This window comes from Oreochromis aureus, linkage group 3 (genome assembly GCF_013358895.1).
Source record: "Oreochromis aureus strain Israel breed Guangdong linkage group 3, ZZ_aureus, whole genome shotgun sequence".
In the NCBI taxonomy this organism is placed as follows: domain Eukaryota; kingdom Metazoa; phylum Chordata; class Actinopteri; order Cichliformes; family Cichlidae; genus Oreochromis; species Oreochromis aureus.
The window spans coordinates 38,995,021-39,063,010 of NC_052944.1; the positions used below are offsets into that span (position 1 = coordinate 38,995,021).

Here is a 67,990-nt window from a genome sequence, read left to right on the forward strand (position 1 = left end):
ATTGGATGAATTCTAAATTAGTTGTCCACTGAATTGATGATTGTTACCATTAAAGTGGCTCAGTAGTGGAAATTAAATTTAATTGTAAAATCTGTTAAGTAGATTTTCAGTAGTGACATGTGTTGGGATTTAGAGATTCTTTTATTGCTGCCATATACTCTGCCTTATGATAAATGCATTAATAACATGTTCTACAGTATTATTTTATCAGTAATATTGTTTACAGGGTTCATATTGCATTGAATATGTTTGTCATCACATTCATTCTATTCACAGGTTGAGTTCATTCTATACACAATGCATAACTGTGCTTGTTTAGAGTTGATGTTCTATCCAAGAGGGTTTTAAGCTTCACTGGTGAGTGTCCAGGTGATACATGTTGAGGGAAGATGAGAACATAGCAGGTTAATTGCATGCATGCTTACAATACACATAAATCTAGTAGCAGGCCTGAGCGAAGGCCCAAGTGTCTTCTGCTTCTTATTTGAGACCTGCGCCAATTCAGTCTACTTAGTGATTGAGGACGAGGGTCCATTATTAGCCCTTAGAGGCCCTGAAGCTTGAAGTTATTACCTTAAAAGGAAGGTGTTATCAAAAGAGAAGTTATATGTCTGTTCATAGTTATTAGAGATGTACAAGATGTACCCTTGTCTGTAAACAATGACTGGACATAATGTATTTTTGACCTGTATTGACGTGTATGTGGGGTGTGATCCTCTATGCTATAAAACCAGAACTCAGTGTATTTTTGTCAGAGCAAATAAGCCATATGCTGATGGTTGTTCTCCGTTGTCAATAAACTCATCGTTTGATTGCACTTTTCTGGGCCTCCGTCGTTTGTTGTCTGGTCTACAGTTGATCGATCTCGCTTCATACACTGAGTTCTGGTTTTATAGCATAGAGGATCACACCCCCACATACACGTCAATACAGGTCAAAAATACATTATCTCCAGTCATTGTTTACAGACAAGGGTACATCTTGTACATCTCTAATAACTATGAACAGACATATAACTTCTCTTTTTGATAACACCTTCCTTTTAAGGTAATAACTTCAAGCTTCAGGGCCTCTAAGGGCTAATAATTGATCCTCGTCCTCAATCACTCGTCCTCAAGTAGACTGAATTGGCGCAGGTCTCAAATAAGAAGCAGAAGACACTTGGGCCTTCGCTCAGGCCTGCTACTAGATTTATGTGTATTGTAAGCATGCATGCAATTAACCTGCTATGTTCTCATCTTCCCTCAACATGTATCACCTGGACACTCTCACCAGTGAAGCTTAAAACCCTCTTGGATAGAACATCAACTCTAAACAAGCACAGTTATGCATTGTGTATAGAATGAACTAAACCTGTGAACAGAATGAATGTGATGACAAACATATTCAATGCAATATGAACCCTGTAAACAATATTACTGATAAAATAATACTGTAGAACATGTTATTAATGCATTTATCATAAGGCAGAGTATATGGCAGCAATAAAAGAATCTCTAAATCCCAACACATGTCCATGATAATTTTGGGTAATTAGAAATATAGAAAAGTAAAGTTTGGGGATATTTGATGAAAGCTCATTGTTGTTAATATTGGGGTGGATTTTTAAGTCGTTGTGACGTATGTTTGAAGTTGGTGTGTTATGTGTGTGAGTTACGTCAGCCAAGAAAAGAGATATTAGATTAGGATAATTGGTTAAGGGATCTATCCCTGTATTGATAAGTGGTAGAGTTGGACTCGGGCACCAGACAGTCGTTAATAATCAGTGGTCAAGCACCACTTTTCTTGCACCGTTTGACCGACAGGGTTGGACCCGGGTGGTCTCGTTTGAACGTGATTGACAGGTAAATCTTAAGTAAAGCTTCAGGCGCAGACGGGATTCGGAAGCGCCCAGGAGTGGGGTTTCCGGTCAACTCACGGGGAGCACTTTTAAATTATTAAAGGGCCTAGAAATTTGACTGCTATCGGTGAGGGCGTTCCCGAAGCGGGTTGATTGACCAGCAAGGTTGGACCTGGGCCTCAGAGGCTTTTAAATTAATGAAGGGAAAAGTTAGGTGTACCGGTACTGAGGTTTGGAAAATGTGATATGGAAATGGTAAATAATATCGGTTTTGAAGAGGTAATATGGTAATGGAAATAAGTTATCTTGGCAGTTACTGGCAGTCTTTTGTTATAAATAAATGTGTGAATGTATAAATGAAGTGTAAAATTGTTATTTGGATGAATGATTAAAGGTGCACATTGTGTTGAGAGAAAGAGGGCATGGTTGTGTGCAGAGATGGGCATTAACGCGTTACTTGTAACCACTTGTTTGAATAGAAAATACACATACACAAACTGTTACATGTGAAATTATTTTTGGAAAGAATCAGAAGTGAGATAGTTTGAATCCATAGCTCAGTGAAAAGATGCATGAATTAAACCTGATTATAAAATACATATGCAATGAAGAGGCATGCTTACACTGAACATTAACATGAAGACATAACGAACGCAAGGAAGAACACGCTTACACTATCAATGTGAATACATGACATAAATTGGAATTTCTGGCCGGAGAGAGAGAAGTGGGTCGTTTAAGCACTCATGATAATAATGAAAATGTCTCAGTTTTGTTGTCTGTAGGAGCAAGCAGACCTGGATCAATTTTCCACATGCAGCGGGTTGGAAGAAAGTTATAGGTTAACATGACTGGGCGATGTGTCCCTGAACGTCAAAAGCAAGCTCTGACTCGTGGCTGAGGATAAGGAATGCTGTTATTTAAGGTGGGAAATCAAAATTTGGGTTAGCAAACCAGGGAAAGAAAACTGACTGCTAAGTGGGAAATTGTGAAGGAGTCTGAAACACTGGAAAACATTTACAGAAAATCACACACACAAACAGAAAATGCATTAACCTTACAATTATAAGAGAGCTCATGAGGATTAGACAGTTTGTTGAGCATGTGAGTGTGTCTATGAGTGTTGAAGTAGTGTGAATTTAGCACATTTAAACCCTGAAGTAGTTTTAAAAGAGTGAATTGGAAGTACTCTTGTGTCGATTGAACAAAACAGGTGATTACTGTAGGAAGAAAATAAAATAATTTAATAATGTGGTAAGATTTAAATATGCCTTTCTCTTGTCGCGGCAACTTATTGAGATATGACTCAGTATGCAAATTAGCTGAAATGAGTGGAGAGAAAGAAGCTTCCTGTGTGTATGTGTGTGAGAGGCTTTCAAGAGAGGAAACATAGCAGACTGTTCAGAAGTGCAGAGTTGGACAAGAAATGTATAATTTAGTGATGATACATTGTTATAACGGGTTTATATCTTATGCTAAATCTAAGTATGTTAAAGTGCTTAAAGGGGAACATTACTGTGTGCAAACTGTGTGGCTTTTAACAAGATTTTCTGTGTATTTAGCAGGTGAAATTATGTCAGTTGACCTCGGACTCTCAGGACGCTGTGGAATCTGAGGCCAACAACTAGATATGATGTGGGGAAAATGAACAGAAGGAGCGATTTTAAGTCTGATTTCAGACTATGTAAGTATTAATTAAACCAAGAGCAGGGCAAAACTTTAGTGGCCCTGAAGTTCTAATCCCCACAGCATATCAATAGATTAATAAGCAAAATTTTCTGTGTTTAAGATCTTTGGGGTTGTTTGAGTGATGGGTTGATTGTGTCAGTTAGGTTTGGGTTGTGTTTTTTTGTGTGTGTGTGTGTGTTTTGTTTTTTATTTTAATAGGGGGAGTTTTAGTAAACATGGACATGTCTAGAATTGGGCCCTTTAAAATTGTAACAGTGCACTTAGAGAAAACCTGTCAGGTGATTATGTTTTGTGTTTTGATGAGCTAATAATCAGCTCTCTTTTTTCTCGGCGTGTGAATCCACACTAAAATGACAGACAAGTGTTTTTCTTTTGAGTGAATGTGTGTGAGTGAGTGGGTGACTGGACTGTGACTGGACTGACAACTGGACCAAAGTTGGCATGAATAAAGGGGGACAAACAATTGACTAAGTTGGGGAGAGAAAGGGGATGCTTTGCTTTGCTTTGTTTTGTTTTGCTTTTGGCACGAGGAGGAGAGAGACCATAGGGGAAGAGTGTAGTTTCACATGAGTGTGGAGCTGCAGACTTAATTTTAATTTTTTGGCTGCTGATTTTGGGTTGCTGGTGTTCGCTTTAAGTAAATTGTGTGTTATTGACGGGGTTTAGATTATGGTAGTAAATTATATAGTGGGGAAATGGCCAAAAGGGGAGAAACTTTTTGATACAATTCATGTTACCATTAACAAAATAGGCCGCAGTACAAGTCAATTAAATTTTATATAGGAAAATAATTACAATCAAAGTAATATTTATAGGGGATTGCTAGACTTTTCATATAAAATGCAAAAACTAATTGCTTGTATGCTTAAGCTTAATTGATTAAAAATGTTTTTCTGTTTGATGTTTTAGTAGAATAAGTGGTCGTAATGATTTTATTGAGATCTATTGCGAAAGGTGACACAAAGGTCAAAACAAAAAGCTTGTAGACATAACATGAAGGTTCACTTGTAGGTGAGAGTTAAGACACATTTTGCTTGGAAACGTTTGCACTTGCAACAGTTTTTTTAATGCACGCTTACGGACATAAATATTACGTAGATTGATTTGTGGGGTAGAGGTGAAAAACATTTTGCTTTGTTTTTGCTTAGCAAGCAGTGATGGTGTGATAGATAAGCAGGCTGTCATGTTACGGCTGTGTGCAGACAGGAATAGGACCCAAGGTGCAGACTCCGGAGACAAAACGGTGAACTCAAAACAGCTTTATTGCTGAACAAAGAAAATCTACAAAACCTAAACTGAAAAGAATCTAACGAAACACCCACAGGGAGCCACAGGGAGATACACACAGCATGAGGGACGACGCGACACTGACTCAAAGAAACACAGGGTTTAAGTACACAGAGGGAGCAATCAGGGAATGGGCAACAGGAGGGAAACACAGCTGGGGCAAATCAGGACTAACGAGACAAGGAGAGCAAAACCAGATACACTAACATGAGACATGGACTTTCAAAGTAAAACAGGAAACATAACACAGACTCTCAGGCAGGCATTATAACAAAGGGAACAAAGACGTGGGACCAGGGCAGACACAGACAGTGACTGGACATGGGGATACAGCAAACAGGGGAGACAGCAACTCAGAATCACAGACAGAAAACCAGAACACTAAAACTCTAACAGAACCCACCCAGAGAACCCAAACTAAGAATAATCCAAAAACCCAAAAAGCAAAACTAGAATATAATGAAATAACAAACTCAAAGAACCAAAACACAAACCACTGGGTCGATGACCCAGGGATCCTAACATAGGCCCTGAGTACAGGACGTGCTTGAGATGATCAGATAAGAGAAGAAGAGTTTCTTATAAGGGTGTCAAAGGATGTTAAAAGTGTAGCTTACCCAAATGAATAAAATTGAAGATTATATATGTATAAATGATAGACCCTAGAACATGACAGGTTGTTGTGGAGATCAAAGAAATATTTTACTGCTACTACTCATAACCATAATCATTACCATTGCATTAACCAGGATTTCATCAAAGCATTTATTGAAGCTGTTGGCATTACGTTAAAACTTGTATTACAGGTGTTATCATAATCACATATTAACCTTTTGTTTATATCTTTTTATTAAGCTTTGAGTAGTGGCATTTAAGTAAAACATTTATTCAATATATTACACATATAGTTTCAGTTGTGTACGTGCTGGCCTTCTGTCTGGGGGATAGGTTACAAGTTTTAGCTGAAGAGGTGAGAGGTGAAACTGAGTGCATCTGAGGTCGACACATACACACGCATATGCACACACACACAGTAGATAGACTCATTTCTAGGTAAGAGTTCAAACATATTTTGCTTGTAACTGGATTTTGTGCTTGCATAAGTGACAGTTTGTTCTAGGACGTGCGTCTGCTGTTCCAGACATAAGCGAAAGGGGGAAGTTCAACAGGAAGCACCTGGCGTGGAGACGGAGAAAATGATGTTTTTAAATGTGTCAAAAGTTGTCAACAGAAGATTTGTGGTCTTGAAATTTATGCATGTATTGTACCTGTGACAGTTTGTCCACAGAGAACCAGAGTTCTAGAAAATGTGTTGTTTAGGAGACTAAAAGCTCGTTAGACACAGGTTAAATGTGGGCATAAAAGATATGAGCTACCTGTTAACACTAGGTTTACTATCCTGCGCAAATTTGCGTAACTTCCCTAAACCCAATACCCCCTAGAATTACTGGCTTTTTTATTTTCTGGTGCAAGTCCCGAGGTGTTAAGCACCCCTGCTGAGATTTTCACAGGTCGTCAGCTTGTTTCTCCTACAGCTTTTGTTGTGCAAACCACCCATTGTCCTTGATGCCTGGCACATTTGCATTTGCTCACTCAGAGTTGCTCAGATCCAAGGCAGGCCAAACCTCTGTGTTACAACTTTCAGAAATGCCTGGTAGAAATGCTTCAACTTACTCATGAGATTTTGACCACATTTCTTGCGGAAGTCACAGCTATACTGAATGCACGACCGTTATTGCCAGCTGCAAGAAATGCTTGGTAGGGAACAGCTGTTCCCTACCAAGGTTCGTTGTCCATTCACACAGTATATTGCAACCAAGCCAGACAAATTTGGGATCAAGTTCTGGATGGCCACGGATTTGGACACCAAATATGTCTGCAGTGCGTCTCCTTACTTGGGAAAGGACCCCAGTCGTCAGAAGGGAGAGAGGCTGGCAGAGAACATGGTCATGAAACTGATGGAGCCGTTTTTGGATGATGGGAGATATGTCACAACGGACAATTTCTTTACTTCACTGTCACTGTCACACAGACTGCTGCAGCGCAAAACAACGTTACTGGGCACGGTGAATAAAGTCCGGCGTGAACTTCCTCAACTTGCAAAAGATACTGCAAAGTGAGAGGTATTCTCCACTTCAGTGCTTAGAAGTGGCAGTGTCTCCTTGACAATTTATGCACCTAAAAAAACCAAGACTGTGTGTGTTCTAAGTTCCATGCACCAAGACGTGACGATCGGTGACGGCAGAAAGAGGAAACCCAACACGATAACAGACTATAACCACATGGAGGTATGTGAATGTGTGTACAATTTTACACCAGTGCTACAATGTTTTCTGATGTGTGCTATACAGGCCTATAGAAAAAACATATACTCATGACTCTCTCTCTGCTTTTACAGTGTGGTGTAGACGTGTTGGACCAAATGCCACGGATGTATTCCGTAAGATCAGCAACACGCAGGTGGCCAGTAGCAGTTTTCTACAATATGCTGGACCTGGCGGCAGTGAATGCCTACATTTTGTACAAGGCATGTACAGGGTGGACAGGCAAAAGAAGATTGTTTCTGAGTCTTCTAGCTCAGCAACTTCGTTGCCGATTCATGCAGCACAAGGAAATATTAGCACATAGGCAGGCTGCTGCAGCTGCTGTGCCAGGGACTGTAAAGACAACGCAGTGCCAGGTGCAAGAGAGCTGCAACAGGAATCGCAGCAGGTTTACCTGTGCAACATGTAAGAAATTCACCTGTGCCAAATGCAGGGATGATGGACACTGGGTCTGCAAACGCTGTAAAGTTTGAAACACTTTGAAATAAAACAGACTTGTGTACCCATATATTGTGAATGTGTCTCTTTTGTATGTAGGTTGTAACACAGAGGTTTGGCCTGCCTTGGATCTGAGTAAACAAATGCCAATGTTGCACACACACACACACACACACACACACACACACACACACACACACACAGCAAATCTGCATTTATTTGTCCCACAAGTGGAAAATCTGCATTGTCATTGCAAAAAGTGGACAGAGCACGGTATAGAAAGTGCACTATACAAACAAACTGGAAACATATATATGGACACGAGTATTCAAAAATATTGGTGTATGTATACACACACACACACATATCTATCTATCTATCTATCTATCTATCTATCTATCTATCTATCTATATGATATAGATGTGTCTGTGTGTATAACTAGACTTTATGCATATTATATAAGGTGTGGCTATATAAATATATGTACAACTCTGTGTATATATGTTTATGGACAGGCATCCAATGTAGTGACAAGGATTGACAAGAACTAATATTGCATATGAGAAATATTGCACATAGAAACTACCATGGTGTATAGTACGCTGCAGGTAAGGAAGGAAAGTAGCCTTGCAGGGAAGGAAAGACCTGAATCTCTCATGGTTAGGGGTTGGGGGAGGGTGTGTTTGCACAACAAAAGCAGGAGAACAATGGAGCTGAAGACCTGTGAAAATCTCAGCGGGGTGCCAAGAGGTGTTAAGGTCGGGGGGAATTCACGCAAATCTGCGCAGGCTAGTAAATCTAGTAGTAGGGACTTGCACCAGGGAAAAAAGGCTCAGTAATTCTAGTGTTAAGGGGGGCGAAGAAATTAGGCCTAGATAAAAAGGGTATCGTATATAGAGGATGTTTAGAAAAGGTTGACAAGATATTATAGGGAAAGCTAATTATATCTTTTTTGGGGTTTGCAGGGAGTACTGAGGGAAGTCAGGAATAGTTTTAAATGGGGATTGAAAGAAAATTAAACTGGGTGAAAAGGGGGTGGAGGAAGTAGATTTAGGACAGCTCACAGCTTATTTGTTTGATTTGTTTTTTGTGGATAGAAGTAATTATGACAAAATAATAAGGAAACATTGAAAACATACAACCCGTTGAGGGGACAGATAGGGTTGGGCAACTGAAAGGATTGGTTTTGTTCAGAATAACGTGTTTTGTTTTATTTTAGCTTATAAGATGGAAATAAAACTTAATGGGATAAAATTAGGAATTATGTTGTGTTTCTAGGGGAAACACAAAAAGGGGGAACTGTTGAGTTTGAATATATAATCTTAAATGCTAATACGCTGATTATATTGGTTTATATAATAGAGGCCCAACTCTTAGTACAGTTTGTGCCGACAGGACCGACAGGAAACCACATGCTTTTGCAGAAGCATGCTTTTGCAGGCCAAAGTGAAACCAACTAGGCTGTTTGATCGAAACTTAAAGTGTATGTGACGTAGAGCAAGTATATAAATACCTAGTCTTCCGTTTGTGCTTCAGACCTGAGGTTGTGTTTGTTGTGCTTGGGTCTCCATATTCCGGAATATGTAAAATAAAGATCATTTTTTAAAGTTAAAAGACCACTTTGAGCCGTGTGTCTTTCTTGGCCCTAAAAATCCAAAGAACCGGATTTAATAGTGACCTTAGAGCAGGGGTGGGCAATTCCAGGCCCCGAGGGCCGGTGTCCCTGCAGGTTTTAGATCTCACCTTGGGTCAACACACCTGAATCACATGATTAGTTCGTTACCAGGCCTCTGGAGAACATCAGGACATGTTGAGGAGATAATTTAGCCATTTAAATCAGCTGTGTTGGTTCAAGGACACATGTAAAACCTGCAGGGACACCGGCCCTCGGTGCCCACCCCTGCCTTAGAGGCAAATGAACAAACCTGATTTGCAACTTTCATATACAAAGATTTTCATTGTATAAACTTCTAATAAAACAAGACAAAGCATCCGCACTAAGAAATTATAGCGATGAGAGTTTGGCACTCATAATATCTTGAAATAAACTCCATGCGCATTTAAGCCCGTTTGGTTTTCAGTGGGCATATTTCAGATGCAGGTGATTCGATCCCAGGCTGCTCCAGTCTGCATGCCAAATGTCCTTGGGCAAGATACTAACCCCATGTTGCTCTCCGATGCATCCATCGGAGTCTGAATGTGTATGAATGTTAGATAGAGCACTTAAGAGCTTAGAAGAAGTGCTTGTATGAATGGGTGAATGAATTAGTTGTATAAAGCACTTTGAGTGCTCAGACAGAGTAGAAAAGTGCTATACAAGAACCAGTCCATTTAAAAACCTTTTCAGAGTCATAATTAGTGACTTTTACATCCAGAAGTGTTTCCCATGAAATTAAAGCAAAGGTATTAAGAAGTGTTGTCCCCCTCATCCCCAGACTCTGCATACTCCACGGAAGACGTGCAAGTGGGATTAAGGAGGTGCTCAAAGTATTCCTTTCAACACCCAACCAGAGGTCACTGAGGCAATTAAACAACTCCTTATTGGCAGGGCCCTTGGGGTGGATGAGGTTCGCCCTGAGTTCCTGAAGGTGCTGGATGTTTAGGGCTGTCTTGGTTGACATGCCTCTACAATGCTGTGTGGAGATCAGGGGCGTGGTGGAACAGGAGGGTGTGTTCCAACTATAGGGGGATCACACTCCTCAGCCTCTCTGGGAAAGCCTATGCCAGAGTGGTGGAAAGGAGAGTCCGTTCGTTAGTCGAACCTCAGGAACAATGCAGTTTAGGTCCTGGTCGTGGAGCACTGGACCAGCTTTTTACACTCGCAAGGATACTTGTGCATGGGAGTTTTCCTAAGCAGTCTACATGTGTTTTGTGGACCTAGAGTAGGCATTCGACCTTGTCCCTCTGAGTGTCCTGTGAGAGGTGCTTCAGGAGTACAGTGGTCCCTTGCCATAACGCGGTTCACCTTTCACGGCCTCGCGGTTTCGCAGATTTTTTTTTGTGTGCAATTTTGCATGCTTTTTTTTTTCTTACAGCGCATTGTGTTCTGCATCCTGGTTGGCTGTAGACCATTGTCAATCAAGCTCCTCCGTGCTGTGTCTCCTGTACAGTAGCCTACAGAATGCGTTCAGCTTGTCAAATTTACATAAATCTTTGATCGCTAGCAGTGTGACTCTGAAGTGCTGTACTGTGAGTCTGTAAGTTTTCTCCCCAACAAACACAACAATGTCGACGAAACGTTTTGCACCGTCAAAGGCACCTGTGGTAGCACCCAAAAGGCGGAGGAAGATGCTAACCATCGCACAAAAAGTTGGACTTCTTGATATGCTAAAGGAAGGTAGAAGTTACCATATTTTTTGGACCATAAGGCGCATTAAGCGAAACATAACAGTTAGATAAGTCAGACTTTACTCAACTCATTCTTCTTGCTTCCTCTACTTCCGTACCATTGATTCATTAATGTTGAATTTTCATGTGCTACTCTATTCCCATGTTCTAGACCTGAAAACTTTGATCTTTGGTTTCATTCTACAATACTGAACTTATTTTTCTATGAAGGTTTGAACTTTGAGAGTTTTTAAAGAAGAGAGAAAAGTGTGAAAATGTTCATACCTGTCTGAGAAAAGTGTATATAGTGTGTACTGTGGGGTTTTTCAGACTTAAAACATCTATAATAATTGTAAAAAATAAAGCTGGCTACTTCGCGGGTTATTCGTGGGCCGGCAATAAGTCGGACTCAACCAGAAATGAGTCAGAAACGAGCTCATGTCTGCCACCGATTCTGTTTGTAATTTTTGAGGACAGAATTTTAAGGCATAGCCAAGTGGTGGAAGGCTTTCACTTGGGTTGTCTCAGAATCTCATCTCTGCTTTTTGCTGATGATTGGTTCTTTTGGCTTCATTGGGTGATGGCTTCCAGCTCGCACTGCAACAGTTTGCAGCCAAGTGTGAAGTGGTGGGAATGAAAATCAGCACTGCCAAATCTGAGGCCATGGTCCTCATCTGGAAAAGGGTGGAGACCAAAATTGACCCGTGCCAGAATTTCTTTTGGCAGAGAAATTGTCCGATGTTCAAAATAAAATTAGCAAATGCCATGAAGTGTTGAGTTTTTGTGATGACCTAAATTGTCTTTGTTCAACTACATTCCTGTTAAGAAAATGGATAATGATGACAGTACCCAAATTTGTTTTGTTAACTTGAAATACAAGGAAATGAATTTTATTAATTTAAAAATAATTATAAAATAATCACAATCCAGTCAAATTAAAAGCAGAGAATGATTTAAAAGACATTTAACCAAAACAAGCATGGGAGAAAAGCAATGCAAAATTATTGAATAACAGAAATAAAAATGGAAAGAATAACAAATTCCACTTGCAAAAATGGACCACAGAGGGCCCCCACCCCACCCCCCCCCCCCCCCACCACCAGTCACAAACACTGATAAATTCTTATTTTTAAGGAATACACTTGCTTTCTTAACCTATTCTAGAATAATCTAGAGTATGCTACAGTGAGGAGAAACCTAGCTAAGCATAAAGCCTGCAAAAAGAGGAAAGTGACAGAATCCAGCTAGCTTCACCTCTAAACCTTACTGAGAAACCATCAAACTTCAGTTTTATTTAAGGCATTGCCCTTATGTGTGAAGCAGGGCAGCAGGGGATATCAGCGGCATAAACAACAGATGCGTGATAACTGTGGTATGTTTTTGAGTGGAGAGGTGATAGAGGACTTCATTTCTTTTTCACATCGACCTTGTAATTATTTGGATTTTTGCATAACTTCTTTCCAGGACTTGGAGGCACTATCTGCCAGTTTCAAAAAGAAAAACATAACAGTGACTCCATCTGTAGATATGTGATTACAGAGAGATCTTACTCACAGTGTTAAAAATGCAACCGGTAGCTTCAGGGTTGACCCCAAACACTGCTTTCTAGTACAGTCCTCCAGTGTCCTTGTAGTAAATGTGACAATTCAGTGCAGCCTTGCTAGTGCTAGCTTAACGCCTTATGTTTACATTTGGTGCTTTACTTTGTGTGATGGAATTCAACCCTAACTTAACATCTGATTTAACGTGTGAAATTCACAGCATTTCTTCTTTTATTCCATGTGCAAGAATCCTATTCAGAGTGTGTGTGTGTGTGTGTGTGTGTGTGTGTGTGTGTGTGTGGCGGTGGTGGTGGTGGAGGGGGGACAAAAACCTTCACTGCATGAGGTCTGGGTGCAAGTTTCTTTGCTTTAACCCCGCTACCACCAAGTCAGACATGAATGCCAGGGAACATTTTTGACCAGGTTTATTAAATCAACCGAAAAACCTTCTATTAGTGTTAAAAATGACCACAATTTTGAGAACCTAAGAGGTCAAGTACATTGCTTAGCCATAGTGGAAAAAAAAAAATTTTTTTTAAGAAACTATAAAAAGTTAATACCTAATTCAATGTTTACAGTGCAGTAGGAATGTCAAAGTATTACATATAGTAGGACTGCATAAGTTCAATGTAAGAATAAAAGTAGCTCACTTAGTCTTTTTCTTGTAAATTTTAAACCAAAGTATAACGTGAATTCTTAAGACTTTAGTTTAACAAAATAACTATTATCCCTTCTAGGATCGACACAATATTGTAGCTATAAAAATGAAAAATATTTTTACTGGGATGTTGTATTTTGGGTCAAGGTGCTTACATTCCTTACTTTGCACCATGTAATCACATAACTGTTTGCTTTTCTTTCAGATGCAGTATGGTTAGTGAAATATCCAGTGATGCTTGGTTCAGTCCTTTCTTTACTTTTGGGTCACACATGACCAGCTGCCAAGTGGTGCAACAAGTTTGTTGTTTGGACCTTTAGTGGGAACAGTTTCCTTGTAGTTTATTTTAAAAAAGTGTTTTAATATGTGTTAATGTGTTTTGCATTTCTGTACAGACCACATGACTTTTTTTGATATCCTGATATATAAAACCTTAGATTGAAAGAGGGTGAGCTTTTTTTTCGCCACTACTGTAAATCTGGCCTCAATATTTCTAACATGCATGTGAATCGTTTTGTTTTATTACTCTCAACCTTTTCCACGTAGACTTCTTTTAAGATTAGAAGTTGTGGCGGTCGATGCGGTCCTGCTCCCTCTGAGATTTTGCCATTTGCTTCTGCAGCAGAATGTGCTCGGTGAACTCCCTCACGGCTCCGGATCCCCCAGCACGGCGGCAGATGTACTTTGCAGCCTTTTTAGCCACAGCTGGAGCATCGTCGGGTACTGCACTCAGCCCTGCCAGGTTCAGGCATTTCACATCTGCTTGATCAAAACCTGAGAGAGGAACAGAAGAAGATCATTAGTCCCTATAATAATTTACTTAAACAAGCTGCAAAGGCTGGCTGCACAAATACAAACAGTCAGACGTCTTTAAGTGTTAATTTGTTTGCAGACACTATTCAGATTTGATTAAAACAGCGAGAACACTTTAACATAAATGTTAAATACACCGCTTTTTAAAGCAGTAACCTCAACATGTTTCCAATTCCTGCCAATTAAACTGTTAAAAAATAAAAATACAGTTGTTTTTACCCATGAACGCCACATCCTTCCATTCCAGCTTCTTCTTCTCAACAACTGACTTCAAATCATTCAGTGGCTCCTTTCCCACCTTCTCGACCTTGCACATTATCCTATCTTCAAGTTTTTGAAGCAAAGCTGGGTCAATGGGGTCTTTCTCTGTGGTCAACAGTATGACCTGGTGAAGCGAGACAGAGTGCAGTTTTGTGAGCGACGTTCCACAAGATTGGCCAGTTTACGTAATTCTGTTCAGACAGCTGAAGAAATCCAACCTCAACTTGCTCTTCCTGCAGCATCCGAAGCCCAGTTGTGTCTCTGGTGTTGACAGACACCATTGCCTCTCCGGACACAGACATAAAGATCTTTCCATCCGTTAAACAGCCGGAAATGTTGCAGAACATTAGGCGGACCACCTCTGGTGTGACCTTACCGAAGTAACCATACCTGATTGAAGAAACATAGGCTGGATTAGGAAAGAGAGTGGATAGTTGATTAAAAGCTGACTGGTAGACATTATTTTCGGCGTTTCTCACCGGAGAACCCTCTGTTCTGCCACAGGCCAGTCGATGTCCACGTCTATATCTACGCTGTACTCTGGCAGCATCTCATAGTAGGTTAACTTACCGCCCTACAGAGGTGAAAACACAAACATGACTTAGATATACTGTTACACAAAGGGTCTGGAAAAGCTGTGGATCTGTCACGGTCCAATTTGGTCCTTTGGTTTATTACAGCTTTTTTTTTTCCTTTTGGGGTACCAGCCAGATCTCTGTCCTTATGTTTTGGGTTTTGTTTTGGTTTTTGACAGATTCTTCTAAATACATCAAACTACACGACAATTAAAAAGAGAAATACGTAACACTCTGGGTATCAAATCAAACCAAACTCAATATCTGTTTCAGTAAGAATCACACAAAAAACTATATTTCAGTCAAGTAATATTTCACAATTCTCCCCAACCCCAAGGTCACAAAACACAACTAACTAAACTTTCAACACAGGAAATCCAACTCAGAAAGTCTGTTTTTCTTTACTTCCTCCCACAGTTAAGTTCAGCTTCTTATTCAATGACACTTTTTTCCTATAAACATAACATTGTTCCTGTTTTAAGCAGACTTTTTTCTGCAGTCCAAGGACTCCTATTCATAAAGGAAGAGTTTGGAGATTCCAAAAGGTTGCAGACAGCATGCCCAGATGTTTTTCCAGCAAAAGGGATAGAACAATCTCTTTTACAACTTAGCTGATGAAATCTGATCCATTTGTCATCATTCTCATTTGCTGCTGTTTTATAGGTGTGCGTTTAATGTTGGTGCCAACCAAGAACAAACCAGGCACGATTTAACTGTTGGGCATTCGGGCTGTTTTTTCAGAGTCATTATAAACTATATGTGCATCATCACCACCACCTTTACCTGCAAGTGTCCTTCCTTTTCAATGATCTCTTTTTTGGCGAAGTAAAATGAGCCATTCTCACACAGCTCCCCTGGCCAGTCCTGACGCCGCGGCCGTTTGGCTGGCTCCAGATTGAACGGCACTGTTTGCTCACCAGCTAGAAGGAAGCAGGATCCATTAATAACAATGCAAACTCCTCTTTCCATTAAGCAGTTATTTACACAGAGAAGGTGTCTGCTTCTTGGCGTACTAACCAGTGTGTGAGTGAACTGAGTTTTTAAAAAGACATTTAATGGAAATTCATGCCATCATAGTAGGTGGGTGACCAAATCTGGGAGAAATACGTTAAATTTTGTAGCTTTGTTTGTTTGTGTGTCTTTTATCATATACATGTTAAGAGTTGTATTGATCTGTTCATAAAACTAATGAAAAAAGGAAACAAGAGTGCGCACGATGAAGAAGGATAAAAAGGATATTCTAGTAAAAGGAACAACAGTCACGATTTATACTTCCAACAACCAGTTTATGAGTTAACCTTTAAACTGGTTGTAAACCTGGAGGTAGGTGTGTAATCAAGTGCACTGACAGGTTGTGTGCGTGTGGGTAATTACAAACACAACTTAGAAATGCATGTATGTGCCAAAGCGAAATGACTTTATGCCAAGTAAAACAGGATGCATGGTTCAAAATGTCTTATTGGTGATAAGTAAGCAAGTGAAAAGGAATTAACAACTAAATTAGGACTTAAAGTTTGATTTTATGATTCACTGCATCAGGATATATTAGCACTCCGTATGGTGACAGTAGGAAATTAAGAGTTTTTTAGTTCTTGTCTGAGGGGATTCACTGTTGCTGCAAAAAGCCTTCACTTCTGTGAGATTCTGGGTCTTTCACGCCTCTTTTAAAATACAAAAGTGTGGGACTAGTCAACTAGATTTGTAAATGTTAGCTGTTATTAGTTTTGTTTTATTAATGCACAGCAGCAGTTTAATGTTCAAAGTTACGATGCCACCAGCCACTACCTGGAGCTGCGCACCTGACGGATGGCTGCACTCCTCTTTGGCACTCTGTGTGAATGCAAGATATAAATTAACAAAAGTTTCAATGAATGAACAGTTTGGGGATGGCCCATTACTGCTCCAACATGAGTGCTGACCAGTGCACAAAGAAAAGCCCATAAAGACACGGATGAGCGTGTTTGGTGTGGAAGAACTTGACTGGCCTGCACAGAGTCCTGACCTCAACCCAAAAGGACTCTTTTGGGGTGAATTAGAGAGAAGATTGTGAGGCAGGTCTTCTCATCATACATCACTGTCTGACCTCGCAAATGTGCCCCAGGAAGAATCATAAAAAAATTTGCATATAACCTCTAAATTTTGTGGAAAGCCTTCCCAGAAGAGTTGAAGCCGTTAGAGTTTTAAAACGTCAGCAGAGATCATATTAAACCCTATGGATTAAGAATGGGATGTTCATATGCAATGTCAAGTTCATATGTATGTAAGGTTACACAAGCAAATACTTTTGGCAGTATAGTGTATTTTGTAAACTGCCTGAAAAACAAACACTCTCTGCAGGGACACGAGTAATCCATGAATGCCTAACAACTGCCTTTGTGCTTCCCCCGGGTGGAAAACAAGCACAAGTGTGAGTAAGTATCAAAACTGAAAGCTGCTTGCATGCAAATCAATAATTATCAGATGAAGGGAGCTAATAAGCTTGGAAATTTAGGACTGTAATAGCTCAAATACAGTTCTCAACTTGGGGCCAGTTCTCCAATCCCATTTTTAGAAACACCAAGCAGTTAAAAAACAAGTATAAAAAAGAAAAATACTGTCACTGTGAGGATTCATTGTTTGTCCAGTGAAGCACCTGTTGGATTTTGTTTATTGCAGTTAATAATTACTAAGGTGCAGGTGCAAAGATCGACTGTTTAATGGCTGCTCCTCCCTGTCATTTGAATCCTTTAACATACCAACAAGAAATTTGACCTTTTTGTGAAAATTGAGAAAGTGAGTGTAAAAAAAACAACACACAGGTCTATTTGGAAGAGAAGACAAACAAACTGATCAGGATAACCACACCCTCTAAAAGTAGTTTAAATACTTTCCCTTAGGCAGTTGAAATATAAGAAGCACTCCAAGAGCACAAACCTCATTAATTACATTAATTTTATGTTCTTTGTTGTTTTTAAATGCATTTTAAGAAGTTTGTAGTGCAATAAGAATCAGATAAGGGGAGCATTGATATGTTTAGTTATAGAAACATGTAGGAGCAGGTAATGGATAATAGATGAATAACTTGAGCTTATTATATAATAATATACTACAGTATATTTCTAACTAACTAGGCAGCTCATTCTCTTTCTCTTCATGATACTTTCTGTAAAACAGTAACACATTTTAGGGTGAGATTAAAAAAATGGCAGATGTAAAAGGTAAATATGAGATCAGAGGTCAGATGTGCAGACTTGCTCCCTTACATCCTTTTTCGACCTCCTTCCAGCGAAACTGGTGTCTCCTGACCACTGCGAAGACTGAATCGTAACCGTGCAGCGTGATCTTCTCTAAGGCCTCCTTCACGTGGAACGGGTGGAGACACGGTGATGTAGCCTGGAAGTGGCAAACTATATCCACCTCTGTGAAAAGAAAAGCAGAGTAATCTGCACTGTGGCAGCAGGGCAATGCTTTGAGACCATCTTAGAAACACATCCCTACCTTTATGGTGCTCAAGAAACTCCTGGATGGTTTCTACTGATGAGGAAAAGTCTCTGGAGACTTTAGGACTCCTCCGGTGCACCTGAGCACCCCATGCCTTTGCAACTTCCTCAATTTTGTCATGGTCCGTTGATACCCACACACTGTGAAAGTGAAGGTGCATAATCATTATTATTAATTGTAACCGTCTCTTTTCATAACACTACTAGACATTCTGTATTTTGTCCTCAAAGCCAAAGCTATAGTGATTAGAGATCGACCAATGTAAGCGATTAAGAAAAACAATACTCTGATATATCGCCCGATATTTTTGTTTTTGGATATACAAAACAGTTAATTTTTCTACCAATTGTCAAGTGTTATTTATTTTTTATTTGCTTGTTTACACCCGTCTTTGTTCGGATCAGTGTGTTGAGTTTGTGGTGTTGCAAGATGGAAGATTTAGAGTGCCCTCTGCTGGACAAACTTTGAACAGTTAACACTCGAAATATATTTGAAGGGTGTTTCTTCTGTCTGTTTTTTGCTTATTTAATTTTTATATCGACATTATTATATCGATATCGACTTTTGGTCTATGGATGTGATCCATTATAATTAAGGAGATTAGTGGGATTCTGAGACTCAGTCTTTTCACATTTTTTTACTTAACACATGAAAGATCATTGAATAACAAATTAGGGTTGGATCAGGAAATTTGCAAAATCAAATCTGTGTATCCACCTGTTGGGGCGACTTAAGAGGGATTCTGGTACTCAGCGTGCTTGGCTTAATATCCATAAATGTGTCCAGTATAATTGTTGACAATCACTCAGCCAGCTGTGATAATGATGGCAGAGAAGTCTCACCTTATCAGAAAACAAGACATGAGCTGCAAAAAGCTAACAAAACAAAATGAGAATTTGTGTCTGTAATTAACCACACGCACACAACCTGCCAGCCTCTTGGTCACACACGTACCTCCAAGTTTGTCGGTAAATGAACTCATCGGTTGTTGGAAGGCTGGCAATTGCTGTTCTTTTCGCTGGAATATCAATTATGCCCTAGTTCAGTGCGCATGCTCCAGGTTTTGTTTTTGGGTTTTTTTTACCGCGAGATTTTAATGAACGGATCTGATGTATGATTTTTTTTTTTTAAACCCCAAACAAAAACAACAAATCTGCACTTCTAGTTAGCAGGTTTTTTGATGAATGATCCCAGTGCAATAACCTATTGGCAGTGTGGACGTTTTATTTATTGCATAATTGTATGAATTACTGTAACTTATAGTTTAAGTGTATGAGTAGTTATATTTCACCTGAGGATGACTTTAATGGGAAGAGACAAATTCCAGATGGTAGTGTTTGTAACGTCAAAACAAGTTTATGGGACGTGAGGCTGATGTGTCGCTGACAAAAATGTCATAAAATGTTTCTCATAATGTGCAGGTTATGTCTGCGGAGTCACACCGATCAAAAATAGAGGTTAAATATAAAAGATAAATGCCAGCAGTTTTCTTGATCTGCGACTTTGTTTAAGTAAATATCCTAAAAGGACGCGTGGGACTCCTCCACGTCACACTTAAAGCTGAGCACAGAGCTGCTGAGCAGCTGCTTAGCGATCAGGGAGCAAACTGATGCATTTTACATTCCCTGACTTTACTGATGTGCAGAATACTTTAACGAGGCCGTTATGACATGTGGACAGAAGTAGGTTCTATATAATAAATCTGATTTGATGTTTTCATTAAGAAAATAAATTAAAGTTGGCTGTTGGTGATTGTTCATCTGAGCCTACAATAAAAGCTCTTGTCCTTCCTCACCTGTCAAACATTCCCGAGTCCACGGCGGCCCTCAGCACCCACCCGATGAGCGGGACCCCGGCCAGCATCTTGATGTTTTTCAGCGGGATCCCTTTGCTCCCCCCTCGAGCTAAAATTAAAGCTGCTATGTGACTCTTGTCATTCCGCGGCAGCTTGCTCGATGACTGACATTCGTCTAACGAGGTCTCATTGTTTCTCCGTCTAGCGGATGCCATAACGACATCAAAGATCTACTCCTATTACGAAGCAAGGTCTGGGTTTATCCAGGTGACTTCCGTGGACTACTATGAAGGTGGCTCACTTATTACCGACATAAATCGCTATGATAACCTGTGCAGTAGATCTACCTGCTCCGGAGCAGGTTAAGTTTCATATCAGAGAGCAACAGGTGTGAAAGCACCGCCCACTGACCAATCAGGTCTCCGGAACACAGCGTCATCATTAATGGAAGATCCCTCAGACCTCTGCAGGGAGAGGAGGAGGGTTTATAGTTTGTTCTATACGCCTTATTATATGAGCCGAACCAGGACACACGCACTGTACCGACCTGTTTGTGTATTAATGTGGTGATTTGGAAAATGTATTAAAAGTTATTCTCCTCGCTTACATTTTGCTGCACCTGCAGCTGCTTGAACAGCGAACACACACCAGGAACACCTGTTCAATCAGTAGTATTAACTTTGATCTGCCGACAGACTGAAGCGATTCCCACGTCTCCTGTATCAGGATGTGAGACAGGTAGCTTTAATGTTTAAATTGATTAAACGTTAAGTTTCAGAGCTCCAACATGCAGCTAAACCACCAGATTAACTATTTTCTGTGGCATTAGAGTTCTTGTGCTTTTTACTGGTATGTTTGTCATGTTTATAGATATTTAACTGCCATGTGATAATGCCTCCGGTAGGCTATAGGTGATGTAGGGATCTTTTCCAGTAGAAGAAGAGTTGTATGATCCGTGAAACGCTCCTTTTTGACCGGTTAGATGCTGCTGACACCACGCCTCTCTCCTTTTCCTAACCTGAAAAAGATGTTAAGAAAAGGTGGGTGGGAGAATTGATGAGGAGTCAGGAAATGAAAAGAGCTGTCCGCTGTGTTGAAACTACAATTTGAAGGAGATGGACTACACTCCTAATTCACCAGGTAAAGGATAACAGCCTGTAAAAACATACCTCTGTTACAAAGGGTGTGATTTTAAAGAACCAAACTTTGGCTCTTACCTAAAATCCTCAACTCAGCCCTCACACTGAGTGTTTAGATGCCAGCCCCACTTATTGCTCTGTTATTGTTGATTTTTTCAGCAGCTCTCTGACCTTATAGAGCGATTCTTGTTTCTTTTGTTAAAAATATGATTTCATCTATCATACTGACTGATACTATCACTGAGATATGGGTGTTTATTGATTATTTCCTCTATTACATACTCCCTCTGTCATATGCCATGGGAGTGTCTGGTCGGGTGTGGTTCAGGTTCCTGTTGTCCATCCCCTGGGGTGGAGTTGGCCAGCTCATCACCTGCTTCCAATTTCCGGGCCTCCATCTAGAGGGTTTTTAAGCCAGCGCTGCCTGCCACTCCTCGCCAGTTCGTCCTGCTACCACCCATGGTACACTTGGCCTCCTCTGTGCTCGGACTCTGTGTGCCTGGATCGTGGGTTAATGTGTTCTCCGTCTCCTGTGTTCTCCAGATTCATCACCTGTCGTGCTCATCAGCAGCACTGGTTCTGTTTCCATCCCGTTCTCCAGTCTGCCTAGAACCCTAGGACTACACACTCACCTTCTCCTCAGCCTGCCCTCCAGCCCGTACTTCAACTCCCCTGGACACCTTGGAACCTGGACCAGCTCCCCCACACTCTCAACCATCCCTGGGACGCTCCCACGGCAACCCCTTCCCCGCCTAATAGCCCGTGTTTTCAAGTAAGCACAAGACTCTCCACTAGTACCACTCACCTCTGCCCTTTAATTGTTTCCCATTCAGTAAAACCTTTCTCCTGTGTTTGCAGAAGTTCCCGCCCGTGTTCTCCTTGTGTTCAACGCCCTCGGGCCTCCCTCAGTTCCTGCAAATAATTTCTGTTAGACCCACCCTTGTTTAAGTTCCTTTTCCTTTCAATAAATTGTACATAGTTCGAGCAATTGAGTCTGCTCTTGAGTCCACTGCATCCTTGTTTGTGACACCCTCATATTATCTTCATATCTTTTTTATCATAGTTTTTTGTTCTTCTTGGTGAATCTGAGCGAGCAACAAAAGAGAACCAGGAGCAGCAAACAATCAATCCATGATTAATATTTCACAGAACACAAAGAGTGTTTTTTTTCTGGAATTTAAAAGACTTGCTTTGGTGAAAGTTCACACAATATTATGTTCTGTTTTATCTAAAACATGAAAACATAACAACATTTGCTTATTGCAAACTAGTCTGCACATGCAGAACTTGCACATGTGTTTCCACACTGTGTTTAATTTATTCTGGGAATGATTTAATTCTGCTTGTCAGATGAGAGGACGAAAAAACAGATCCACTTAGCTAACGAGTGCCAACACCCTTAATTCCCCAAACGGCGTTGAGCCTGCTTTTTGGTTTAACTTTTGCACCTTGTTAAAATTTCAATTAATGCATCACCTTTTGTTTCTTGGGCTGTGAAAATAAAACTTGAGACTAGTTTTTAATTGTGAATGTTGACTCCTTCACTGCTTTCAGTCTTTTATTGAGGCTCTTTAATGAGGCACACACTCAACTGTGTTGCACACTTTTAAGAGGAAACATCTCTCTGCTTTACTTACTCCTAAAGGAGCCATTCATGATCACCATTCGTTAAATTGTATTTCTGATTTTACCACAAGTTGGCAGTGTTTTACAATAATTGGTTAGATTTAAAATCGAGTGACACAGTAACACTGAGGTGGTCCAGTGGCTTACCATTGTTACACTACAGCAAGAAGGTTTTGGGTTCAAACTTTCTGATCTACTGGAGGATCTTTGAAGAATTTATGTACATACTCCCACTGTTCCCTCTCTGCTCCAGGCCACAGTCAGTATGAAAATAAGACCCTCCTGATAACAGCTTGATATATGGTTATGATCAGTTACAGGTGTAAAACTCCAGGCCTCGAGGGCCGGTGTCCTGCAGGTTTTAGATGTGTCCTTGATCCATCAGAGCTAATTTATATGTCTAAATTACTTCCTTAACATATCTTGAAGTTCTCCAGAGGCCTGGTAATGAACTAATCATTTGATTCAGGTGTGTTGCCCCAGGGTGAGATCTAAAACCTGCAGGACACCGGCCCTCAAGGCCTGGAGCTCGACACCCCTGCAGGTTGTCCTTAGTTTGCACTCTACTTATTTCTTTTTCTAGCTCATATTAAAACAAGTTTCTTCTTTGACACAGTCCCACACACATCGTTAAATTGTTTCTAATCACTTTATTACTTTTGAGCTAATTTTGGCAGCGAGAGCTCATTCAAAAAAGTTTATCCACATTTCCGATTTCAAATTACTCAGCAGACATGATCACACACTTAGTATTATGAGCTAAAAGATATAGTTCTACTTTGGTTGAAACTTGACTGCTGTTCTTTAATGTCATAATTTGATCTGCTCAAACATCTCAGTGAATCTTCTTCATGAGAAACTGGTTCATGCAAGAAAAGAAAACAGAAAAACAACCTTCATGAATAAATTTAATCTGTTTTATTCATGATACATCATTCAAAAGATCAAAGCAAACATGAGACCACAGCTTCAAAACACATCGTACATAAGCTACTAATCAGTAATGATTAACATGTTCCTATTCAGTTCACTAATACACACTATGTTATTAAAGATTATATTTCATATAAAAAACAATTAATATCAATAAGAATTACAAAGACAATAACGCTATGTTGTGATTATTTTTTCTTTATTTCCTTCTTTACTGCTAAATGATCAAAATTACTATAGAACAAAAGCTCTCATGCTGTGCTAAAGAAACTGTTTCTTTCTTCTTTGGGTATCATATCTTATATTTCACTTTATCAGAAAATACTGAACTCCACACTATTATTGTTATTATATTTATAAATTTTCTGATTTACCAGCTGCTGACAAATGTTTTTACTGAATGTTACTGTGTAACACAATCCCACAATTTCCATTTCAAAGTTGCAGCTTTTACTGCAAAATCCACTGCTGCAACTCCCGCAACTCCCACTGCAACTCCCACTGCAACTCCCGCAACTCCCGCTCCAACTCCCACAGCTCCTGCAGCACCTCTAGCTCCTGCAACACGTGCTCCTTGAAGTATAGCTCCAACTCCAATGCCAATTCCACTACTAACCTTAGCAGCTCTAGTACCAGCAGCAGCTGCTCCAGTAATAGTCGCATCCCAATTCCCCAGAGTAAACTCGTTCCTTCTTTCTGCTTTGTATCTTGCTTCTTTGGCCGTCAGCTCTGGATTTTCTTTCTGAAGTCGTTCCATCTCTGTATTTATGGCTTTCTCTGCCTCTTCAAACATTTTGGTGGTGTAGCAGCATCCTCCATTTCTCTCAGTCATTGTGTTGATTTTCTTCAGCAGCTCTCTGACCTGACAGGGATCCTTGTTTCTGCTGTTAAAAACATGATATTCTCCACGGCACTGACTAATTAAGTCATTGAGATCTGGATGTTTGATTGCTTCTTCTATGGTGTCCTGCTTCTCATCATCTTCATGGATTACCAAGGCCATCGTGTAATCAGCTGCTTGTTCACCAAATATCTTCTGAATGATTTTCACAGTTTTTGGTTCCTCTGTGGTGAATCTGTTTGGTTGGATCACAACCAGGAACACATGAGGACCAGGAGCAGCAAAGGAGATGCATCTAACAATCTCTCTCTTCACCTCCTTTTCAGTTAGTTTAGTTTCATACAGACCTGGAGTATCAACTACAGCCAGTTTTTGACCTTCAAAGAGAGACGTTTCCTTCTGACACTCTGATGTTACAGAGGAAGAGGAAGCTGTGGATCGAAATACTTTTCCTCTCAAGATGATGTTTCCTGCTTCACTCTTCCCAACTCTGGTTTTCCCAACAAGAACAATCCTGAGGTCGGCTTCTGGTTTGTTCATGACTCTCTGAGCCTCTCTGAACATTTCATTGGTGTAGTATCCTCCTCCATTTCTCGCAGTCATTGTGTTGATCTTCTCCAGCAGCTCTCTGACCTGAGAGGAATTTGTGACTGTGTTGTTAAAGACATGATATCCTCCACCGCACTGACTGATGAAGTCAGAGATAACACGATTATCATTGATCATTTTTTCTATTGTGACTCCATCTCTCTCCAGATTGTCTCCATAGGTGAACAAGGCCATAGTGTAACATTCTGACTTTTCTCCAAACATATTCTGAATGATTTTGACAGTTTCTTGTTCTTCTTTTGTGAATCTGTTGGCCTGAATCACAAACAGGAACACATGAGGACCAGGAGCAGCAAGGGGGATGCACCTACTGATTACTTCCTTCACCTCCTCTTCAGTTTTTTTATTGTCAAATAAACCTGGAGTATCAATTACAGCCAGTTTTTGACCATCAAACAGACCTGTTTCCTTCTGACACTCTGATGTCACTGATGACAGTGATGCTGAGGCTTTAAAAGCTTTTTCTCCTATGATGGTGTTTCCTGTTGCACTCTTTCCAACTCCAGTTTTCCCAATAAGAACAATCCTGAGGTCAGCCTCTCTGAACATTTCAATGGTGTAGTATCTTCCTGCATTTCTCTGAACCATGGTGTCGATCTTCTCCAGCAGCTCTCTGACCTGAGAGGGATCCTTGTTTCTGTTGTTAAAGACGTGATATCCTCCACCGCACTGACTGATGAAGTCACTGAGAGCTGGATTTTTACTGATTAATTCTTCTATGGTGTCTCCATCTGACTTCAGGTCATCTCCATGGGTGAACAAGACTATTGTGGAACATGCTGACCTTTTCCCAAACATCTTCTGAATGATCTTCACTGTTTTTTTATCTTCATCTGTGAATCCGTTGGCCTGAATCACAACCAGGAACACATTAGGACCAGGAGCAGCAAAGCAGATGGCTCTCTCCATCTCTGCTGTCAACTCCTCTTCAGTTTTACTGGAGTCACACAGACCTGGAATATCAACTACAGCCAGTTTTTGACCTTCAAACTCTCCTGTTTCCTTCTGACAGTCTGATGATGTCAATTCAAAAGCATTCCCCTTTCCTAAGATCGTGTTTCCAGATGCATTTTTTCCAACTCCAGTTTTTCCAAGAAGCAAAATCCTGAGCTCTGGCTTCTGTGGTTCTTCTGGTTCTTCTCGCTCTGCTGAAGAGTAAGAGTAAGAAGAAGAGAGCGTAAGCGAATATTTTCACAATTCAAACTCTGAAGACAAACAGTGTGTACTTTCTATTATATCATGTGCAGCCGACATGCAACTGACATTAAATCACTGAGTAAATAAAAAGAAACACTTATTATTTTAAACACAATTACAATTATTAAACACAATTACAGCAATTATTTTTAAACTTAGACACACTCAAGAAAAGAAAACGTGGGGGAGCTGATCAGCAGCACTGAGAGAAGGAAGACTGGTGTTGGGCTTCCCACGGATGGCTTAGTTTTTTTTACAAAAATATTTGTAGAATAAAGGTAAAATTTAACATTGTTTCACTAAATTTACTAAAGTTTTCATACAAAAATAAAGACATAAGAAACAAAAAATACCGTTCTATGTTATCTTGTTCAATCTGTAGCTAAAATGAATAAATGAATAAATAAATAAAACAAACACACAAACAAACAGAAAACTAAACTTTGCTTGTGTGTTTTTCCAATCTGAAGTTACAGAGTTATAGAGACATGACAGGACTGCTTTTGTAAGTATTGTTATAAAAGAAGTACAACCTCAATAAAAAAAAAAGTTGGAATAGTGTGTTAAATATAAAAATAAATTTTTTTGTTACATTGGAGGTGAAAATTTAATGTTTTCACATTCATGTAGGACTTTCTAGTCATACTGATCACTCAAAGTGCTTTAAAGTCACACATTAGTCATACACTCATAGAGCACTTTAGTCTTCTATCTTCAAGCATTTCATCTGCCTCACATCCCAAGAATATCTGAAATCACCAATTAACTTGATAAAAATTGTTTTTGGACTGTGGGAGGAGGCTGGAGTAACTGGGGAAAACCCATGCAGGTCCGAGAAGAACTCCAGGAAAAAAAACAAAACAAAACCCCTGAAGGATTTGAACCCGCAATCTTCTTACTGTGTCAACTATTATAGAACAGGATGTCAATACAACAGCTCCCATCACTCTTCATTGATGGGTGATATCATATGATGATACCTACAGTATTTTAAAATTTAACTGTTTGGAGACTCCAAACCAGCAGGTGCCTGACTCTGTGGGAACATGGGCAAATGTGCTGGGAACAAAGACAGATCTTCTGACACTGTCAATGTCCCTCTTTGACTTCTGTCACCACTGTTACATTAAATTAAAAAAGAAAATGGACACAGATTTGGTCAATTTTGTCAGTTTAAACATTTGATGTGTTTTTTTTGTTCTATTGTGAATAAAATCTGGGTGTGAGATTTTCTAATCATTGCAATGTGGCTTTATTTAAATTGTACTAATATTTTAAATTGGATGGAATTGGATCAAACAAGAAAATAAAGTCTTGGTAGATTTGGTGGGTGGAGCATTCATCTGAAGGGGGGTAAAGAATCATGTTTATTAGTGAACAGAACAAATGTTGAAGGAGATGAACAAGAAAACACCTTCCTCCTTTTCAGTGGCATGTCTAGAAAATTTTTGTTGGGGGGGCCAGGTAGGGGCACAGATTTGGAGAAGGGTGGCAGATGTAATTGGCAGATAATGTTAAAAAAAAATTCTACCAACCGTTAAGTGTTTAGTCAGCATTCAAGGACAGCAATATTTGCATACTATTTTTACTGACATATAGTGCACATATGTTTTGGGCAAAAACATTTTTGAATATTAAAATATGAACATTTTTAACATACAGTTGGCAAATTAGCCAATGCAAAACTTTATCTGCCTATTAAAAAAAGAAGATAATCTTCTCAAAAATTGGTGTTTGATTTTGAAACAGGGAAAAAGTGGGGAAACAAATGAAAAGACTAACATTTGAATAAAACCTGAAAGCAAGTAAATACTTTCTATGCTGCCTTATGGTAAACTTTGGTAATATTGAAGAACAACACTGGCTGATGATGAAATACCGTCAGCTGGCATGGTGACACTGCCAGTATTAACCTGCAGGGCTGGACTGGGACAAAAAATCGGGCATTTTGACCAGAGACCGGCCCACCAGGTATTAAAGCCATAAAGCCTTTGAATGAAAACAAACGCTGTTGTGACAGTGATGTACACAGTCTTGTTGGTATATGTATGATTTCTATACATTTTACGTCAGATAAAAACTTTTTTTGCAAGAATCAGATAATTATTTAAATAAAAGCTAGATATTTTAAATGAGAATAAGTAAGAAAAGTATTTCTTTGTGCCCCCCTTTCCCTGTTAATGCCCTACCTGGCCCCCTGGCATAACTTTGCTAGATCCGCCCCTGCACAGTTACCAGCTGTCAGCGTAAAAAAGGATCCTGGTGTTATTTGTCTCTCAGAAACAGTTCATAACTTCCCTTCAACTCATTCATGTCACCTAAAAGGTAAACCTGTTTCTCCATCACCTGTTCAGCTCTGATGATTCAGTAAGGACATCTCCTGGTTTCATCTTCATGTTTCCCTCTCACCAGATAACCAAACCCATCATGACCAGCAGCTTTACAGCTGTGGCTCCAGCAAACATCAGCTGATACTAGAAATTAATATTAAATAAATTCTAACAACAGCTGATCAAGCTTAAACGTGCTGCTGTTGTTTAGTGCGACATCCGGCGGTTTCCTCTTTCTGGCGCAAAGTGGGCGATAAACAAACAAGAGAGAAAAGCTGATCAGCTGATCATTGATCAGTTTCATGACTGAAGTAGCAACAGGAGAGAGAGGGGAGAGAATGAGAGAAGAAGAGGCAGCTGTGCAGCGTAAGGACAGAATAAATCCAGCTTTGTGTCTTTTTTTCATTCTAGCTGAAGTCCTGGACAAACTGCGTCTCTTCTCAGCTCAACACGAAACGCGTAATATTGTCTCTGAATGAGGGACCATTCCCTTTTTTAATAATAATAATGTATTGGATTTATATAGCGCTTTTCAAGGCACCCAAAGCGCTTTACAATGACATTATTCATTCACGCACTGGTGGAGGCAAGCTACAGTTGTAGCCACAGCTGCCCTGGGGCAGACTGACAGAAGCGAGGCTGCCATATCGCGCCATCGGCCCCTCTGGCCAACACCAGTAGGCGGTAGGGTAAAGTGTCTTACCCAAGGACACAACGACCAGGACAGAGAGGCCGGGGATCGAACCGGCGACCTTCCGGTTACAGGTGCCCTTCCCAACCCCCTGAGCCACAGTCTACAGTTAGTAGAGCCGTTGGCAACTCTACTAACTAACCTTATGAATAAAATAAAGTTCACTATCAGTAACATCACAGCACCCACCCAGCTGTATAGAAACTCCATCATGCTAGCTAGTACGCAGTACGAGTTATTGTAACTGACTGTAAAAAGTCAGCACAGGGAAAACAAACTCCACCTAAACTTGGTTTATATCTGACCCAGATAGACTGCAGGTCATAACTTCTTACCTGAAGTTCAGTTTACCTGACAATCGGACTGGCGGCCGCCTCGGGTCTCTCCTCCTCCTGCCTCCCCTTCCCTCATCCACCTGCTGGCCTCCGTGGAAGCTCCGCCATAGCCACCGCCAAACAACTGAGTTATTTTGACACATCGGCCAGCATCTGGCCAATCCACCACCTCTCATTGTTCATGCCATTACAAAAAAAAAAAAAAAAAAGTCATCAGCCGACCGGGCAAATGCCTGATGGCCAGTCCAGCTATGTTAACCTGTTAATCTTCGCTGAAAAATTGTTTTCTGCGGTGCCGTCTTTCATGCTTGGCTCTCCTACCTTTGCTAACGTGATGCTCATAGTGCAGAAGCCGATGCTGCATTCACTTACACTTGGATATCTGAGCTTCACTGTGAAAACATGATCGTACATTTGATGTTTCATTGAATTTTATTGTTTTAGCTTCGGGGTGGCACCTGGGGTGGCCAGTCTGGTTGGGGGGGTGGCCTGTGCCCCCCCAGGCCACCCCGCTGGACACGCCACTGCTCCTTTTGTTCCTATCTGCGGTTTTAGTAGAAAACATGTTAAAATATTTCTTTTTTCACTTCTTGTGTCATCAAGAAACTGTTGATGACGCTGATTCAAAAGCAATTCTTTTCCTAATAAATTATTTTAATTTTCTTTTGCTACGTTCTTTGTGACTAAAAGAAAATAACTTTTCAGTTCATGCTAGGTTTTCTTTTAACTTTTGAGAAGTGATGTTTATGTTGGGCGTTTCATGAATCAGCTTTTGGATTTGTAGACTGAACTTCTGATTTGGATCAGAGTGTACAAAGTACTTAGAAAACCATTAAAAGCACCGCCAAGACAGCCCGAGCTCATCTGGCCTTCGTGGACTGTCGCCGTCAGCTCCGAGGAATCAAAGGGGTCCGTTTCAGCCTGCTCCACCCAGCCCAGCTGGGGATTATCCATGATGGGATCACACGGGACTTTACCTCTCCAGAGGAGGCCAAAACTTACATTAAGACGATAACCAAGTGAGAAAAACAATATATATTTAAGGAAGCGACTGACGTTTCCGGTTTACACTTCACGGTTTGAGGAGTGTGTTTTTCTTCTTCTCGGGTAAGGTATTCTTTGATGTTCAAAAATGTATGAGTCAGTTTTAAAATGTTTGTCCCTTAGGGGGTTAATTTAAAAACAATATTTTCACTTAGACATTCTTGGTTCCCGAGATTAGTGCCTGTCGTATATTTCCATTTTATACTATGTGTCCAGTCCTGCGGGATTCACCCAACACTTCAAGGTGTTTTGGGGTTTCTTTGTTCCTATTGCACTATTTAGCTGAAAGCATAACTTTGTCAATGACTCCCATAGGAGTCTGCACCGCTCCTTCGTTTGGGGAAGGACAGAGTGCAAGCAAGGGGAGGGAGGGGAGGTGGGGTGGGTGGTCTTTGTTTTTATTGTTTTTCGTTCTGTTTTTCTGTTTCGTTTCGTTTTTCTTTTGTTTTTCTTTTGTTTTCCTTTGGGAGGGGGGGTGCCTACATACTTCTGCTATAAATGACTGATCACATGTCCCGTGATATACAAGCCTCATCAAGTTAGCTCAGTTAGCTCTTTAAGTTGGAAGGTCAAAGGCCTTAACAACCCGGTGAAGCATTCTAAAATATTTTCACACTTGAAGCGTCTAAATCCAGATATAGTATTTTTTTACAAGAAACACATCTGCAGGATACACGTCATTGCAAGCTCAGGTATTCATGGATTGGAGAGACCTTTCATTCAACCTGAGAATTTTGAGAACATTCACTGTCACTAATTGGCAGGATTAATGTTATCAAAATGAATGTGCTACCCAGATTTCTCTTTCTATGTCAGTGTATCCCCCTATTTCTGCCCAAACAGTTTTTTAAGTCCCTAGATCAGATGGTTTCTTCTTTTTTGTGGAATGAAATGTCCCCAGGCCGAGGCTCTCTTTATTACAACAGTGTACCTCTAATGGGGGTCTTTCCCTACCAAATTTTTTAATGTACTATTGGTCTTCGCATATTCATAAGCTGACCTACTGGCTAAATTCACCTAACCCGATTTGGTGTAAACTTGAAATTCAATCAATTTCTCCATATTTTTCACCCGCCTCCCTTATCTATTCATCACTGCCTGTTAAAACATCTTCTGTTGCTTCAAATCCCGTAGTGCTCTCTACACTTAAGATATGGTTTTAGTTCAGGTCACATTTTAAATTCATATCCCCCTCTACCAGATTACCTCTGTTAAGGAATCATCTATTTTCCCCTACCACTACCAACGCCGCCTATTTGACGTGGCATGAAAGAGGCATAAAAACAATGAGAGCCCTTTACAAAGATGATGTCTTTCTTAGTTTCTCAGAGCTATCCTCAAAATTTAACCTACCTCCTTCTCACTTGTTTCTCTATTTGCAAATTAGCCCCTGTGTCTCATCACTGTTTCCAAATTTCCCAATTCTCCCTGCTGATCCATCATGGGTTGACCTTCTGGTTGTTAGGTCTAATCAAAAATCACCTCTATGAAATATATATTGTATGCTTATGGCGACCGAATCTGATTCATCAGGTAAAATCAGAACCGCCTGGGAGCGTGAATTAGGTGTTGAACTGTTTGAATCACGGTGGGATAAGGTGAATCTCATCATGCGTTCAAGTACACCATGTGCTAGGCTACAGCTTATACAGTTTAAAGTAATAAACAGAGTCCATTTCTCAAAATCCTGTTTATCTAAAATTTTTTCCTTCAATTATAGACAAATGTGACAGATGTCACACCTCCCCTTGGAATCTAAGCCATATGTTTTTCTTCTATCCAAGTTTGAACAAATTTTGGAGTGATTTCTTTTCTGTACTTTTAGGGGTTTTTGGAATTCAGATCCGAGAAGACCCTCTAATTGCCATATTTGGAATTCCAAAGACCCCTCTTAATATAACTCCCCAGCAAACTGAGATCTTGGCTTTTTGTTCCCTTCTTGCTAGACGCTGTATTTTACTTCTTTGGAAATCTCCCACGCCTCCATCTGCATTGCAATGGCTTAATACTGTCCGGACATTCTTGAGGGTGGAGAAGATCTCACTCACAGTGAAAGGTAGTTCTGCAAAATTTATACCCAAGTGGACACCCTTTGTGGAATATCTCAAATCTTTTCCTTAGAACAATGCAATTTACCCACCCTGCGACCAGTGTTGGTCAAGTTACTTGAAAAAAGTAATCAGTAACTAATTACTGATTACTCCCCCCAAAAAGTAATCCCGTTACTTTACTGATTACTTATTTTCAAAAGTAATCAATTACTTAGTTACTTAGTTACTTATTAAAAACACAATTTACAACCTGAATAGATAAAGCGATAGATCTTTCAGCCCAATTCTACTTTTTCTGCATAATCCATCATACAAAATGTAATCAAATGGAAACGTCTCTTTTTAAAACTACACTTTAAATCTTTTAACTTTATGCATCAAGCAAAAATTAAATTATATGCAACATTCTCTGACTGGAAGAAATTTGTTTAACATTTAAACCTATTTTCTGCACATTCCAGCACATACAATAAAATATTTTTTTGTGTTTACACTCACTCTTTCAAATAAATGCAAGTGAAACACAGCAGAAAATAAATAAAATCAAAGACTCAGCGGTCCTGTTGCTCTATTTTCACCTGTAAAGCAGGAGTGGGTTAGGCGGAGGTTTACCCTGGTGCAGGTGTGCCGCAGCGGTCAGTGGAAGAATCCGCGAGTTTCTCTGTGAATTTCACATTATGTCATAGCGCACTTGGTGCTTGCTTGGAAGTTTAGGGGTTTTTTTTCCCTGTAAAAAGAAGTTTTCTTCCCACGCACAACGGACACTAATGTTTTTGTCACTTTTTATGGAATCAAACTCAAAATAAGGTCAGTACTTCCACGCTTTAAACGCTGCACGCTCATACTCTCTCCGGACTCGATATATTATCCATTGTTGATCTGCACACAGCTGTTGTTGCAAACGTCGCAATCGCTTACGTCACTGTCATGAGACATTCTCGCAAAAAATCACGGTTTTAGTAACGCAGTAACGCAGCGTTCCGACGTGAAAGTAACGGTAATCTAATTACCGTTTTTGCAATATTAATCCCTTACATTACTCGTTACTTGAAAAAAGTAATCAGATTACAGTAACGCGTTACAAGTAACGCGTTGCTGCCCATCTCTGCCTGCGGCTAGATTGAAAAGAATTTGAAATTTACTATTTTTTAAGTTTTTATTTATTTATTGTTTAATTTTAATTTTTTGTTTTTTTATTTTTAATTTTTATTTTACTTTATTTTATTTATTTATTTAATATTTTTCCTAATTTACTCACTTTTTTTTCCTTCATTTTTTTTTCTCAATTTTCTGTTCTTGTGTTGGTATGATGTTTTTTGTATTTTAATTTGTCTTTTGTTTAACAAGAAAAAGTTTAAAGGATTGGGAAAGAAATGTTTGAGAAAATATGTCATGTAAGATGCATACAATACAATGTATATAAGTTTGTATAATCTCTTGATAAACAAATTAAAAAAAAAGAAAGAAAACCATTAAAAGTAGTAATAACAAAGAGAAATTATTAGAGGAAGAGATCAAACAAGGAAATAAATTAAAATAATGACTAGAATCTAATACATATGGAGTTTAATAATTGGCTAAGTTTTATTATCCTTTATACAAATTAATGTCATAGAGTAGTCTTTTTAAATGTACTTACCAAGGCGAGTGTATTTGCTGGCCATGTCTGTCTTTTACGGGAAGTTAATGTTTGATTTCCTGTCTCTCCTGATGTTCTGCTGCTCAGCATTTTCCTCTTTCTCACTCTACTGTGTTTGAACATGTGGAAACGTGTCTGAGAAGTGGGGCAACAATGTCAGAAGGAACAGAAACAGTTAGTTGCGTGTCATTCAAATTGAGTTACTTTTGTATGAGAGATGAGTTCATACTTTGTGTATGTTTTGTGTTGAAGAGGCCAAATCTCGGTGTTTGGCCTGTGTAAGTGTGAAGCTCCGATCACTCACAGTCAATCACAGACCCTGTTTTTGATATTGATGTTTTTGTTGCTTTCACACACCTGCATGCAGACCCTTTCTGGGATATTAATCTTGTTACTCAAACTAGGAGTACAGTGGCTTGTGCCACCCTGACTGAAAATGTGCGTTTTATATGTCAGCTGTGTGTTAAATTCTTCATTTTCATGTCACCATATTTTTTATTGACCAATTTAACTGTGCAGTTTTGTTGCTATATCAAAAATAGATATTAGATTAGGCTGGATTTGTTTGTAACAATCTTAATGAGTGTCACACTGGCTGCAAAGCAGGCAAGAGAGGAATCCAATACAGAACTCCAAAAACATCAAATTAAAAAAAAAAAAAGCTTTATTGTTGAGCTCTCTCAGAACAGAAGGAAAACTGGTCAGGAGTAAATAATCTAGAACTATAATTCAATACAAACACACACAGAAGGACACAGCCAAGAGGGACAACATGACAGAACAGAGGATAAACAAAAAAATACACAGGAGGAGATCAGGTCTGAGTGGACACACCTGAGGAACATAGAACAAAATTCAAAGATGACTGAACATAAAACACAGAAGATAGGAGAGTACACACACATACACACACAAACTAAGACACGTGGGCTTGACAATGGGACTGGGGATAGACACGGAGACGCGACGAACTGGGTGGGATGAAGGATCAAAACACAGTGAAAACAGACAGACATGGGTACAAAACACTGAGATAAAACTAGGACAAATAAGACACAAAAATAAAAGGAACATCCATTAAAGCAAACAGGAAACAAGAACTGGAATTAAAATGAGATACGGTAAATACAAAACTAAAGACTAATACAGAACTAGAATATGAAAATCTCTTGAATCCAAAAGAATGAGTCACAACACAAACTCATAATCTGGCTCAAAGACCCAGGACCATGACAGTGATATTAAGACTTCTACAGACATCCATACATGTATGCATGTTTAATGAGATTCCCTTACATGTATGTGATTGTAAAGCACCATTTAAGTTGCAGTGAGAAGTCATGGGTGAGTAAGTGGTGGCACACCTCCTTGGAGGCAGCCTGTATTTAGCCATATTAACAATTTTGTTGAGCTTTATTTTATCTAAAGCAACAAAGTGGCAGTGATTCTTGTTCTTTTAAGCAATGTTTGTTAATAAAGTGTTTTAATTAAAGGTTTGGTATTGCAAGCCCTGCTACTTGATTTGTCGTTTTCCTTCCTGCAGCTCTATATTATTTTCTGTTATTTTGTTTAATAAGCTTGTTTTTTTAAAATAAACTTTTAATAAACATTTTTTTTTGATATGCCATGCCTCTGCTTTGTTAACAACAGGCCTGTATGCACTGTAGGGCTGCCACAAACGATTATTTTGAAAGTCGACTAGTCACCGATTATTTTTGCGATTAGTCGACTAATCAGATCATGCATCCATTGGATGTAAAACGTACAGCTTATTGCACCAGCATGCATCTGCTCTTATATAACTATCATTAGCTTACAGCTTTAAGTGTTTAAGGTATGTGCTAACTAAAAATAAAGACAAGATGATAGTTTATTAAATTTTAATGACATTTGTAGTTTGTTTGGTGGAGTTTAATAAACTCAGCCGTCTGCTCCTTGGTATCTAAAATATGACAGGACACCCGAGTATTTTCACACTTCTGATAATCAGTTGTCTGCTTGACGTTTATTCAGCTGTGTAAAAACTAGAACTTTAATCTCAGCCAAACCGATTTACTCAGGAACAAATAAAATACTAAAAAAAGTCAAACAATATCATTTTAAGTTATCTAAGTGACTTATATATCATGTTTAACCTGAGTAGCGAAAGACGGCGGTGGGTTTGAAAACGATTTGCCGGGAGTCCGGTGTTCTCACCGGCTCTGGTGAGCCTTGAACCCCGGCTAGCTATCGAGCTGGTGGGTAACAGACGTCTCTGAAAACGTCGGAGCGCTTTTGAAAATATGTGATGTCTTGATAAACTGAGCAGATATTTGAGGTTTACACAGCTATATTCTGGCCTGACAATATGTTAAACGTTTATTTTGTGACCCAGAAAGAATAATAAGAGTGATATTAAAACTAACTAGCTGCCGCCATTGTTGAAAACTGAGCAGGGCCGCACTATGAATTCTGGGACACAGCTTCTTCTTCTTCGGGGTTTAACGGCAGCTGGCATCCTTGTACATGCAGTGCTGCCATCTTCTGTTTCAGTTCGTCATTACACTCTTAAATCCTACTACTTACTCCTGCGTCTTTTGGGATCTGAGAAAGCTTCAAACGACGCGTCCACTATTAAATTAGTCGTCGGCGATTTTAATAGTCGACGTAATCGTGACTAGTCGACTAATCATGGCAGCCCTAATTGCACTGGCTAGTGTAATATTTCCTGGGGTGTAACTCCCCCTCCAGGTGGCATTGTCAATACTGTTTAATTACCTTTACTGGTTCTCTTCCACTCCATCACAAAAACACAAAATTAAATGTTCAGTTTAGAACAAATGACTTAGTTATGTGAAGTTATTACATCCAAACTGCTCCATTTGAATAACACAATACATCAAACGCGCATTACTACGCTTCCATATGTTCCACATATGCCTCAAACACTATTATAAAAACTTCTGTTTTTATATGTTCTGGGTCGCCCCAGGAATCCACGTCGGTTGTTCATGAGTCAAAAGGCCGACTGTAAAACTAATTACTGTCCATCCAGTTACTGAAATTGGCAGATGGAAACCCGAACGAAAGAAGGGAAAGTGAAAACAGCACTTCTGTAATGTAGCCTGGAGAAGCAGTAACGGTCCCGCTGCAAAGCTATCACCTCCCACCCAGACCCAGACTGCCTGTAATGTATCGTAAAATTAGCTTCAACAGTAAAGACACGATTATGACAGAAGTAATACTAAGATCGTAACAAATAGAAAACAAAAGTTACACACCGATCAAACGGTGCCGCCCAATTCTCAAACAGAAGTCTTTTGCAGCTCCAACCTATAAACACACCTGTTTACTACCAGGTAAAATAATTAAGCGTGCGATAAAAAAAATAAAAAACATACCAGCAATCGATGGAGAGAAGGCTTTAGAGGAAATGATCCGCAGGTGATCTCTACACAAACATAAGGAGCACAAATCGGCAAAAACAGACCTGTGACCGCTGGGAAGGTCAGGTGAACGGATACCCGGATATATACGGGAACAGGTGAGTGAGTCAGGGTTGCTCAGATTGCCGCTACTAGCACCGTATAATGTGACTGGCTAACCACCCAATATTATAATATAATACTAATTCTGCTACATAATTACATTAATCAAAATATGACACACTGTAAGACCGAATAGTAATAGTTTGATAAATGAAATGAGAAGAAATAAAGAAATAAAATCATTTGGGAAGGTTTTGTTGCTGCATTGCCTTTGACGCTGTGGCATGTTACAGACTTTTGAACTGGAACAGCTAACGCTCTGCACTTGGCTAGCTGTATTTACCGCCATTGCAGCAATTTTGTCTTCAGGAGCGCTTTTGTGGTAAGTTTGATTTTTTCTGAAACAATATTTCTCCGTTGAAAAATTAGTTTTTATCGTCATAAATGTACAATTGTAGCAGGCATTTAAGAGTTACATGCATAACATGAGTAATTTTATCCATGTCGCCTAACGTAAAAAAATAGGTTATAGTGTATGGTCTTGGTGGCAGTGGCCCCAAAGTGTGTTTTGCATGAATTATGCTAATAAGCTCACATTTAGTATAACACATTATTAGTCCCAGCAGAGGTGCGCACTAGAGCAAAGCCCTGCTCATACTTTTTTAATCTCCTACTATTTCAAAAGAAGTATTTAGAAGGCGCTTCTGCATTTGCAGATTATAAACTGCCTTGTGGATAAATTGTTGAATCAATGTGCACTGCTGCCCTGCTTCACACTTGGCGCATACATGGATATTGACTTTGGCTAACCCGTTTGCTAACTGGTGGAACTTGAAACCACATGTTCAATTCTCTGGAATTGTACATATTAAAACTCGTGCATCAAAATTGTAGGCACAGGACGATATTTACAAAAGCAGTGATTAGTCATTACATAATTAGGCAGTAGTACTTGGTTTGCATTGCAAATAGTTGTGTACACTAAGTTGAACTGTAGAATCTTCTGAACTGTAAAATTCTTGTGCCTGGTCGATTTTAGGTTAACTTAAGGGTGAATCCATCAATAATATATTCACCAAACAGTTTTTTTCCCATTTATTTTATTCTGAACCCAAGTGTACATTAGTGAGAGACTTTTTTTTTCGTCAGTGGCTGGGTCTGTGACCCAGAATTTTGACTTTATTTTGTATTTTTGCTTTCTTATATTATATTGAAATGAGGAGAAGTACTTGTGTTTTTATTATTAGTTAAGGTTTAGTTGAGTTCTGGGCTAGTTATGTTTCATCTATGTCTCCTTGGTTATGTGTCTTTTCTGTTCTCTGTGTAGTCTGCCTTGTCTTCTATGTTTTACTGTTAGTTATGTCCATGCCAGGGAACACATTATCCCTTGGTAGTGTATGGATTTTGATGTATTTTGCAAAGATTTGTAGACTAATTGAAACTTGTAAATGTAAATTTATCCGGTGTGTTCAGATCTGTGCAGAATTCCACAGGATTACAACTAGGGCTGAGTATCGTCACTGATTTTTAGAATAGATTTGATTCCGATTCACAATGTCCCGAATCGATTCGATCCACAATTTGATTCGATTAGATCTGAATCAGGGAAATTTTGCCTCAGACAGTCAGAAATATTATAATTCTGATCACATATCAGTACATTTCCATATTTTTATATCTATGAAAAGAAAGCTGATACTTGTGAGACTTTATCAAAGGTGTAAGCATCACAGCAGATTCCTTTGTGTCAATGTAACTGAGGATAAAACACAGAAAAACATGAAGACGATTTTCCTGGCCTGGGATTTTATAGCAGATAACCTTAAAAATATTCTGCAGTAGATCAAAAACGAAAGAAAACAATTAATCAACATATGAACATTACCTGATACTGCTGAAGTGAATTCATTCAGTAGCCTATTGAACAGCAGAAATGAGGCTTTTTTTTCGGAAGTAAGTAAAAGGGGAAAACAGCACTGTAAACAACAATAGACTAGTGCGTAATAAGCAAGTTTAATAATGCAGAAAACAGAGCTTTTAGACGGGCAACTGTTTTTGAAGTACACTGAGAGAGAGAGAGCTGTGCATGAAGTGTGATTTTATCGTGCTGGAAGCAAAACAGCAAAAGTAAGAGGGAATTCATGACGATGTTTATGTGAAGTGAAATGTGAAGCGTAGTTTGGATCTTCTTTTGCTGCTGGTTCAGTCAATATTGTTTGGAGAGAGATAAAACCTGCAGCTTCAGAATCCACCCCTAATTACAACCACTTTTATACTGTGTTGGACCAACATGGTCCCCGTCTCCAGAGCTTATTAATTGGCCGGGGTTTCACAGCTTGCTGGGGCAATACGCAGGGATGCGATCGAAACCTACAAATTCATGTAATGTCTGCGCGGCACTGAGCGGTGATGCGGGGTCACCCGGACTTACCCCCACTTCCAATTACGGAACGAGCAGCTTTATCGAGGGAGTCGCGACACTTGCACGAATGAGATCCGCACCCAGTTGTTGGTGCCGCAAAGCCGCCGGGAAATGATTTTCGAGGCGACTCATTCAAACCCCATGGCAGGGCATTTAGGATGCAAGAAAACTCTGGTGAGTATAATGGCCTGATTCTATTGGCCGAGCATTTGGGCCAATGTGCGCCTCTGGTCCGTGTCGTGCCCAGAATACCAGCTGGTTAACCAGCCAACCATTCCAAAGGCACCAGTGCGCCCATTGCTGCTGATGGAGATCCCGTTTGAACGCATTGGTATGGATCTCATTGGGCCAGTCCACCGGAGTGCACGCAGCTATCGCTTTGTGTTGGTCCTGGTGGATTATGCAACGCGATACCCAGAAGCAGTGACGCTGTGCACCATTTCGGTGAAATGCGTGGTGCAGGCACTGTTTCAGGTCATCTCCTGAGTCAGTATTCCGAAAGAAATACTGACCGACCAGGGCACGTCGTTCACGTCTCACACACTGAGGGAGCTATACGAAATACTGGGCATTAAATCTATTCAGACCAGCTACTACCACCCTCAGACTGACGGGCTTGTGGAGCGGCTGAATAAGTCCGAGGTTTGTAAGTTCATTCACGAGGATGAACAAAATTGGGATCGCTGGCTCTGTCGCGCCCTCTGTTGTTTGCAGTGCGGGAGTTGCCCCAGGCCTCCATGGGATTTTATCCCTTTGAGTTACTGTATGGCAGGCAGCTGCGGGGGGTGCTTGACCTGATTAAGGAAACCTGGGAGAAAGGGTCGAGCTCCGCAAAGAATGAGATTCAATACATGCGTGACCTGAGAGCAAAGCTGCACAGGTTGGGAGGCTATCACGGAAAATTTGCTTCAGGCCCAGCAGCGTCAACAGAGGAACTGGGCTCAGGCAATTTTCACCAGGAGACAAAGTACTTGTATTGCTCCCTTCCTCCAGCTCCAAATGACTCGCCAAGTGGCAAGGGCCCTTTGTGGTCACGTTGACTATGAGGTCACACGGTCGGACAGGGAGGAGCTACACAGATTTACCACCTCAATCTCCTTAAAGCATGGAAAGAGGCTAAAACCACTGCTCTGGTGAGCCTGGTCAAGAGAGAGATAAGATGGGCCGGAGGTGCCAAATTCCACCATTCCCGCCTCCCTCCATTGTGATGACCATCTCACACAGTCCCAGAGAGTGGATGTTGCTGCATTGCAACAGTGCTTTGCTGATGTGTTCTCCCCCCTACCCGGCCGTATGTCTCTCATAGAGCACCATGTTGAGACGCAGCCTGACCGTGATGGTGCTTTCACGGCCCTACAGGCTCCCTGAACATAAAAGGCAAATTATGTTCTAGCCTCAGTCGGGCGGTAGGGAAGCTGTGGCGGGGGCATGGTCTCTGGCCTGCGGAGCGAAGAGCAGGTGTGCCTGGTCAAGGGATTAACGTGGGGTTGTGTTTTATGTTGACAGTGAGGAGAGACAGAAGGCAAAAGTGAGCCACCAGGGGGAGTGTCTGTGTCCCAGGCTGAAGAAGCAAAACCACAGTGTATTTGTGTGTGGCAAATAAAAGGGCTGCTGCCCAAGTCGACCATCCTGTGCGGCGTATGCTTTGGGGAAGAGTTACGTGTGACAGCTGGGACCTAAGACAATGTCAAAGTCCACCTTATGACTTCTGTCACCACTGTCACACTAAAAAAAAAGCACACAGATATTGTAAAGTTTCTCAATTTAAACATGTGAGATGTTTTCTATGTTCGATTGTAAATAATTCTGAGTGTATGAGATTTGCTAATTATTGCATTGGAACTGGAGTTGTAGATTTGGTGGGTGCAGCATTAATCTGCTCATGATTAGAGAAGCTACAGTAGACCTGTACAAGCTGCACAAACCATAAGGAGGAAGTGTTCTAACAGATATGTACTTTATTGCAGCAAAGAAACCTCAAAACTGTTTCACAGGAGTTTGCTCCCCTATACTTCCTGTTTCAGAGTGCTAATTGTTTATTAGTGAAGACAACAAGTGCTGAATGGGACGAACAAGCAAACGCCTTCATCACTTTGTTCTTCTCTGAATGTTTACTGTAAAAAGAGTTCAAATCTCATTTTATTTCTTCGTGTCATCAAGAAACTGTTGATGATATTGATTTAAAAGAAATTCTTTTACTGAAAAAATTATTTTAATTGTCTTTTCCTAAATTCTGACCCTGGGTTTTAATCAAAAAAACAAAAAATTTCAGTCTGTGATAGTGTGTTTGTCTGTGTTAGTTTTCTTTACCCAACATTTGAAAGCTGATGTTCATGTTGGGCATCAAATTGTGCAAAGTGCTTAATCAAAAGTAATATTGACAGAGAGAAATTGTTAGAGGAAGAGATCAAACAACAGGATAAACTCAAATAATGACTAGATTCTAATAAATGTTCAGTTTAATAAGTGGGTGTTGGGTTTTATTATATATAAAATGTATGTTATAGATTAGTCTTTTAAATGTATTCACCAAGGCGAGTGTATTTGCTGGCCATGTCTGTCTTTTAAAGGCAGTTGATGTGATTTTCTGTCTGCTGATGTTCTGCTGCTCAGAAGTTTTCTGTTTATCACTCTGCTGTTTTTGAGCATGTGGAAACATGTCCGAGAGGTGGGGCAAAAAGGTCCGAAGGAAAGAGAAACAATTGATGGTTAAATTTCATTTTAGTTGAGTTACTTTTGTATGAGAGATGAGTTCATACTTTGTGGATGTTTTGTTTTGGCACATTTAAAAAAAAAAGGAGAGCTAATCTCTAATCTGGGTGTTTAACCTGCGTAAGTGTGGAGCTCCGAGTGCTGACAGTTAGTCACAGACCTTGTTTTTAATATTAACGTATCTGTTGCTTTCACAGACTTGCATGCAGACTCTGTCCCCTCAGAGGAACCAGCTCTTAGTTACACTTTTTCACTGCAGGGACTTGTGAACCCGCTGCTATCCATCTCCACACCTCAACTGCAGAAAGACACAATTTATAATAAAAGTTCATTTCATGTAGCATTACACCATCTTTCTCTACTGTAGTGCTCTCTGATTTATGCTGAAAGAAAGGCTTCCAGACAAGACAGCATAAGAAATGTTCTTAATGTGATTATGTTCTCCTGTGTTGCTGAGGAATTATCTAACAAAATAATATGATTTGCTGTGTGGTTCATGTGGTTCACTTAAGTTTATAATTAAGAAATTCTAGTATTTTATTAGCCTGTTGTTTGGCACTCATTAGCAGATAGATATTTTTGCATAGAATCTGTACAGTTTATGAATGCAGCTAGCTTACCAAGCTTGCTAACCTTAGCTGGAAATTAGGCACACTTGGCCAAATACGGCTGGATGTGTCCCGAAAAACAAAACATGGTTTCAGCCAAAACTAAGTCAACACACAAACACACACAGAAGGACACAAGCATGAGAGGACAACATGACAGAACAGAGGGAGACACAAACAACACACAGGAGGCAGTGTTGCCAACTCCTCAGTAAGAAAAATCGCTATTGGCTGTCCTAAAAGTCGCTAGAAGTCGCTAAATGACGTCATCGCCTAATTTGCATAATTGGTCATGCTAATTGTAACCTACGTTGTTGGAAAGAGAAATAACATCGTGGAAGAGACATAAAGTGAGTAAAAACGTCTTAAGTGCAGTTAGAATTTATTTAGAACTAAAAATTACATTTCTTTTAGCAATTATTTTTTTTTAATGTCACAATTCCAACCCTGCTCCTTTATCCGGGCTTGGACCGGCAAAAGTGACCCGAAATTGGCACCCTGGTGGAGTTACTTTGTGTGTGTGTGTTTATAAGTAGTTTTAAACCTTGTGATCCACAAAACAGCATAACAGTAAAAGAAGAACTGACTGTGTTACAGTCAGTGCGGGAGCAGCGGCTTCGCTCATGCGCGATTCATTTGCAGTTTGGACGCATAGGTGTGAACATCTCCTGCCCTGATAGCAGCTGGGGGAGGACTATCCTCCCCCTGTGAGTGCTTTGGCACAGGTGAGGTGCCCACGGCAGCACCGCTGCTTGTTGAGAGTAAGAGCGATATGCGTTTTCACGTCAAAAAGTCGTCATAAATAAGACTCCAATAATACCAGAAAAAGTCGCTAGATTTGTCGTTAGTCGCTTTTTAGAAAAAAAGTCACTAAGGGGGTCTGAAAACTCGCTAAATATAGCGACAAAGTTGCTAAGTTGGCAACACTGACAGGAGGAGATCAGGTCAAAATGGACACACAGGGGGAACACAGCTGAACAGAATCTGAATGATGACAGGGGAAGCAAAACTGAACATAATACACACAAAATGGGAGACTATCAAAATAAAACAGGAAGTACACACACAGAGAGTCAGACATGTGAGTTTGACACTGGGACTGAGGATTGAACCAGTGATGTCACACACGTTGTGTGTGCCTCTGCTACACAGCACTTTGTTGGTGCCGACCTTGGGTGCACCTGATGGTGCTTTTCGTTGGCGTTGTATTTTAAAGGTGTGTGTGTGTGTGTGTGTACTCTTTCGTTTTCAGTATTATTCACTAAGTTGTTCCTTCTTTATCTTATTTCCATTTATTTTGCTTTTGTAACTGTTAAAACTTTTGCACTGGTTAATGTAATCTCTCCTGGGGTATAACTCCACCTCCAGTTAGCGTTGTCAGTATCATTTAGTTACCTTTACCAGTTCTCCTCCACCCCACCACGCAAAACACAAAATAAATGGAATCTTCAGTTTAGAACAGATGACTTGTAGTTATGTGAAACTGTTGTATACAAACTGCTCTATATGAGCAATTCAATACATTAAGACAGAAACTGTTACTGAAAGCAATCACACAGACACCACAGTACGTTTTACTTGCAAGGGGAGTGCAGTGGCGGAGTGTTGCTCTCAGTCGTCCACTCTAACAGTACGTGACTTCCTCTAATTATCAGCATATTCAGTCCTTGCAGAACATGTCTGTCTGGTGAGATGACAGGAACTGACAGGCGCGGTCGCGGTTTCAGTTCAGTTTAAAAGGTTACAACATGAAACAGTCTCGCAGGTTCAATAGGTCATGTGTTAACAGTTTATAGATAAGATAAGATAAGATAACCTTTATTAGTCCCACACGTGGGAAATTTGTTTTGGCACTTGCTTTTAATTTTTATTCTTTACGCATAAATCGTTCTCATTAATGATAATCAATTTCTCCAACAGGGTCAGTAGTGATTTAAAATTGGAAATAAACCAATAATTAATTAAATATGTAATTAATTTAAATTGGAAATAAATGAATTCATATTTTGGCAATTGAGATCCTCCATACAGAAACAGCTTTAGTGAAGGTGATTAGAGCAAACTTGTGAACTTTCAAAATATATCCCAGGCAGCTAAATAAATGTCTACATTATCTGCTGATACATTACCTCGCAATTTTTTCTTAAACTCTTTAAAGCTGAACATTGGCATCAGGAGAGGATACACTTCTTAAAGTGTCTTTGTAGCTCAATAACAGACTGTTTCAGCTGTACTTGCTAAAACAGGGTTTTTTGTTTATTGATAACACAACATCATATTTTATACCCAACTAACCCAACATGATGTTATTACGCCCACTCGATATAAAGGTTTTGCTGCAGGGATAATAATGCTTGTGGAGCTTTGCCTTATGTTTCCTCTTTCTGATTAACGTTTGTTGATGTGGAATATCCCTTTTTTTTCTTATCCAACTTTATGTGTTTTTAGTTCAAGCAGCAATCTTTAGATATAATAATAAAAGCAATTATTATTTACATTAAAACTAATGTAAAGAGAGTCATCACTCCAGCACACCCGTCTCTAATAATAAAATAATTCAATATATCAAATAATTTAATACTCAATTCTAGGGATGGGTACCGGTATCCGGTGCCATTATTCTGACATAAACGGTAGTAACCAGACCGAAAAGCAGCGCACATTTTGATGCTTTATTTCGGTGCTTTTTTTTTCCCTGGGATGTCATACACTTTGGATTCTAGCCAATCATTTTACGTTTCCGAGGATAGTAGGCGGGTCCAGGTACGTACGTTCTTTTAGAGCAGAGCTACAGATTAAAAATGTCCAAGGCGAAGCGGTCAAAAGTCTGGCTGTACTTCACAGCAAAAGATGCAAACTCAGCAGCCTGCAACAAGTGCTTTAAGCTGATACTGTGAGACTGTGCAAAGGAGGTAACACCTCAAATCTGACAACGAACCTGGCAACGCATAACATTTTTTTAAAAGCCGAGAAATGCTTCGTATTTGATAGCTTGCTGCAAGACCTCACACCGAGCACATCTACTGTGGGCGTGGTGCCTGTTATCGGACCCGGAGTTAGCAACATCCCCCAAGAACCCAAAGAGGACAGTCCTGGCCCCTAGCCCTGTCAGCGTAGCAGAAATGATGACGGATGATGATGGCAGCAGCAGCCGTTCTCCTCTGGGTCAGTAGCTTAATGTTGTTCGTGTGTAATTTACGTTGAGTAGGCTAACCACGTTATTACATTAATGCATGTAAGGTGAACTAGCAAACACCGTCGTAGTTACATGCGGCTGTCTTCTTGTTTGATGGCAGATACTCCCTTCACCCTGGCCAAAAAGGCTAAAATGACCAAAGAAAAAGTGGAAAACAGTTAAACATGAGAGGTTTTTGGACAAAGTTTGTGCTTTTTCCATTGTTTAAGCACTGCTTCCAGCCAAGAGTGATACCATATATGCCCTATAGCTGCAGAAAAGGCTAATTGTTATGTTTTTACAAAAAAACAGCTGAACATGAGAGGTTTTTGGACCAATTTTGTGTTTTCCATTCTTTAAGCACCGGTTTGAGCACCGTTTAAGCACCGGCACCGTTTCAAAAGTACCGGTTTGGCACCGGTATCGGATAAAATCTAAACGATACCCATCCCTACTCAATTCACACCGAATTGTTTTATACAATGCAATCCATCATCAAGACTTTGGTAGAGTGCTACGATTGTCTTTTGTGAGTAGCCTTGCATTCAGTAAGATGTTTTATGCCCTGCAAAACATTTTGTTAGGGACAGCTGGTTTTGATTCAGAATTCAAACTGGTGAAACAGGTGGCTTAACTCATTTGTGTGTGTGTGTGTGTGTGTGTGTGTGTGTGTGTGTGTGTGTGTGTGTGTGTGTGTGTGTGTGTGTGTTTCACACCCTACATGTAGGTATGGTTTTGATTTTTTCTGGTTGTCTGATAGGATGTTATCATTAATCAGCTTTGTGGTGTTTAGTTTTACTGACTTTAAGTGAATTATTTTATTTTAAAGGTAAATTCTGTTTTATGCTGTCAGAGAAACATATCTCTGACTTACATTCTTGTGGAAAGAACTTTTGTAGGTGGTAAAACACACTGGGACAGTAAGACTTGTAGATTATTTGACTGAAAGGTGGTGTCAAATGAAAACATATCAAAAAAGAACACAGTAGAAAGAAAAAAAAACACTAAATAACCAAAAACTAAAAGCCAACATATGAAGAAAAATAAAGTTAAACAGGAAAGCAAACACAGAGCTTCAAAACTGTAACTCACTTTAAGTAGCACCATCTGCTAAAAACAGGAATCAAAAATCAATAGGAGACTATGACAGTATTGAATTATTTGAACACAAATCCATTAACAAAGAGATATACAAAGACCACAATTAGGCCTGCATTCAGGAAATTTGTTAAAAATTGTAATTGTAATTTTTTTTTTCTTCTAGTGTCAAACACAAAGAGGATTGTCCTTCTGGGCAAAACTGGAGCTGGGAAGAGCAGCCTCATTTACACTATATTAGGAAGGAATGAGTTCAAAGTCCTAAATTTTTCTGACTCACAAGGAAATGTTTGTAAAATGGTAAATGGCCTGTATTTATATAGTGCTTTAACAGTCCCTAAGGACCCCAAAGCGCTTTACATATCCAGTCATCCACCCATTCACACACACATTCACACACTGGTGATGGCAAGCTACATTGTAGCCACAGTCACCCTGGGGCGCACTGACAGTACAAATGTTTGTGAAGCAAAGTCCGGATCTGTCGTTGGAAGAAACCTCACTTTGATTGACACTCCTTTTTTTTTGGTCCAGGACGCTCAGAGCAGGAGCTGAAGCATGAGATACAAAGGTGTGTCACAAAGTGTCCTCCTGGTCCTCATGCTTTCATCATTGTGCTCTGAGTGGAGAAATTCACAGAGCAGGAGACAGCTGTCATCAGGAAACTGCAGGAGTGTTTTTCTGCAGAGGTATTTAAATATTCTACAGTTGTCTTCACGGATGGTGACCAGTTGCCTGACAGAATGAGCATCGAGGAGTTCATCACAAATAACAAACCTCTGAAAGATTTGGTAGACAAGTGTGGTGGTCGGTGCCATGTTGTAGATAATAAGTACTGGAAAAACAGCAGGACGAGTACAGGAACAACCAGTTACAGGTGACACAGCTGGTCAACACAATAGAGAACATGGTGATGGAAAATCACCACTGAGATGCTGAAAGACTGGCAGAGACAACAAGAAGAGTGCAGTAAACCATCATCTTTATCAGCCTCACTCCACAGAGTCTACTGGCTTTTGACCAAATACACAACCAAAAAATCTGTTAAAGTCTTGGTAGTTGATCCTCGGTGCACTGCTCTTTTAAAAAAGTGTGACCACATCTCAGAGCACTGCAGCAGTGGCAACGTAAAACACACACATGGCTGTCACAGAGAGAGAAAGATGTTTAAAAAGAAAGAAAGAACAAAGCTTTTTACATAAACTGTGTTCTGTGTGTTTATTTTATTTTACAAGATTGTAAATTTTAGATTTGTGTCATGAAACTTGAAGTGTCATGAACAGCATTACTAAATAACATATCATTATTGTTATTATTACTATTATAAATTTTATTATACTGTTTGAATTATGCTTCCAATGCTATTTGTATCTTTGTATTAGTGTAAATTCAACCCTTCCAATAATACACAGCTTATTATTATCATTTATCACAAGATAAGTAAGTATCTTGTAAAGTAACAAGGACATGAGAAGCCAAAGACTGTGTCCTCCTGCCACAGCCACAAAACTGTAGGTACAACAAGCAGGCTGGCCATTCACCTTTAACCTCTGACATCAACAAGGATCAAGCATCCTCCAATCTTGTTCAAGCTGCAGTCTTGCAGTGTACACTACTATCTACAGTTTAAAGTAAAACTTGAACTAATCTTTTTGCATGTTGGAGTAGTGGGTTTGCTCGTTCTTTAGGGTGCAAGAGGTCCTCAAACTTTAGATGAAGTGTAATTAGAACATTGCCCAAGTTTTATACAGATAGTCATTATCTCTCCTGTGGGTAGCTAATATCTATTTCAGTTTTCAGCCAACACAAAGAACTTCAACCTTGATTGTTCACTTAATCAGTGATGGATAAGTCTGAGGTGAATCAGCTGAAGATCTTTGCTCATTCCAACTCCAGTTTTTCCATTGAGAAAAATAATTTTTTAGTTTGTGTTACATTATATTTTTATGGCTAACATTAATGTTGGGCATTAAAATGCTATTGTCTGTTTTAGTGTTGATGAAGTCAACAGTATGAATCTGCATCTGTTCACAGTCTAGAAGTGAAAACCAGGATCGGGCTGTTAGTGAGAGAAGAAAACTCACATTGATGTTTCTTAAGACAGGTAAATACAGGTGTTTTTTACCTTCTTGGTCTGGTTGTATAATTCTTGCCTGGGATGCAAGAGGTCCTGGGTTCGCAGTTACATCAGTTAAAAAGGCATCTAGTAATGTAAAAATAACTAATACCGTATTTTTTAGACCATATGGCGCACTGGATTTATAAGGCGCACTATCGATGAACGTGTCTGTTTTCATACATAAGGCGCATCGGATTATAAAGCGCACTAAGCAAAAAAAAAACAGTCAGATAAGTCAAACTACTCAACCCATTCTTCTTCCTTCCTCCGCTTCTGTACCGTTGATTCATTAATGTTGAATTCTCTCGCAGCTGCTCTATTCCCATGTTGTTGCAGTATATTAATGACTAACCTCGTATTGTGGATGGATTATCTCAGTTGTTCTCCTGACTGACGTTTGGTCCGTTTACAGCATCCTGCCATGCATTTGTTCCTAACCACTGGGAACCCTCCCGTTAACTTTTATCGAGTGGAAAAAAGTTAGCGTTCATCCTGCAGCTTCACTGTGTTTATGTTACGCTAACATAGCTGTGTTGTTAGCAATTACATAGCACATCATTATATACGAGCTAGTCTAACTTCAGCAGCCCTACAAAGGTCACTACTGTTTAGTTTTCTGTCTTCATTTATGTTGGAAGCGATAGCAGAGCTGTACTTTTTTATTTTTTCAGAAATCTCTCAGTCAGAACTAGAGATGGCACGATACCACTTTTTTATGTCCGATACCGATATCATAAATTTGCATATCTGCCGATACCGATATAAATCCGATAAAGCATATTTTATAATCAATAAAATGTTTTTTTTTTTATATCTCGCTGCATTTTGTATAAGTTCATACTCAAGTTTAAAAAACAACACAACACTGAAGTTATTCTGTTATACCTGTATGCAAAAACACTGTACCCAAAATATGTCATAGATCAGCAATGCTGATCAATCTAATAAACTTAAACCTACACCATCCTCCCTATTTTGGTATTTTAAAGAGTACTTAGCAGAAATATTAAGCAATCTAACTAATAGGGTTGCCAACTCTGAGCAAAAAAAAAAAAAAAAAAATAGGGAACCACCCCCTGCCCACTTTAATTTCATGCACATGTAAAAAAAAAAAAAAATGCACAGAAATCAGTAATTTTTCTACAATAATTAAATAGATTACCTTCCCAAAGGAAGAAGTACTATAGCTTAGTACGTTATAAATTTGACTTAATAGTTCCTATATACAATAATGGAATTCTATACATTTTACATCAGATGGAAACTTTGGTTGTAAGATTCAGATAATAATTTATTAAAAACTAGACATGACAATTAGAAAGAAAAGTATGTCTTTGTGCCCCCCTTTCCCTGTTAATGCCCTATTGGCCCCCCTGGCTAAACTTTGCTAGATCCGCCCCTGCACAGTTACCAGCCGTCAGCTACGTAGAAAAGGATCCTGGTGTAGAAAGTAATATTAAATAAATTCTAACAACAGCTTATCAAGCTTAAATGTGCTGCTGTTGTATATCCGCTGGTTTCCTCTTTCTGGCGCAAAGTGGACGATAATCAAACAAGAGAGACGGGAGTCACGACAGAAAAGCCGATCAGCTGATCATTGATCAGTTTCATGATTGAAGTAGCAGCAGGAGAGAGAGAGAATGAGAGGCAGTTGCTCCCAGCATTCGCTAGGAATGCTTTACAAACATTCAGAGATAAACTCACACACTTGCTTTACTTCTCTGGGATACCTTTCTCGGAGATTACATGCCGGTTTGGAAGCATGTAGAGGCTCCAAATGCTCAACCAGACCACCGACAGGTCTTGCATGCCACAGCCGCTCTATCACGAGACGCATACTCCTCCGACGTGCTAAGGTTTTGAGCTGAGTTACGCTAAGTCGCAAGTTTTGTGAGGTGCTTTTGTTATATTTAATGGATCAACACAGCTTCCTGCTAACCTCTAACTCTGATAAATTTAATAAATTCTTTTTTCATGGATGCCTGGATGGTAAACTTAATTGTTACACCCGGTAAAGCAGCCACACTGATCATTTTATTAAAGATAAAAGAATTTAAACAGTTTTTAACTCTCAGTGATGCCGCAGTGTTCGTTTGACTTTGGGACCTGAAGCGGACGGCATTTTGGACCCAGATTACTCTGTGAGGCTCCTGACTACGGTAGCTGTAATGCTCTGACAATCCATCAAACGTTATGCTTCGTAGCTTCCCATATGGAAAAGATATATATAAATCTTATAAAGTTTGTATCTGTCTTGTGTGAAACTTGTATGAAAAGCATACAAGAGTGAAAAAAGATATAAGATCCCTTGAAAAATTATATAAATGAAACTTGTATGTTTTGGATACTTACTAAAACAATATATGAAAGTGGCCCCTTTCATGAGTAAAACATATAAGCCTTATATGATTCACTAAATGAAGTAGGCCAAATCTGATGCAAGTCTTTATACGTTTTTTCTATTTCTTTTCCATATGGGTTACCACAGTCGTACTAAAACATTTTTTGACAGATTTTTGAGCGCCGTGTACCACATAAAATCGGTACAATGTCAGTAAGCCCAACCAGAATTCATACATAAGGTTCACCGGATTATAAGGTGCAGTGTCGATTTTTGAGAAAAGGATTTTAAGTGCACCTTATACTGCGGAAAATACTTCTGACTTCCTGTGACTCCAGATGAAAGAATGAAAAATACCATTGTCTTTTAAACAAAAATGGTAATCCATCAGATTACTGATGAGAGAAACTGAACATTTCTCTCATCAGCAACCAGGAAGCAGCTTCATCTCTGACCACAGGCACACTGATCTCTACTAACTCAACTGGAGGAGCAGCATTCAGGTAGATGAGGTACTGATCAATCTTATTGGTCTTTCAAAGAATGTAGGAATGTAAATTAATAAATTCAATTTTGGAGCACAATTTTTATGGAAAACTGTACTGCACTGTGTAACCTACATGTGATAGGACAGCTCCTCCAGCACAGCATGGAGACACCAATGGAGACACACCAATTTGGTGCCTCTCAGACCTGCAGCAGGAGTTCAGTATTCATGACAAGCTGATCACACAGACCGCCCCAAATCCAACCTGAATAAGTTCCACATAAAAGTTGATCTGCCATGTTATTGTTTTAAACAAATACAGCCGTTCTGGAGTTTATGTTGCTGGGATGTGAGAAATTCAGGGAATGTCTGTGAATTGTAGTTGAAAGGTGAAATGGGCTCTCTGTCTAACTTATCCCACAGGTTTAGAGGTTGAGTGACTGTATGTTTCTTTAGACAGGGAAACTTGGGGATTTGTGGCTCATTGATCTAGGACAGGGGTCGGCAACCTGCGGCTCCAGAGCCGCATGCGGCTCTTTAGTCCTTATAGTGCGGCTCCGCGTGGTTTGGGAAAATAAATTAGAAGTATTTAGCTGAAGTGTATTTTATTTATGTTAGTTCTTTTTTAACTTGTAGTTCTAAATTGGAAGATTATTGTGATATTGAAATATAAAAATAAAATTATATTCTATTATTTTTTCATCGCTCAAAATAAGAGTCACACTCGCGGAAGCCGGTAACGCCATGCATTTATCGAGACTTTCAACCCCAGGTAGGCCAATTATGGATCTTCGGATCCACATTATGTCAGCAGCTGTTCTCCACCGTGAACTATGTTAAAAACAAACACCGCTCACGCCTCACAGATGACAGCTTACAGTCCTGCGTAAAGATAAAAGTGACTTCGTACAGCCCCGATTTGCAGACGCAAATCGCGTCTGCAAATGCGCAGAGGTTCAGGAGCAGAAGTCCCATTGTAAACATATCACGGCAGACCCGACGATGTTTCCATGAACATGCTTTTCAGCATCTCTTTATTGACCACTTTTCACACACGGTTGCTGTACGCATACAGCCGGCTGTAGCTTTTCAGCTCACAGCCCGACATATACCAACAACAACACAACAGCACAGATAGCGCAGACTTTAAGGCGGCGTCCGCCTCCCCTGCAGCGGCGCTGCAAACCACACACATTAACCAGGTAAAATACATATTTAGGCAGAATTTTGCAAATATCTATTTTTCATTTTTCAGCAGCATAGAGCTTTTTTTCCAGTTATTTTTTAAAAGTCAGGTCAAGGCTCCAAAAGCCCAAAGGCGATATAAGGGTGGCGGCTGACAACAGTTTTTGTTTGCTACATGGATCATTTTAGTTCAGCTGGGTGTCTTTCCTTTTGTTATATTTCTTTAAGAGTTCAAAATGTGTTAATTACATAAATAAAATGTAATTTTCTCTGTAGGACTTCATGGATTTCATAAGCAACACACCTTAGTTGTTCACACAAAGCACAAAGGTAAAAAACAATATATACAGTGTTATCTTCATTTTAGATGTCAAAAAGTATTTGCGGCTCCCAGTGTTTTCTTTTGCGTGGAAACCGGGTCCAAATGGCTCTTTGGGTCTTAAAGGTTGCTGACCCCTGCACTAGACGGTCCTCGCTCGTGCTGAGGTGCCACGTTTGTCAGTCAGACTTTTTGATTTTGCTTGGGGGAAAGGGAGAGTCTGGGCTTCTCTGCTTAGGCTGCTGCCCACGCGACCCGGTCCCCGGATAAGCGGAAGAAGATGGATGGATGATGGATTAAACAAATTAAGCAAATATCCAAAGCCTAACAACGCAACCACTACAAAAATTAAGCTTTTGTACCACCAGATTCTCATATACTTACATTTAAAAGTGAAAGTGTATTCCTCTCCCACATTAACTCCCGCTTTGTCCGCAATTGTTATGAGAAAAATTCTCCTGTATGACCCGCAATAAATCCTGGGATATGGTGGGTGACGAAGGATACACCTGACCCATCCTTAAAATTTGGGGAAAAGTAAGATGCATTTGTTGCCGCATTTGCCGCCACATTTGGAAGAGTCTTCCAATTTGGACAGCCTTCATTGTGTCGCTGTGATGTAATTGCCCACAAATGCATCCTTTGAAGCATGCTACCCCTTAATTTGGACACAGCCAGAGTCTGCATGCAGGTCTGTGAAAGCAACAGAAACATCAATATTAAAAACGGTATCTGTGATTAACTCTCAGTGATCAGAGCCCCACACTTACACAGGTTAAAGACCCAGATTAGAGATTAAGTCTCCTTTTTCTTCAATACACCAACACAAAACATGCACAATGTATGAACTCATCTCTCATACAAAAGTAACTCAATTTGAATGACATGCAAGCAGCAACTAACTGTTTCTGTTCCCTTCTGACGTTTTTGCCCCACCTCTCTGACACGTTTCCACACGTTCAAACACAGTAGAGTGAGAAAGAGGAAACTGGTGAGCAGCAGAACATCAGCAGAGACAGAAAATTACATCAACTGCCAGTAAAAGACAGACATGGCCAGCAAATACACTTGCCTTGGTAAGTACATTTAAAAAGACTAATCTATAACCTTTATTTTACATAAAGGCTTATAAAACTCAACACCCATTTATTAAACTGAACATGTATTAGACTCTAGTCATTATTTTAATCTATTTCCTAGTTCAATCTCTTCCTCTAAGAGTGTTGCATAACCTTACTTCATTTTTCCATCACTTTTCTTGAGCCTGCCTTTACCTTTTCTTCTTCTCTCACTTCTGTTGATCAACTCTTGCAGGTTTTCTTTTCTTGAACTGTGTTTATGTTTTAAAAAACTTGCTCTGTGTTTCTTTTTTATTTACTAAGTGGTTTGATGTCAGTTTGGGCTACACACAATAGAACAGTACAAAGTACAAACTTTTTGTCTTCTGAATTTGAATTGTGAAAATATTAACTTTAGGGAAAGGAAATGGTAAAATGTAACTTTCATACAATCATCAATAAAAAGTGTTTAATACTCTTCAGCAGAGCAAGAAGAACCTGAGAAGCCAGAACTCAGGATTTTGCTTCTTGGAAAAACGGGTGTTGGAAAGAGTGCTTCAGGAAACAGCATCTTGAGAGGAAAAGTATTTCGATCCACAGCTTCTTCTTCCTCTGAAACATCAGAGTGTCAGAAGGAAACGTCTCTCTTTGAAGGTCAAACACTGGCTGTAGTTGATACTCCAGGTCTGTATGAAACTAAACTAACTAAAGAGGAGGTGAAGAGAGAGATTGTTAGATGCATCTCCTTTGCTGCTCCTGGTCCTCATGTGTTCCTGGTTGTGATCCAACCAAACAGATTCACCAAAGAAGAAGAAAAAACTGTGAAAATCATTCAGGAGATATTTGGTGAACAAGCAGCTGATTATACGATGGCCTTGGTAATCCATGAAGATGATGTGAAGGAAGAAACCATAGAAGAAGCAATCAAGCATCCAGATCTCAAAGACTTTATCAGTCAGTGCCGTGGAGGATATCATGTTTTTAACAGCAGAAACAAGGATCCCTCTCAGGTCAGAGAGCTGCTGAAGAAAATCAACACAATGATTAAAAGAAATGGAGGATGCTGCTACACCACCAAAATGTTTGAAGAGGCAGAGAAAGCCATAAATACAGAGATGGAACAACTGGAGATGACAGTAGCTTCAGAGACAGCCAAAGAAGGACGATACAAAGCAGAAAGAAGGAACAAATTCACCCTGGGGGATTGGGATTCTACTGTTGCTGGAGCTGCTGCTTCTACTGCTGGTGTTGGTGCTGGAATTGCTGCTGGAGTTGGTGCTGGAATTGTTGCTGGAGCTGGAATTATCGTTCAAGGAGCTCGAGTTGGAGCAGCTGCAGGAGTTGCAGCAGGAAGTGCAGAAGCTGCAGGAGTTGCCGTGGACATTGCAGTGAGTGTTGCAGTAAAAGCTGCAATTTTGAAATGGAAATTGTGGGATTGTGTTACACAGTAACACACAGTAAGTAAGAAATAGTTTTTTTGGGACACCGTGAGAGTTTTTGTTCTACAGTAATTTTGATCATTAAGCAGTAACCTATTAAGGACAAATTATCATAAAGACAGAAGAAAATAATCACAGCATAGTGTTATTGTCTTTGTAATTCTTGTTTTTGCTGAATATTTTTGTATGAAATCTTTAATGACATCATAGTTTTTATTACTTTACTGAATAGGAACATGTTAATCATTACTGATTATTAGCTTGTAATGAATGAGGGAATTTTAAATTCTAGTCTAAAGCAATTAGTCTGCCAGATTATGTACAATGTGTTTTGAAACTGCAAGTCTAAAATTTAGTTTGATCTCTTGAATAATGTATCATGAATTAAACAAATTACATTTTTTTTCATGAAGTTTGTTTTCTTGTTGTCTTTTCTAAAAGGAAACTTGGATTGAACCAGTTTCCAGTGAAGAAGATTCACTGAGATGTTTGAGCTGATCAAATTGTGACGTTAAAGAACAGAAGACATTTATTTCATGTTTTCTCCACTGTGTCAAACACATTTTTATGGCTGAAAAGCATTCAAACATCGCTGGGTCTGTCGTGGTTATGTTACAGTGGTGCCGAAACCCAGAAGTGGGGTGGCATGACAGACCCAGCGATGTTTGCATTCTTTTCAGTCTTTACTTTTTATTATTTCATGGTTGCTGTTAAACACACACAAATAGCCACAGCTCTCCCACTGTCAGTCGCACACATCATCAACAACAACCACACACAGGACCCTACACAGATTTCAGCTGGCGAGACATGATTGCGATGCCACACAGGTTCGTCTGCCTTCCCTGCTGCAACACCGCCGACCATGCCCCGCCACAAACTTACACACTTGCTTTACTTCTCTGGGATAGCCTACTTGAAGATGAAATGCCGGTTTGGCAGTACGTAGCGAGGCTCTAAATGCTTTCAGTTTGAATTAACTCCAGACCACCGACAGGTCTCACACACAACAGCCGCACTATCACGTGACGCATACTGCTCCGACGTGCTTAGATCACTCCCTGGGTTACACCATGCCGCAAGTTTTGTGATATTTAATGGACTGGGTTACATTTTTTATCTCTCCCCAATATCCGATCCAGTCATTTAGGTCCGGATCGGACCGATACCGATACTGTATATCGGATCAGTCCATCTCTAGTAAAGACCCTACAATTATACAAAAAAACCTACAACAGTCACATGAAATGGAATAGACTCAATGTGGATTGATGAGCCCTTACTGCCAACAGATTAAAATTTACTGTTAATTCAATTGCAGCAACAACTTCAGGCATCAGGGAACATGTTTAAACTGCAGTACTGTCCTCCTCCTCTGACTGGTATCACTAAGAATCATACTCCTAGATCAGGGGTCAGCAACCTTTAAGACCCAAAGAGCCATTTGGACCCGGTTTCCACGCAAAAGAAAACACTGGGAGCCGCAAATACTTTTTGACATCTAAAATGAAGATAACACTGTATATATTGTTTTTACCTTGTGCTTTGTGTGAACAACTAAGGTGTGTTGCTTATGAAATCCATGAAGTCCTACAGAGAAAATTACATTTTATTTATGTAATTAACACATTTTGAACTCTTAAAGAAATATAACAAAAGGAAAGACACCCAGCTGAACTAAAATGATCCATGTAGCAAACAAAAACTGTTGTCAGCCGCCACCCTTATATCGCCTTTGGGCTTTTGGAGCCTTGACCTGACTTTTAAAAAATAACTGGAAAAAAAGCTCTATGCTGCTGAAAAATGAAAAATAGATATTTGCAAAATTCTGCCTAAATATGTATTTTACCTGGTTAATGTGTGTGGTTTGCAGCGCCGCTGCAGGGGAGGCGGACGCCGCCTTAAAGTCTGCGCTATCTGTGCTGTTGTGTTGTTGTTGGTATATGTCGGGCTGTGAGCTGAAAAGCTACAGCCGGCTGTATGCGTACAGCAACCGTGTGTGAAAAGTGGTCAATAAAGAGATGCTGAAAAGCATGTTCATGGAAACATCGTCGGGTCTGCCGTGATATGTTTACAATGGGACTTCTGCTCCTGAACCTCTGCGCATTTGCAGACGCGATTTGCGTCCATGTTTACGGACTCACACGTAAACATGGATGGTTTTCATCTTATCCGGGCCGACAGAACAACGGAGAGTGGTAAGAAGAGAGGAGGGAGTCTGGCTGTGTTCGTGAACGATAGATGGTGTAACTCACAGAACGCCCACAGTATGTGAGGTCACAGGGCTGTGTCTCTGACACGCTGGTCTGCAGTACAGGGGCCCCACAGGGAACTGTGCTGGCACCGTTCCTCTTCACCCTCTACACTGCAGACTTCTCCATCAACTCTCCACGCTGCCACCTACAGAAGTTCTCTGACGACTCTGCCATAGTCGGCCTCATCACAGGTGAGGACGACTCAGAGTACAGACAGTGGACTCTAGACTTTGTTGACTGGTGTCAGCAGAACCACCTGCTGATCAACGCCGGGAAAACCAAGGAGTTGGTGGTGGACTTCCGGAGACGCAGACCCACCACACTGACACCGGTGAACATCCAGGGAGTGGACATTGAGATAGTGGACTCTTATAGGTACCTGGGTGTTCACCTGAATAATAAACTGGACTGGAGCGACAACACTGATGCTCTTTACAGGAAGGGTCAGAGCAGACTCTACCTGCTGAGGTGGCTGAGGTCATTTGGAGTACAGGGAGCGCTTTTAAAGACCTTCTATGACTCTGTGGTGGTGTCTGTCATTTTTTACAGTGTGGTATGTTGGAGCAGCAGTTTATCGGCAGCTGAGAGGAAGAGGTTGGATAAACTCATTAGGAAGGCCAGCTCTGTTCTGGGATGCACCCTGGACCCAGTGCAGGTGGTGGGAGACAGAAGGACTCTGGCCAAAATAACATCTCTGATGGACAGAGTCTCCCACCCCATGCATGGAAATGTTGCTGAACTGCAGAGCTCCTTCAGTGACAGACTGCTGCGATGCATGAAGGAGCGTTACCGCAGGTCCTTCCTCCCTGCAGCTGTCAGACTGTACAATCAGAACTGCTCCCAACAAACATAGATGTTTACATCAGCGTTGTAACTTGTACTATTTTATCAACTGATTCACACTACAAACTGGGTTTGCCTCTTATCTGTATTTTATTTTATTTTATTAAATAACTGTACAGTACTCTGTTTTCGGTAACCATTGTCCATGATGTAAATATGTCAAAAATTGTGTATATTTCTGTTCTGTGTCCTGTGTACTGTTTATTGTATATGTGTCTTTCTGGCTGCTGTTACAACCAAATTTCCCCTTGTGGGACAATTAAAGGATTATTCTAAATCACAGATGACCCAAGTGATGTGTCCCAGTCGTCTGGACTTACTACTACTTACTTGTCCAAGATTAGCTGTGATTATATGAAACTCTTATTAACTATGACAGAACTTCAACATTATTCTATTAGTATGAGTTAGAGTATAAAAACACGAGAGCCATCCATCCAGCCAAAAGCATGTTTTTTGAGTCCTCAGCACTGTAATGTGTAAATGGTGATCTGACATCAGCCCCCTGCATTTTCTGTTTACAATCTTTATTCAGTATATGTTTATAACTGATTGAATTTACCTGCGGCAGGTTTGAGGTGTAATCAGAAACTGATTGCACATAGAAGCCTGAACCAATCAGAGGAGGAGGATAGTATTGCACTGTAAAGAGGTTGCTGCAAATTTTATAACTTACTGGCAGCTAGGAATTTACTATAAAGGTGTTTGCAGTAACTTTACTATAAACACTTTTTACAGCAAAAAACAACATGCTGTAACTGATTTTACTGATGTAACTTTACTGTAAATATCACAGTAGTTGTAGTAATATATATTTCCAATGTAATAATTGTCAATACAGTAAAATTACAAACCTATTACAGTATCTTGTACAGTATCCTGTTCTAGTTAAGTAACTGTAAATTTAATTTACAATAAATATACTTTGTTAAATTATTACTGTATAACACTGTTTGCATTACATAAATTGGTTACAGTGTGTGTATCAGGCTCTTTTCATTATTATCTCTCTTTTATAAATGTGTATTTTCAGCCGCAGCCTTAACCTCAGGTCTTTTTACACTTTATTCTCATATTAAAATAAGTTTCTTCTTTGACAGAGTCCCACACACATCGTCAAATTGTTTCTAATCACTTTATTACTTTTGAGCTGATTTTGGCAGCGAGAGCTCATTCAAGAAAAATTATCCACATTTCCCATTTCAAATTGCTCAGCAGAGATGATCACACACTTAGTATTAAGAGCTGAAAGAAATATTTCTACTTTGTTTGAAGCTTGACTGCTGTTCTTTAACGTCTTAATTTGATCCGCTCAAACAGCTCAGTGATCTTGAGTGATTCATGCCAGGTTTCTTTGTTAGAAAAGACAACAGAAAAACAACCTTCATGAATAAATTTAATCTGTTTTATTCATGATACATCATTCAAAAGATCAAAGTAAATATGAGAAAACAGCTTCAAAACACATCGTACATAACCTGACAGACTTATAGAATTCAATATTTTCCCAATGATTACAAATAAGCTAATAATCAGTAATGATTATGTAATGATTATTCAGTACACTAATACACACTATGATGTTATTAAAGATTATATTTCATATAAAAAAACAATTAATAACAATAAGAATTACAAAGACAATAACACTATGATGTGAGTATTTTCTTCCTTCTTTATGATAATTTGTCATTAATAGGTTACTGCTAAATGATCGAAATTACTGTTGAACAAAAGCTCTCATGCTGTCCTAAAGAATTTGTTTCTTTCTTCTTTGGGTATCATATCTTATAATTCGCTTTATCAGAAAATACTGAACTCCACACTATTATTGTTATTATGTTTATAAATGTTCTTATTTACCAGCAGCTGACACATGTTTATACTGAATGTTACTGTGTAACACAATCCCACAATTTCCATTTCAAAGTTGTGGCTTTTACTGCAATATCCACTGCTGCAACTCCCACAACTCCCACTGCAACTCCCGCTGCAACTCCCGCAACTCCTGCTACTACTCCAACAACTCCTCTAGCTCCTGCAACACGTGCTCCTTGAAGTAAAGCTCCAACTCCAATGCCAATTCCACTACTAACCTTAGCAGCAGCTCCAGTACCAGCAGCAGCAGCTCCAGCAATAATGTCATCCCAATTCCCCTGAGTAAACTCGTTCCTTCTTTCTGCTTTGTATCTTGCTTCTTTGGCCGTCATCTTTGGATCTTCTTTCTGAAGTCGTTCCATCTCTTTTTTTATGGCTTTCTCTGCCTCTTCAAACATGTTGGTGGTGTAGCAGAATCCTCCATTTCTCTCAGTCATTGTGTTGATTTTCTTCAGCAGCTTTCTGACCTCAGAGGGATCCTTTAATCTGCTGTTAAAAACATGATATCCTCCACGGCACTGACTGATAAAGTCTTTGAGATCTGGATGTTTGATTGCTTCTTCTATGGTGTCCTGCTTCTCATCATCTTCATGGATTACCAAGGCCATCGTGTAATCAGCTGCTTGTTCACCAAATATCTTCTGAATGATTTTCACAGTTTTTTGTTCTTCTTTGGTGAATCTGTTTGGTTGGATCACAACCAGGAACACATGAGGACTAGGAGCAGCAAAGGAGATGCATCTAACAATCTCTCTCTTCACCTCCTTTTCAGTTAGTTTAGTTTTGTACAGACCTGGAGTATCAACTACAGCCAGTGTTTGACCTTCAAACTGACATGTTTCCTTCTGACACTCTGATGTTACAGAGGAGGAAGAAGAAGCTGTTGATCTAAATACTTTTCGCCTTAAGATGATGTTTCCTGCTGCACTCTTCCCAACTCTGGTTTTCCCAACAAGAACAATCCTGAGGTCGGCTTCTATTTTTTTCATGGCTATCTGAGCTTCTCTGAACATTTCATTGGTGTAGTATCCTCCTCCATTTCTCTTAATCATTCTGTTGATTTTCTCCAGCAACTCTCTGACCTGAGAGGGGTCCTTGTCTCTGTTGTTAAAGACATGATATCCTCCACGGCACTGACTTATGAAGTCAGAGATAACAGTATTATCACTGATCATTTTTTCTATGGTGTCCCCATCTGCCTCAAGATCGTCTCCGTAGGTGAACAAGGCCATCATGTAACGTGCTGACTGTTCCCCAAACATATTCTGAATGATGTTGACAGTTTCTTGACCTTCTTCTGTGAATCTGTTGGCCTGAATCACAACCAGGAACACATGAGGACCAGGAGCAGCAAGGGAGATGCAGCTACTGATGTCTTCCTTCACCTCTTCTTCAGTTTTTTTGGTGTCAAATAAACCTGGAGTATCAATTACAGCCAGTTTTTGACCTTCAAACAGACCTGTTTCCTTCTGACACTGTGGTGTTACAAAGGAAGATGCTGATCTAAATACTTTTCCCCTTAGGATGATGTTTCCTGCTGCACTCTTCCCAACTCTGGTTTTCCCAACAAGAACAATCCTGAGGTCGGCTTCTGGTTTGTTCATGACTCTCTGAGCTTCTCTGAACATTTCATTGGTGTAGTATTCTCCTCCATTTCCCGCAATCATTGTGTTGATCTTCTCCAGCAGCTCTCTGACCTGAGAGGGATTTTTGACTGTGTTGTTAAAGACATGATATCCTCCACCGCACTGATGGATGAAGTCAGAGATAACACGATTATCATTGATCATTTTTTCAATGGTGACCCCATCTCTCTCAAGATTGTCCCCACAGGTGAACAAGGCCATCGTGTAATGTGCTGACTGTTCTCCAAACATATCCTGAATGATGTTGACAGTTTTTTGTTCTTCTTCTGTGAATCTGTTGGCCTGAATCACAATCAGGAACACATGAGGACCAGGAGCAGCAAACTTGACGCACCAACTCATGTCTTCTTTCACCTCCTTTTCAGTTTTTCCGGTGTCAAATAAACCTGGAGTATCAATTACAGCCAGTGTTTGACCATCAAACAGACCTGTTTTCTTCTGACACTTTGATGTTACTGTGGAAAAAGATGTTGAGGATTTAAAAGCTTTTTCTCCTAAGATGGTGTTTCCTGTTGAACTCTTCCCAGCTCCAGTTTTCCCAATAAGAACAATCCTTAGGTCAGCCTCTCTGAACATTTCAATGGTGTAGTATCTTCCTGCATTTCTCTGAACCATGGTGTTGATCTTCTCCAGCAGCTCTCTGACCTGAGAGGGATCTGTGTCTCTGTTGTTAAAGACGTGATATCCTCCACCGCACCGACTGATGAAGTCACTGAGAGCTGGATTTTTACTGATTAATTCTTCTGTGGTGTCTCCATCTGACTTCAGGTCATCTCCATGGGTCAACAAAACTAATGTGAAACATGTTGACCTTTTTCCAAACATCTTCTGAAACATTTTCACTGTTTCTTGATCTTCATCTGTGAAGCAGTTTCCCTGAATCACAACCAGGAACACATTAGGACCAGGAGCAGCAAAGCAGATGGCTCTCTCCATGTCTGCTGTCAACTCCTCTTCAGTTTTACTGGAGTCACACAGACCTGGAGTATCAACTACAGCCAATTTTTGACCTTCAAACTCTCCTGTTTCCTTCTGACACTCTGATGATGTCAATTCAAACACATTCCCTTTTCCTAGGATGGTGTTTCCTGAAGCACTCTTTCCAACTCCAGTTTTTCCAAGAAGCAAAATCCTGAGCTCTGGCTTATCTGGTTCTTCTTGTTTTGCTGAAGAGTATTAAACATTTTTAAAGTTAAAGTTTAAAGTTAATATTTTCACAATTCAGACTCTGAAGACAAACAGTGTATACTTTTTATTATATCTTATGTAGCCCAAACTGACATTAAATCAGTGAGTAAATAATAAGAAACTCTGGGCTCCAGCAAATATTTTTAAACTTAGACACAGTCCAAGAAAAGAAAACCTGGGAGAGCTGATCAGCAGGAGCAAGAGAAGGAAGACTGGTGTTGGGTTTCCCACTGATGGCTTATTTTTTAACAAACGAATTGGTAGAGTAAAGGTAATATTTAACATGGTTTCACTAAATTTACTCACGTTTTTGTACAAAAATAAAGAAAAAGGAAATTAAAAAATGTCATTGTAAGAGGTCAGATGGAAAGCACTCACTAGTTTTCCAGGAATTATCTTGTTTTATCTGCAGCTAAAAACAAACAAAAGAAACAAAGAAACAACCTAACAAACAAACAGAAAACTAAACTTTGCTCATGTGTTTTTCCAGTCTGAAGTTACAGAGTTATAGAGACATGACAGGACTGCTTTTGTACGTGTCCTTCTAAAAGAAGTACAACCTCAATCAAAAAAGTTGGGATAGTGTGTTAAATGTAAATAAAAACAGAAAGCAGGAATTTTATAATCTCAGAAATCCATTTTTTATTCACAATATAGCAAAGAAAGTGTATCAAATGTTTAAACTGTGATATTTTAGTATTGATAGAAATATCGGCCCATTTTAAATTTGATGGCAGTGGTACTGAAAATGAAACAGCTGGAGGAACAGTTTGCATCTAGTTTGGTTAACTGCCATCACAAATTATTTTACACCCAATCACTGATGAGATTGGGAATAAAAAGAGCATCACAGAGAGGCAGAATTACTGAGAAGTAAAGACGTGCAGAAGTTCACAAACTCTGTGCATCCAGATTTTATGCATGTGTGGGACTTGCACGTCTTTCCCCACACTAACTGAATCATCAGCTCAGGTCCTTCCCAAACCCTCCTTTGGTCTCTGTATTAATTTCTGATGGCTCTCTGTCAGTTTAATCTCAGGAAACAAATGGATTCTAGTTTGTTTAATTTTATATTATTTTGTTACATTGGAGGTGAAAATGTAATATATTTGCATTCATGTAGGACAGGGGTGTCCAAACTACGTCCACTTTTAATAGGCCCGAACGAAATTTTATAAATAGAATAGAAAATGGCCCGCACTTCAACTTTTGCTTGAGTGTATTGCACTTCTTAGTTTTAACACCAGGGGGAGCTACTGTTGATCAAGGCAGTTGCTCCACCAAAAAGGACAATCACAGAAGAAATTTACCCCCAAGTTACTAAACATGGCAGAACCAAAGAAGCGAAAGGTAGAAAGTGAGTGCAGAAAATGTACGACGTCATTATGAAACCAAACATCAGGCCTATGCATCCTACACTGGTGCTGAGCGAGAGCAGAAATTAAAGCAAATGGTAGCTATCCTGTGGGGTCAGCAACAGTATTTTTTTCGTGCTCAAAAAGTCCAGGAAAAGGCTCCAATAGCAGCTATGAGGTCGCCCAACTCATCGCAAGACATGGCAAGCCTTTTTCAGATGGAGACCTGGAGACCAGATGGAGATTGATAACCGTTTCAAACAAACGTTAATAGGTGTGTTGCCTAAGCCTAATAACTGAAATAACAAGCTTGAAATTTACCCAATATTGTTTTTTCCCTGTATTGTAAATTCTGTCCAAGAGGAAATCTGCTGCTGTTCTGAGAATGAGCTACCAAAGCTTTTTCTGAATAAATCAATAAAGATCCATTTATGGAAAGCTGTGATGAAGGCAGTTTTGTCTTTAATTATATTCAACAATATAACATATTTGACCACTTTTAAGTGATTTTTCTAACTTTAATACACTAAAGTTAAGGCTATATACCTAATTTCTAGTGAGTGACCCAGGCCCTCCTATATTTTTATGTATGTGGCTCTCAGTGAAAAAAGTTTGGACACCCCTGATGTAGGACATTTCTACTCTTAATGACCACTCAAAGTCCTTTTAACAAGAATTAACCATTAATCATACATTCATAGAGCACTTTAGGCTTCTTCAAGGATTTCATCTGCCTCACATCCACATAATATCTGAAATTAAATCAAATTGTTTCTGGACTGTGGGGGGAAGCTGGAATAACTGGGGGAAACCCATGCAAGTCCAAGGAGAACATGTGAACTCCCAACACGTAATATTTTATGCTAGGTGACAAATCGTCAACATATTATGCTTCCAGGCACCCACCAACATTCCTAAATGACGAGATCGGAAAAATGAGGAGACATGACAACCGTTTGGAATCGATCTACACATGTTCATTCATTTTAGTTAAATCGCTTTGGAAAACACTATTTAACGTCATTAAAGTGCTGGTTAAGGTTAGGGATAAGGTTAAGGTTAGGGCTGGAATATGTGGCTGGAACGTGTATTACTGCAGGACTGTTACACTACTGGATTTCACCTAGAACCCGGCGCGTCGCATAAGAGCGCGGAAGGTCACCTTTCGCATTCCTCGGGAATGCAGCGGGACGTGACAAATCGTCGGGATGTTACGCCTCGGGAGTGAGAATAGGCTGCAACTCCAGGGGGGAAAAAAAAAGATCCCTAAAGGATTTGAACCAGTAACCTTCTTACTGTGTCAACTATTATAGATCATGAAGTCAAGACTACATCTCTCAGTCACCCTTCAAACTCTGTACGACGTCTTCCTCATGTGTGCCATATATGATAGAATAGAATAATCCTTTAATTGTCCCAGAAGGGGGAAATTTGGTGAAATGATGATACCTACAGTATTTTAATATTTAACCAGTAGGTGCCTGACTCTGTGGGAATATGTGATAATGTGCTGAGAACAAAGACAGATCTTCTGGCACTTTCAATGTCCCCCTTTGACTTCTGTCACCACTGTTACGTCAAATTAAATAAAGAAAAGGGACACAGATATTTTAATTTTCTAAGTTTAAACATTAGATGTGCTTTCTATGTTCTATTGTAAATAAAATCTGGGTGTGAAATTTTCTAATCATTGCATTCTGGATTTATTTAGATTTTCCAAATATTTTAGAATTGGATGGAATTGGATCGAACAAGAAAATAAAGTCATGGTAGATTTGGTGAGTGGACCATTAATCTGAAGTGGGGTAAAGAATCATGTTAATTAGTGAACAGAACAAATGTCAAAGGAGACAAACAAGAAAATACCTCCCTTCTTTTGTTCCTCTGTAGTTTTAGTAGGAAAACTGTTCAAATCTATTTTTTTCAATTCT

At 39.7% G+C, this 67,990-nt stretch overlaps 4 protein-coding genes across 5 annotated transcripts; 1 reads left to right on the top strand and 3 right to left on the bottom strand.

Annotated features, from left to right (window-relative positions):
* Positions 1-13,617: 13,617 nt before the first annotated feature.
* Positions 13,618-20,244, bottom strand: LOC116329280 (N-acylneuraminate cytidylyltransferase-like). Its single transcript, XM_039610205.1, has 8 exons — positions 20,030-20,244; positions 18,232-18,374; positions 17,997-18,152; positions 15,538-15,674; positions 14,659-14,753; positions 14,398-14,569; positions 14,138-14,303; positions 13,618-13,879 (listed from the first exon to the last, which is right to left on the bottom strand). Exons 1-8 carry the CDS (start codon positions 20,242-20,244, stop codon positions 13,665-13,667), a joined length of 1,299 nt encoding a protein of 432 aa, XP_039466139.1. The 3' UTR covers positions 13,618-13,664.
* Positions 20,245-24,177: 3,933 nt separating this feature from the next.
* Positions 24,178-34,588, bottom strand: LOC120433726 (GTPase IMAP family member 8-like). Its single transcript, XM_039600513.1, has 3 exons — positions 34,465-34,588; positions 24,344-26,325; positions 24,178-24,285 (listed from the first exon to the last, which is right to left on the bottom strand). Exons 1-3 carry the CDS (start codon positions 34,487-34,489, stop codon positions 24,178-24,180), a joined length of 2,115 nt encoding a protein of 704 aa, XP_039456447.1. The 5' UTR covers positions 34,490-34,588.
* A 20,763-nt stretch (positions 34,589-55,351) lies between these two features.
* On the top strand, positions 55,352-57,250 carry LOC116334507 (GTPase IMAP family member 9-like). 2 transcript variants are annotated; one of them, XM_031757937.2, is made up of 2 exons: positions 55,352-55,473; positions 55,939-57,250. In XM_031757937.2, exons 1-2 carry the CDS (start codon positions 55,449-55,451, stop codon positions 56,904-56,906), a joined length of 993 nt encoding a protein of 330 aa, XP_031613797.2. In that variant the 5' UTR covers positions 55,352-55,448; the 3' UTR covers positions 56,907-57,250. The 2 variants fall into 2 exon arrangements, with proteins under 2 accessions (XP_031613797.2, XP_039466137.1); XM_039610203.1 differs by having other exon boundaries at positions 55,387-55,473; positions 55,942-57,250.
* A 4,242-nt stretch (positions 57,251-61,492) lies between these two features.
* On the bottom strand, positions 61,493-64,160 carry LOC116334508 (GTPase IMAP family member 8-like). The gene has a single exon (XM_039610200.1). The coding sequence runs from the start codon at positions 64,129-64,131 to the stop codon at positions 61,885-61,887; it is 2,247 nt and encodes a 748-aa protein (XP_039466134.1). The 5' UTR covers positions 64,132-64,160; the 3' UTR covers positions 61,493-61,884.
* Positions 64,161-67,990: the final 3,830 nt, after the last annotated feature.

Bases quoted from the DNA above. Each gene is read 5' to 3' on its own strand.
- LOC116334508 (XM_039610200.1), bottom strand. From the start codon at position 64,131: ATGGTTCAGAGAAATGCAGGAAGATACTACACCATTGAAATGTTCAGA.
- LOC120433726 (XM_039600513.1), bottom strand. From the start codon at position 34,489: ATGGCCAGCAAATACACTCGCCTTG. The intron at 26,326-34,464 runs GTAAGTACATTT...CTTACTCTTCAG, and splicing joins CAGCAAATACACTCGCCTTG to CAGAGCGAGAAGAACCAGAA. The intron at 24,286-24,343 runs GTTAGTAGTGGA...CACGTGTTGCAG, and splicing joins CTGGTACTAGAGCTGCTAAG to GAGCTAGAGGTGCTGCAGGA.
- LOC116329280 (XM_039610205.1), bottom strand. From the start codon at position 20,244: ATGGCATCCGCTAGACGGAGAAACAATGAGACCTCGTTAGACGAATGT. The intron at 18,153-18,231 runs GTAGGGATGTGT...TTCTTTTCACAG, and splicing joins GTTTCTTGAGCACCATAAAG to AGGTGGATATAGTTTGCCAC. The intron at 15,675-17,996 runs GTAAGGGAGCAA...GCTTCCTTCTAG, and splicing joins GAAGGAGGTCGAAAAAGGAT to CTGGTGAGCAAACAGTGCCG.
- LOC116334507 (XM_031757937.2), top strand. From the start codon at position 55,449: ATGGCCAGCAAATACACTTGCCTTG. The intron at 55,474-55,938 runs GTAAGTACATTT...AATACTCTTCAG, and splicing joins CAGCAAATACACTTGCCTTG to CAGAGCAAGAAGAACCTGAG.